The 72,089-nt window shown below is 43.7% G+C and overlaps 1 protein-coding gene across 1 annotated transcript; it reads right to left on the bottom strand.

Annotated features, from left to right (window-relative positions):
* Positions 1 to 25,274: 25,274 nt before the first annotated feature.
* On the bottom strand, positions 25,275 to 56,433 carry Tnfsf11 (TNF superfamily member 11). The gene is made up of 5 exons (XM_028879179.2): positions 56,068 to 56,433; positions 48,630 to 48,797; positions 32,112 to 32,157; positions 31,933 to 32,031; positions 25,275 to 26,816 (listed from the first exon to the last, which is right to left on the bottom strand). Exons 1-5 carry the CDS (start codon positions 56,287 to 56,289, stop codon positions 26,395 to 26,397), a joined length of 957 nt encoding a protein of 318 aa, XP_028735012.1. The 5' UTR covers positions 56,290 to 56,433; the 3' UTR covers positions 25,275 to 26,394.
* Between the last annotated feature and the right edge of the window lie 15,656 nt (positions 56,434 to 72,089).

The following is a 72,089-nucleotide window of genomic DNA, read 5'->3' as shown; positions in this document are numbered from 1 at the left end:
GCTTAATAGTGACTCATGGACTGTAGCTGGAGAGATTTTCTCTCTGGGCCCCACCAAGTCCCACCAGTCCTGGAGCCCACTTATTAAATAAACACACAGACTCTTGCATTATTTAAACTGCTTGGCCATTAGCTCAGGCCTATCATTGTCTAGCTCTCACTCTTATATTCAGCCCATTTCTATTAATCTATACTTTGCCACATGGCTCATGGCTTACTGGTACCTTACATCTTGTTTGTCCTGGCAGCGGCTCCAGGCAGTCTCTCCAGCTCCCTTCCTGTTCCCTCAATTCTCTGTTAGTCCCGCCTATACTTCCTGTCTGGCTACTGGCCAATCAGTGTTTATTTATACAGAGCGATATCCACAGCAATGGAAAGTTAGCATTTTCATTAGAATCTACAAATGAGTATGCACATCAAATACTGGTTATATCTGGTGCCTATTCACAGAGCAATTGTGAATGTTAAAGTCTCTTTATTATTTATTATAACAGGTTATTAATAAAAAAAGAAAAAAAGGAGACCATGAAGTTCAGGGGGTGACATATGAGGACCTCTAGGGGGAGTTTGAAGGATGTAATGATGGATGGATGTCCAAAAAAAGTAACACATTTGTATTTTGTTATATAAATGCATAAAATTGTATAAATGTATGAAAATTTCAAAGAATATATAAAATATTATTTAAAAGAAAATGCCATATTAAGTCCATGTGCTTTGTGTGCTAACTTAAAATATTAAGTAAAATAAGCTGAAATTTTTAAAAAAAATCCCTTTAGGCCACCTAAATGTTCTGTTGTTTGTGAAAACATCGCAAACACAAAACATAAAGATGCCTTTTTCAGAATGTATTTTAAATGTATTTTTAAGATGTATTTATTTTTTATTTTATATAATGTAGATGAAATTCTAAACAGTCTTATTAAATAAGAAACACAGAACCAAATACCGAGTTAAAAGCCCAAGAGATGAAAGCACTAGGGAATAGCCTCTGGTTTACCAGTCACTGCTGCCGTCCTTCCCCTGAGAGAGAGACCTTCTCCTGTGTGACCTGTCTTTTTATTGCCTTTCTGTTCTGCCTTCTCATTGGTTCTAAACCCAGCCACATGATTTCCTTGTCACTGCCTGTCTATACAGACCTTCAGGTCTCTATGGTTCATACTGGAATTAAAGGTTCGGGTCACCACTTGGCTGTGTCCTTGACCACACAGAGACTCTGCCTGCCATGTGATTGGGATTAAGGGCGTGTGCCACCAATGCTGGACTTTTGCTAAATGGCTTGCTTTTAGCTCTGGTCCCCAGGCAACTTTGTTTATTAACATACAAATAAAATCACATTTCAGCACAAATAAAATATCACCATAATATGTATTTATTTTCGTTTTATATGTATTTAATTTTGCCTGTATCATACATGTGTCTGGTGACTGCAGAGCTGGAAGAGAACATTGGATCCCTGAAACTTGAGTTACAAATGGTAACTTGCAAGCCACATGTGGGTGCTGGGAACTGCACCTGGGTCCTCTGGACGAGCAGCCAGTGCTCATAACCACGGAGCCATCTCTCCAGCCCTTAGAGTTACTGTTTTGTCCTGAGAAAACGAGTGGTTCCTCACAGTATGGTGGAGGTTCACTGCTCAAATTTACCTCTTCCCCCACCACTCTCTGCACAGACTATGGATTTCTTTTTCATCCACCCTTTGTGGTGCTGTGGGTATTAAACAATCCCATGCCTACCAGACACTTCGCGCTGCTTTTGGTGTGTAATAAATGGTAATTCTCAAAGAGCATTGGTTACAGAGCGTGTGTACACTGTATTTCCCATGCCTAATTATATGACAAAGCTCCCTCATGTCACTGTCCTGACAGACAAGACCTTTCCCCTCCCTGTAAAATACGTTTTAAAGTTAGCATACGAAGTGATGGACGTGTTATGGCGTTTTCATACACATGTCATCATCCTTCGTTCTTCTTCAACCCCTCCCCCCACTGCCCTTCCCTGTCTTCTCTGCTTCCCTTCTGTGGATCACACACACACATGTTTGCGCGCGCCACACACACACACACACACACACACACACACACACACGAATTCCACTTAGCCTTTTCATGTCACCTGAATTTCATTCCTCTCTCTCTCCTTCCCCCTGAGATCTTTTAAAAAAAAAATCTCTTTATTTCCTCTCATGATCACCTTTCTACTATCATGACCTCTCCAAGTATGAAGACCTGAACTCAGATCCCCAGCATCTAAGCACAGCTGTGCACATCTGTGATGCCAGAGCTGGGAGGCAGGAACAGAAGAATCCCTGTGGCTTGCTGGTCAACTGATGTAACTGAATCAGTCAGTTCTCTCTCAGGGAGAGAGCCTGTCTCAAAAAAAAAAAATAGTAAGGTGATGAGAGATTGATAGAGACATGAGATGTTGACCTTTGGGCCTCCATCCATCTCCACATGTGCACACATGTACCCAGACACACAAGCACACACACACACACATTAAAAAAAGCATTCAGGGGTTGAAAACATGTCTACACAAAAGCCTGTTCATGATATTTATAGTAACTTTAATCATAATCAAAACTAAGGGAAATCAATGTCTGTCAATAGGGTAATAAGCCTACCATGGTATGTCCATGTACTTGTATTATCCTATGATAAAAAGAACCAAGCTATCAAATTATGAGTTGACATATAGCAGCCCTTGTTTGCACGCTACTAAGCAAAAGAAACCCGTGGAAGGTTACATGCTATAGAAGTCAGATTAGAAGACATTTTAACAAATCAAACTATTCGGTGGCAGATCATTATCTAACAGGAGGATCATGAATTTGAGTCAGCCTGAGCCACCTAGTGCCACCCTGTCTCAATCTCTCCCCTGCAAATCATAAGATTAGTGCATCAATATTAGCCCATCAATTGTAGCCACTTTGCTACATGAATGCAAGACGTTAATAACGGTGGAACTGGAGTGGCGGCTGGAGGATTATGGGAACTCTGTACTTTCCACTCAATTTTCCTGTAAACTTACATTACTCTAAAAAAAGCCAAGTCTACTCGTAACTAATTTTTAAAGGACATTCAGTGTAGGTGAATCACCATATGCCACCATGTGCCACACAGGGCGGTGCTGGGGGTCGGGTGAGTGATGTCTGCAGAGGTTAGAGCTGCGTCCTGGAGAGCCATGAGTCAGCAGACTCACCTTAAAAGCCATAGAGAATCCCTTACACAGAGCACCCACACAATCAGAGACGCCTCTTGAAAAGGCGCCCCTGACCTGACTGCAGGTAGAGACGTCATTAGGAGAAAAGATGAGAGGCAGGAAGCCAGGAAGCAGTCGTCAAAAAAAAAAAAAAGAGAGACAAAAGTGGAATCGCAGCAATAAGGACACAGTGACAGGGCTAGTGACAACGATGTGTTCTCATTTGGAAGAGATTTATTTATTGCCTGTTTGATGTAGGAGGACGAGAGGGGATCTGAGCACACTGCATGAAGCTGGCTGGATAACAATATTAAAAAAACTAAATAAGAAACTGCATACAAAGAATGAGAAGCAGGGCTGCCGAAGGTCTCTGGAGAGAAAGCCAACGCAGGCAGCTCCTTCCCAGGACACTAGTCCTCTCTGCCATTGCCTGCCCACTCTGTGGTCCAGGGTTCCTCCGTAGGTGTATGAGGATCTTTGAAAAGGCACAGAAATCAGCTTGTAATTCTTCTTCTCACTTTTCATGAACTTTGGAATATTTTGCTAGTCAACCAAATGTTGACCAATCGCATGGCCCCAAAAGATAAATAAGTGATGGATGGTCACCTATCATTGGATAATAACATTTACTAGTACTGATCTAATTATAAAACAATACATATACGAAGCAAGCAAATAGAAAACATGGGAAAACACAGAAAAACTAAAGACTACCTAGAAACAAATGTTTTGATACTTAGCAGTCTTATTTAGGTTTTTATTGATGTGAAGAGACATTTTGGCCACAACAACTCATAAATTAAAATATTTAATTGAGGGGAATCATGTATAGTTTTAGAGGTTCAATCCATTATCATCATGGCAGGGAGCATGGCAGATGTGGTGTTGGAGGTGAGAGTCCTGTATCTTGACTCAGAGGCAATAGGAAGTCAACTGACTCCCTGGGTGGTATTCTGAGCATAGGAAAGCTCAAAGCCCGCCCTCCAACAATGACATACTTCCTCCAATAAAGCCACACCCACTCCAACAAAGCCACTCCAACAAAGCCACACCTCCTAACAGTGCCACTCCCTATGAGCTTATCGGGGCTAATTACATTCAAACTACCACATTAGCTTTTCATGGTTTTCCTTGGTATATATACTTTCAAAAAAAAAAAAATGAGTGCATGATGTTCATCTTGAATTTTTTTTCTTACCTAAATAATTGCATTATTTGGGGCAGGTTGAACTTCAGAATACATGCCTATTACAGAGACACAAAAGTATAGTGTTCCCAACAAGCTGTGAGCTTTCTTTCTGCTCATACATATGGAGACTAAGGTGGACAGGTATTTCAGGATCCCAAGATGCTTTGCTCCTACTGAGTCTAAAAAAAAACAGGTGGATGAAATGTGCCTTAGCTTCTTTCCTGTTGCTGTGATAAAATACTCTGACAAAAGCAGATGAAGGAAGAGAGACTTTCTTAAGCTCACAGCACAAGGCACAGTCCATCACAGTTGGGAAGCCAAGGTCACAGGTGCTTGAAGGAGCTGGTCACTGTGACGACTGCTGTGGAAAGACAGAGGTGAAGGCATACATGCTAGTGCCCAGCTTGCTTTCTTTACTTTGTAAAGTCTAGAATCCACTCCCTATGGAACGATCCCACCCACAAATGTAAGATGGGCCTTGGTTGTGGGATAGTATTTCAACTGGGCAAAGATGTATTACATTTGTTTATGCTGCAGAATGTTACTTTAACTGTGTAAAGGTGTGTTGTATTTGTTCCTGCTGCCTTTGTTAACAATGCAGAGCTGTGTTACATTTGTTTCTGCTGCATTTGTTTAATTATGAAAAGATGTTGCATTTGTTTCCGCCTTGCCTGCCTAAGGCACCTGACTGGTCTAATAAAGAGCTGAACGGCCAATAACTGGGCGGAGGCAGGGGTGGGGGTGTAGGCGGGGCTGGCAGGTAGAGGGAATAAGTAGGAGGAGAAATCTAGGCTTGAGAAGAATGAGAGAAGAGAAGAAGGGAGAAAGAGAGGGAGATGCCTGGGGCCAGCCAGCCAGGCAGCCACCAGCCAGACACGAGATGGAGTGAAAGTAAGATATACAGAAGGGAAAAAAAAAAGGTAAATTTAAGTTAAAAGAACTAGCCAGAAATGAGCCTAAGCCAGGCTGAATATTCAAAACTAATAATAAGTCTCTGTGGCATGATTTGGGAGTTGCTTGGTGGCCTTCCCTCACTAATTTATGTAATCTGAGTAATCTCCCTCAGGCATGCCCTGAGGTCCTTACCCAGGAGACTCTGGATTCTGTCAAGTTGACAACCCTAACCATCACAGTGGTCACCCCGTTATCCTCAGATTCCACATCTGTGGACTCAAACTACTGCAGATAATATAAAGAGCTTAGTAAAAAAGCAATGTCTATCCTGGGCTGGACATGTGGGACATGTGGTACATGTCATTAGTCTACTCTGGAGGCAGGGGCAGGCAGATCTCTGTGTTGGAGACTAGCCAAAGTTATATAGTGGTCCTGTCTCAAAAAGAAAAAGAAAGAAATATCTACCTGAACACGTGAAGACTTTTCTTGTCATTATTCCCCAACCATACAGTTAAACTGCTATTTAAATTGTATTAGATACAATTTAGATATTACAGTTACCTAAAGATGATCTGAAGTGTGCCCAAGGATGTGCATAGGCAATCTGTCACATCATGTCACTTTATATGCACCTGAACATCTGCAGATGTTGGTATCTGCACAGGGACCGGGGAGCCAGCACCCTCCAGATGCTGAGAGATGACTGCACCAGCGTGTTGCTCAAAATGTCCCCCTAAGGGAGAATAGGGGAACCCATGGCTGATATGTAGAACTGAATGGTATTGTAAAATAAAATATATATAAATGTCCCCCTAAGATTGCTTTAGTCCATGTGTTTAAAGCAGATCCCTCATGCCCCATGCTATTCGCATGAGAGAAGAGGCACTGAGAAAACAGAAAGTAAGCACTCTTCCTCCTCTGTAAAATAAATAAATAGTTAAAAATGTTCCCTAGGAACTGGAAGAAAAACCCTGGCCCTGCCAGCCTGAGAACCTGAGCTCCATCCCCAAAGGCTACATAAAATGCCCGTTGTAATGGTGCATGCTTGTAATCTCAGCACTGGGGAGGTGGATTCAGGAGAATCCCTGGGAAAAGCCCACCGCAAAAGAGTTATTTCTAAGGCACGAGGAAAATAGGTACTGGAAATGATAATCAATCTCTCCCCGTGAGGACACTCATAATTACAAAGAATGTGTTTAACTCTGTTCCCAAGGGAGAGACTGAAGAGCCTTGTAGGTGTGGCTTTCACAGAAACTCCAAGGTTTTTGGAGTTTCTTGTTCTCAAGGCTGGTGAACCAGGGTTCCCAGAGTGTCCAAACCAATGGGCACATTTCCTGCCACCTCCCCAATGCTTAGAGCATGGTAGAGGAATCACAGAGGAGAACTGCCACAGAACCCCATTTGGGACTAGAGTGAATAAGAAACAATCATTACGTTTCTTACGACATTTCTTACGAATGCTGAAATCTTCCTGGGAAAGACTTGAGATCCATCTCAGCCAATTTAGAAAATTCCGTGGGCTGTAGATGGTGATTCTGATCTCTAAGAGAAATTCCTTCGTACACTGACCTCTTGGAGACTCTGCTTGCCATAAACTTCTGTGGCCACAATGACAGTGAGTGTGGGGGCACATGCCCTCCTTGAGGCTGCCCAGCCTTCCTGGGGCCTTCGTTATAGATAGAAAATTATAGCTTTTGCAGGCCAGGTTTGTGGCTTCTTTGATCACACAGTGCTCTCAAAATTCTTAGCAGTTTTTTGGCTTACTTGCTTCTAGTCATTTCCATGAACATGTAAGGACAGCCAAAACCTTGTCTACATAAATCGTCAGCTTCTGGATACTCCTATGTTTACTCATGTCTGCATTTGGATTATTCTCTCTCCAGTAGCAACTTTGAGGCCATGTGAAATAACAGGCTTGCGTGAGACGACAATGTGTTTAATTTTGTATTTGCCATCCGATTGGCTCCATAGATAACGTATTATCTCTTTCTCTTTATGGTGGGGCAACAGCTCTGTGATGCCTGACTTACTGGATTGATAGTTTGTTCAGGTTGAAGTCCCAAACACAAGGGAGGTCCTTACCACAGTGCATTTCCTGCCCTTTCTGCTTGCACGCTGGTAAATTCCTGCCAAAAAGTCATCTTCCCTACCAAAAGCCTCAAGGAACAGCCATCAGAAACCAGCATTTTGATTTTAACTCACGATTTACTCCAGAGTTCCAAGTGTGGTAAGCTGGTAGCCACCTTCAGAGTTATCCCAGAACCAGTTTTTCTCAGTGCGCTGCCATTGCTTGAGAAAGGTGACCAGACCCCAGCCTACAATATCTGTTTCCTTGCTCCTTACATCGTAGTTGTTAAAATAAGAGGACAATCCAATGTCTCTGTTGTTCCTTTGGGATATGAGTGGTACTGGTTCTTGTTTAGACGTAGCTCACTCTAAGATACCATTATCAAAGACTTCAAACTACAGTGTTGTACAAGATTTGTCTTTCCCAAACTAAGGACTTTTGTACCTTAAGTAGACATTGAAATTGAGGATCTCTGTTTATGAGGTTGTCTGGGACCTCAAGTCTCCTTGGTCTCACTTCTACGCTTGCTAAGGTTCCATTCTAAATGAATGAGCTGAATTGATTCACAAATACTGAAAATTTCCAACCCCAAGGCAAGTAGCAGGATGCGGGTGGGCAAAGCAGTTCCTATCTTTAAATGGATGTTAATCTCAGGTTGGTCACATCCTCATTTTGAGGCAGAGGGGAGACTATGTGTCTTCACAGAGTTGTGTGGGACAGCCACCTATTACTAAATGCAAGAGACTACAGGGACGGATGCAAGAGACAGTCAGAGCCTTTCTACACCAATGAGTCATGAGCATTTACTAATACCATCTTATAATTTTGCAAATAGAACCTTTATTTACTGCAGAATATTCTATCACATTCTTCTTTCAATGGAAATCATTTCCTGCTTTGAGCTATAATATAAATGCTTTATTGAACATCGTTAGCTATCTTTTCTAAGACTTATTTTTCTTTTTAATTGTTTATATACATGTGTGTTTGTATTATGGTATGTGCATGTGAGTGCAATTGTCTGAGAAAACCAGAAGAGGTCCTAAGAGGCCATCTTATACCTTATATCTGTAGTTACAGACATCCAGTATGGGTACTAGGAACTTGACTAGGCTAATCTGGAAAGGCTCTTAACCACTGAAGCATCTCATTGACCATTTAGCAGTTTTTATACACACCTCTGGATCACTCATGTAAAAGAAAAAAATACTCTATCTACAAATACTTTAAAATATTTATTTTTAATTAAATGTGTAAATGTGTATGTCTGTGTATGAGTCTGTACACATGAGTGCAGGTGTCTTCCAAGGCCAGAGGCATTAGTTCCCGTGGAGTTTGGGTTACAGGTGGTTGTGAGCCACCCAGTGTGGGTGCTGGGTACTGAACTCAGGTACTCTAGAAGAGCCGCAAGTGCTCTCAATGGCTGAGCTGACTCTCTAGCCCTCTGAACATTTCGAAGACTCCCTAATTGTCTTTTAGAAATATCAACAATTTATAATTCCAATTGCAGTATATAAACATGCTTCCTTCCCAAATAATCTCTAGGATTCTAACATTCTTATACTTTAAAATTTGGGTTTATTTAATATAAACTTGCTTCTAGAGATATCCTTTACTCTATGAAATGAAATCATCAGCCACAAATATTTATTGACCACCAACAATAATACTGTCTCAAAAAGACCAAGGTAAACAGAACGATTTTTAAAGGGCTCTTCTTGTAAGAAAATATTTGAAGGGTAAAGGTTGGGGAGGAGAGTCAGGCTTGAGCTCTTTAGATAAATTTTAAACTGTGTGAGTGTGTAAATCTGCTTTACTAATATAAAACATAAACACTATCTCATGAGAATTTAAAAAAGAACAGAATAATCTAACGAAAATCAGAATTCCCCCAAACTATACTAGAGTAGAAAATCATCACTTAACATTTCACAGTTACCCACCCAGTCTTCTTCCTAAACATGTATATTTACATTTATATATTTTACAAACTTTTTTTCTCCATGCTCATAGCATTCCAAATCCTTCTTTAATTAAAAATAAGATTATATATTTTCCAAAAATATTACAAATTCTTCCCCCCCCCAAAAAAAATCTAAGTTTTTGTAACCACATTACATGGTCATAGTAATATATGTAACATAATAGACGCTAGCTTCTATTGACTGCTTAATAGCAGCAATAGAATTTAGCCATTTGAAACACAATATAAGGTCAATAACAATTTAGCAACAGCCATTGAAGATTTCATTATTGTCCTCACACTGTGCAACAGAGGCCAAGTGTATGATCCTCAAGAAACACTGTATGGAGATATTTTTAGTTGTCAAGCTACAAGGTTGCTCCTGGACTTTGGTATGTAGAAGAACTCAGGAATGTTACTAATCATCTGACATGCCCAGGACAGCCCCTGAAAAAAAAAGTTATCCAGCTACAAGGTCAATACTGCCAAAGGAGAAAGCTATTTACTTACTGTGGGATTAGGTTGTTTGTTTACTCTCTCTGTCTCTGTCTCTGTCTCTGTCTCTCTCTGTCTCTGTCTCTCTCTGTCTCTGTCTCTGTCTCTCTCTCTCTCTGTGTGCATGCATGCATGCGTGCATATGTGTCTCTTCTCCTTTATCTTACAAATTGACTGTTAACTTGTTTACCATTAAAACAAGGAGGGGAATTTCAATGTAATATTCTTACATATCATCACTTTTCACTCTGTGGTTCTTCTATCAGCATGTGAAGAATATGCTCTGCCCACTCTAGGGAAGATGAACTCCATGTGGAGCAGGGCCACCCCAGGGTACACAGTGTCTTTGCAGAGAGAAATAAAGCTGCCCAACCCACAGCCAATCTGCACATGTGTAAGGTATGAACGTTTAATGATTAGTGTTTTAACCCACTGAGTTTCAGAGTAATCTTTATTTAATAATTGCTAGTTCACATATTAGGTGAGAAGACCAACTTGGCTCAGGTCTTGTGGAAGGCAGTTTTTAGCCAGGACCTGGTTGGTCAGCTTGTGTACCTACTCTTATCCTTACAATTAGCTCTGCATTCCGAGCTTGGGTTCATCCACCTGTGGACAGAACACAAACGAGCATCTAAGTGAGGTGATGGACTAGGAGCTGCCTGTTTGTGAGCCGGTGAAGGAGACTGGGGACCTGTTTGTGAGCCGGTGAAGGAGACTGGGGACCTGTTTGTGAGCCAGTGAAGGAGACTGGGGACCTGTTTGTGAGCCGGTGAAGGAGACTCGGGACACGACAAAATGGACTTTCCTCTCCTTCCTTGCCTTGCTCTCTCATTCCTCCCCCATTCTACTCCTCTTCCCTCCCTCCCTCCCTCCCTCCCTCCCTCCTGTTTGAAATATTCTTCAGGCCACTCCTAATGACTGGTCACTGCACTAGGTACACTCACAGGGTGATTTACTGTTCCAACACCAGGAAAGGGACAAACAGAGAAGTAAATAAATAGTAACCATACAACCTGTGAAGCTAAACCTGAAGGGATCAGTATCAGCTCAGGACCCCTAAGACCAAATTCTTAGGAGCACAAGGAGATTTATTTGCCCCAGAGGGACAAAGGACAGGTGTTTGGTTGGAACCACTGTTCACCCCAGCACAAGCTAGGAAATCCGTTTGCCCTACTTCCCCCAACCCTGTCCACACTGAGAAAACTCTGAACAAAGGAATGGTACCAAAAGCCCAGTTCCGCAGTTGTGGCAGCCGATGCTGTGTTTCTGACATGACCAGCCCACCCAAGTGCCTGCCCAGGGGCTTAGCTTCTTAGCCGTACTTAGGCACAGTCACAGTTCCTGATAGCACATCATCACCCCTCGCCTAAGGTCTATAAAATCTCCCTGACTTAGCCTGGGCATGAGACCTCTCTGGCCCCATTCTCTGGGACTGGTGAACCCACCAGGGGGCAACACCCAATGAACCTGCATTTATCTGCTTTTAATCTGGTCTGATCTGGCTTTTTGTGTCATCAGGATTATATCAGCGGGGAATAAGAGACAAAGACAGAAGACAGAGGATAAGGGAGAAGGGGAAGGGAACACAGGAGTAGGAGGGGGAGGGAGGGGCATTTGTCCCGGAGGGGACAGATGAACTGCCTCTGGATAGAGAGGAGGCAGACTGGCCCATAGGCAAATGAGAGTTTATAAAGGTAAAAGGGGACCTTTTTACCATGTTAAGGTGAGGTGTTTAATTTTAATTGGGCATGTTCATTGAGGTAGCCAAAGGTGGCTTTTGATTGCTGGACTTCAATACTTTTATAGCTGGACCTTGGTAGCCAGCCTCTGGAGGAGGAAGTGGCCATAAGAGAGAACAGACCTTGGCGACTGGCTTTAAGGGTGTAATCTAACGGTTTTCAGCAAAGCAGCGGGAACTGGAGAAAAGCAAGGCCTGCCAGAGCCATGTTTGCTGTGCTCCAGCTGGCTGGAGTCTCTTCAAAACCGAAGTGCTGCATGAGCCCAGAGGAGGGACTGCCTTCCTGATGACCTATGGGGTAAAGAAGGGAGGAACTAGGTGAGTGTGCCTCAAGTCACGAGGCAGAGGAAGAGAAAGGCTGCTGGGACCCCCATGTACTTCACAGAGGCATGGAAACGTGTGTGGGGTCTGAAGGCAGCAGGTGGTGCTGTGTGTGACTGGAGAATATGAAAGAGGGCTCTGCCAGGGTGCAGAGACTTCAGGAAAAACCTTGCAGAAAGAGGCCAACCCTAGCCAATGCTCAGCACGCCATCTGTCAGCATGAGGAAATGATGTGAGGCTCTCAGGAAATGGAGTGACGGGACCACAGCCCTGTTTTAGAAAGTTGTCCTGCTGAACACACAGCAGACTGACTGAGCGCCTCAGAGAGGTGGGACTGGGTAGGAAGAGTAGCTAGGGCTTGACCACAACACCTCGCCGACACGAAATTGACCGTTCTTGTGGAAATACATTTCTCCCTCATCTTCGTGGGCAGTCTCAACAGTCATTTGAACTGGTCGCACCGTTGGCCCAAAGCAGTTGTTAAATCATTGAGGAACCTAAAATGATTATTGATCTCATTGTGAGCACTCAAACAAGTTCGGAAAAACAAGCCTTGAATAGGCTCAATCAAACCCAAGAATGCTTAAAAGAGAAGAAAGTTTTCTACCCAGGTCCTCAGAGCACTAACTAGAGCAGAACACTTTCAGAGAATTCTTGATTTTTAGAAAAATGTTCGTGTCTAGAAATTAAGCCCCAAAGCATTCCTGGTGGAGGCAGGTAGCAGAAGGGAGAGTTCAGGAGGCGGTCACACAGCTCTGAGTACTTGGGGGTCTTTTCGACAGAAAAGCCTTCCAATTTGTGTTCTGTCCACAAAAGTGCCATAAAAGTCCTCATCAGTGTGGGGCTCTATACGCTGGGCATATGGCTCCCTCTGCTCTCCTCTGACTTCTGGCTAGAGGTGGGTTGTGGGGATGGCAAAACAACCCCTTCCCTCTGGGAGTACCTCCAGGGCACAGGCAGAGCTGGGTCCATTTGGACTTATTGGTGAGGAACAGCCTTGTAGAGCAGCATCTTTCCAAATCCGGGGAACAGGCGGCCCTTCTGTAACTTCCTGCAGGGACTCAGGTACACTGCAGTGGTGTTCCTTAACAGTTTCCTCCCAGAAAGAAACTTGCCACCCTGCAGCAAAGCTCTTTTAGCAGGAAGGTAAACCATTCAAAACAGCTCCAGGAAGTCCCTGAAACTGAACAGATTCACTAGGCCCGTCCCAGACAGAGTAAGCAATAGAAACTGAGAGTCCCTCTCAGATGGACAGAAGCTATGTTGCAAAGAAGACTCTGAGACTGGAATATAGCTACCTGGAAAAAATCAGAGAGCAGCCGAGCTGCCCGAAAGAGGTTTAGAACAACTGGGGTACCTGGAAAGGACACTCTCCAACCTATTGAGCTGCATGCAGGCTGTGCAGTGTGCTCCAGGTTCCAGCTTTGTGAGCTGTCACCCAAGCTGGGGTGGGCTTTGTGAATACAGTTGTTTTTGAGTCATTTCTGCTCCTATAGGTAACGCTTCACCCATATTCCTGTAAGTAACCCCAATAAAACTCATTGGTTCACCAAATTGACCCTTGATGGTGTCTGTACTTTGGTGTGTCATGAGTTCCCTATCCAGAGTGGATAGATGTGTGTTTTGCATCTCCCCAGGAAACATTTGGTCATGCAACAAGTGGCCACTCCAAATTCAGATGTAATTTATTCCTGTTTACCCTACCTGTCTAGTGGGCAATGGCAGGAATCTGCCTCACGTTACACCCATGACACACAGCCACACAAACCAGGCTCACTTAGCATGCTGTATGTACTTCAGTCCCTGAGGTGACCAGTTTGGACATGAAGACTTTTATTGATAAGGCAACCTAGTTTGAGGAGGGGGAGCCCCAAACCTATGTCCGAATTCCTGGCAATACAATTTAGAAGAGTTTTTGGAAGTAGAACACACCATGTTCTGATGTGTGGGGAAAGGCAGGTAACCAGTGGTCTATGCATATGTGAACAAGCCATGGTTCTTCATAGTATGTACCTTCAAAACCCGGTGATGTGCAGAGATAGGATGTAGAACTGAAGACAGACAACTGTGCAAGTCTTAGTGGAAGGTCAGTGGTTTCGACCAGTTTGAGATAGGCTGCAGCGGTTTCAGAGCTCCTAAAACGCTCCTTAACAGCTGTCACCATGGTTACCTCACATCAGAAGTGTTACAGATAGCAAGGCTAATGGGAGCATGCTGCCAAGTGGCACGGCCCTCAGAACTCACAATAAAAAGCAAATAACTAACAACAAGCTAAACAAGGAGGTTGCTCAAGCTCCCCTGGCTCCACTTACGGCCCCAAGGTGTTGGAAGCTGTGCTTATGGAAGCTACTGATAGGGCTACCAAAGGAGAGAGACCACAGAAGGCTCCTGTACCATGACTTCAGTTTTCCCGTCCGCATATGGCCATCCCATTAGAAGACAGTGGAGCTCTGTGATCTGCCCACTATGGGAAAGGAGAAAGGAAGTGAACATACATGAAGATGGATGTCTGCTACAAGAACTATGAAAGCAGACACAAAGATCTGCTAGGCTGAGCCCTTAAAACATCTCACTATGTCTTGGGTGACAAAATGGGGCAAGAGGGGCTGGTTTCAAAGACCTTTAGCACGGCAGGACCACTTAGTGACCTAGCCTCCCTGGACCTCACAGTGTTCGCCCTCACGGAAGCAATGTGAGAAGTTGCACTGCTGAAGCTCAGAGAAAGCCATCCTGTGGAGATGTTTCTGTGGGCCCCACTTTTGACTGTTAAGTAGGATGGGGGTGGTCCCCAGTGTGAAAGGATCAGGGAGGTGCTGTAGATCTACCGTTGGCTGTCAAACATGCAGCCCCCCTTCTAAGTCCCACCTCTGTGGGACTCCCACCTTTTCTCCCGGCAGCTACTTATGGTTTTGTTGTCTGCTAACTTCCTTCTTGGCAGTTTAAGATCAATTCATCACCCCTTCCCTCCAGAGTACTTTACCTGCTTAACTACCTACATTCTAAGCCTGCCTCGGCTGTTGTCTTCTGGAAGCTCTCTCTGGATTGCTGGGTGAGACACTGGGCCCCTCTTCGGCACTCCCAAAGCCTCAAGGCATATATTTTTAGCACTGACTTGGAGGTGTCTGTCATTACAGATCAAAACCACCCGAGTTGTGCCACCCCAATATACCCAAACACAAGAACAAATGCCCCAGATAAACCTTTTCTGACCCATCCTTGCCACCTGAAACACTACCCTTTAGTGAATCATTCCTTTCATTCAGGATTTTTATTTCTACATAATACATAATGTATGTATATTCTGGAGAAGGAGAAACAAAGCAAGCCAAGAGGAGGAGGAGGAGAAGAAGGCTTTCTATCTTTCCATCAACGTCGTACATGTAAGAAACTACTTAGATTTGTTCAGCAGTTTATTCAATGTTTACCAATTGTTGGGTACCCAGGGCTAGGAAGATCAACAGATGTGGGTGGCCCTCAAATATTGATTTATTTTAGTGAGGAATAATTCATTGGACTGCTATCTGCTTGGTTTCCCTGATTTTCACCATGAGGTTTGAGTCAGCTCCCCCAAGTGGAGACTGCATACAGACGTGCTCAGCAGAGGGAGAGGGAGACGGAATTGGCCCTGAGGCTCTGGTTCTCCACTGCCTAGAGGACACTGTGGATGTTTCTGTCGGAAAGGATAAAGAGATCTATTGTAACTGAGATCCGGAAGAACCTTCTCTCCACCCTCCCTTCTCTCTTCCACTTTAGAAAGGAAAAGCTTGAAAGAAACTCATTCTCAGGAAGGTGAAACCAGAGCTCAACAAAGGGAAAGCTATTTGAAGTGCCAAATCTAGACAGAAATATTTTTTTACTCCGTAGTTTTTAAATTGACAAAATTATATGCATTTGTCCTATACCTCATGAGGCTTTGACATACACATATATTATGGAAAGGTTAAATCTAACTAAGATATAAGTGTGCGATTTTGCATAGTTATCTTTTTGTGGTGAGAACACAGCATCTTACTTAGTTTTTTCCAAGAACACACTTTACTGTCAACTACCATTATTATGCTGCCAATAGATCTGTAACTTGCTCTTCCTATCTGCTTCCTATCTGCTTTCCATCACCATCGTAATCTGAACAAAGATCGAGTCAGAGACCAGCACAGGAACTGACCACACTGTCCCCTCGGGTCTCCCCTAGAAATGCCCAGTGTTGCAGGAGGTGGCGCCACACCCGGGACCAAATGAGCAGGCGTAGAGAAAGGTCTCAGGAGACCTCTGAGCTCTAACCAACCTCACAAACCAGGACCCTGCTCCTTCCCTCTTACATTTATTCCTGATATTTGTACATGTGTTGTTTATATGAACTCTCAAAAACTCAGAAGATAAGTTACTGGGTTATTCGTAGGGCAGGCTACATGGCTGTGATTGTTTCCATTTTATGAATAAAGAAGTGGAGCTGGAGAAAAGTTAAGTTTTTATCCCATATTAGGAAGTGATCTTGATAACTGGGTCTAGAGCCCTGATCTCCCAGCATCCCAGTCACTGTTCTCTCTCCCCATCCCACTTCCCTGCCATGGAGGCACATATAGCCTCCCTGCACCTGCAAAAGCTCTCAGTTTAAAACTTCCCACGTTTCACTCACTCCACACTCTGTAGTCCTAGCAACAGACCGAGGAGAGGATTCCAAGGACCCTTAAGTGCTGTGGATGCTGATGACTGACAGAGGACACACGTGAACTTACCCATCACCCATCACCCTCGAATGGGTTCTTCCTTGCCCTATTATGCACTCAGTGCCTGTGGGAATGTAAGAGAAACACGAAGAACAGACCTCCCTGTACCAAAGCAGCTTGTGTTCTTCATCAAAAGAAAGGTGGGACCCAGGAAACAATCAGAAGGCAGGAGGAAACACATCATCAGTGGCACCTTAGATGAATATGATTAAAACATAAACAGCAGCAGAAGATCACAGAAGGAAAAATCAGTGATAAAGTCAGGGGAGGGGGGGACTAGCAGGGAACTGAAGGACGGGGAAGCCTTCAGGGGAAAGGGAGAGGACATCTAAGGTAGGACCCACATCAGTCCCCTATCTGCAGCAGCAGGCATACAGAGAAAACCCCGTGTTTACATTCTGTTCACACACACACACACACACACACACACACACACACACACACACACACACTGCAGATTCCATTTTAGTTTCTAAGTCTGCAAGGAGGAATTCTGACAGTCACTAGGTAGAACGGTGATGGGAGTTATAAGAGATTATGTATGAGATCAGCCCGAAAGTAATGCTCAGTACACAAAAGAGACTCAACCCTTTCAGCCACCTGATACTCCCAATCTACTTTTTTTAAATTTTGTTTTGGTTTGGGTTTTCCTAGACAGGGTTTCTCTGTGTAGCCTTGGCTGTCCTTGAACTTGCTCTGTAGACCAAGCTGGCCTCGAACTCACTCTGTGAGTTCTACTCTGGCTCCTTAGTGCTGGGATTAAAGGTGTGCATCACCACTGCCCAGCTCAATCCACAGTCTTTAACTGCTGACATAGGTGGGATGAGTCTTTTAGGTACGAGACAATGTCTCTTACTGGATTATTGGTATTTTTGACAACACAGTACCTTGTCAGTGATAAGGAAAGGATTTTCCTTTGAAAGATTGGTGCCAACAGTACTCCTTAACAAAGCCGACATGAAAGAGCTGGAAAGAAGATGGAAATGGAGGGAATGTTCTCTGTGTACACTACGAACTCATTTTTATACCCATAGAGTCAGCCACCCAAGAGGAACTCTGGGAGAATTAGCAACCCTCACAGGTACTGACAGAATGGATCTCTGCTACGAAAAACAGCCTAGCAAAAGAAAAATGGAGGTTGGCTGGCGTATATTTCATAGACATGTGGAAGATATACTGAATACGTAGTTTCCAACAAGGTAGTTTTGAATTTAGCTTACACGGCTTACATAGGAATTATTTTTGAGTGTGTCTGGAAGAGCATTTTTCTAAGGGGATTGAAGGCGCATCCACTCTCAGCTATTTAACAACAAATAGCACATTTCCAGAGGAGGAAGAAGATGGAGAAAAGAGACTTTGGGTCTGTCAGCAGCTTGAGGGAAGACAAGTGAGCAGTAGACAAAGGCTAAAGCTAGTGAGTGAAGATGCTTCCCTTGGCTTCTCCTGGCCAGTGTGGGTCTAAAGTCACATTTGCTGATCAGCCTTTGTTCTCCATGGAATAAGGCTGGGACAGCTTTTGTCTTTTTAAGCACATCTATGGCCTGCTTGTAGCAAATCAGGGCAGTGAGTGTACATCTGCTTCTCCTTAACCGCTCTCCCCCCAGCAATCCTTCATGTTAGAGGGAGACACGTGCCAGTCCTTTGCAGTATTTTCCTGTGACACAAAGCAGCTGTTAATCTCTCGGGGCGGCTCCCAATGAACACAAGTTTGAGCCAAATCTGAGCTGTTCATGTCAGCCAAACTGAGGCTTAAAGAATACTACCACCACCAGCTCCCATCTCTGCCCTTTCATACATACCACTCTCCTCTCCAAAATATTAAATGGCTACTTCAAAATATGAGTTTAAAATAAAATAAGCCAGTCAAGCGCCAGAAAACTCGGGATCTGTATTCAGTGGAGCCAGGACACTGAATGAGTCAATCTTATAGGGACTCCAATGACCACAAAACTCTCCAAGTCCCCTATAAAAACAAGACATGTCACAAGATGGCTCATTGTTATAATTTAAAAGATATGAATAAGCTGAGTGTGGTGGCATGAGCCTTTAATCCCAGCACGCGGGAGGCAGAGGCAGGTGGGTCTCTAGAAGTGTGAGGCCAACCTGGTCTACATAGAGAGTTCTAGGCCAGCCAGACTACACAGTGAGACCCTGTCTAAAATAATAATAATAACAACAATAAGAACAATAGCTCTAAACATTCACAAGACACAGTGAATTCCCAGGATTTCATTGCAAACCCTAACAAGGCAGGCTTTCTAAATGCATTGCATTGCCCCCTCCCTGTAACGCTTCATTTTTAGATAGATGTCAGCTACAGTGGAATGCACATCTGGACAACTGATGAGGAATTATTTTCGAGTGTGTCTGGAAGAGCATTTTCTAAGGGGATTGAAGGCGTATCCACTCTCAGTATGGGAGTGGGGGAACCATCCAATCAGTCGTGAGCTGGACAGAACAAAGGAGAATTGATCGCTCTATTTTGCAGCTGGGGTATATTCTATCTCCCCTGCCCTCTGACATCAGAACTCTGGACCTTCTGGTCCACCCCGCCCCGTCCTTCCCCCCCCTCCAATCCTGAGATCCCAGGATTTGAACTGGGTGGTGCCACCAGCATCCCAGGGTCCCCAGGTTTAAAATACTGATATGCAGCTTCTCAACCTTACATACTGACATAAAGGGATTTCCTTAAACAATCCCTACTTACATCTACCTGCCAGTTGATCAGCATGCCTGCTTCTTTAGAGAATCCTAACGAGCACACTTCCTTTCATCAGATTTTGCTGATAGAACATCTGAATTCTTACAGTGTTGACGGACTGTAAGCTTCACTCTGTGCCAAGACCAGCAGATGTTCTGCAGATACGGCAGTCTTGTGGTTAGACAACGGAGCAGATATAGGGCATATACAGGAACTTAGATATAAGGAAACAATTTCTATTTAAAAGAAAGCCTTTCCCCATAAGCTCTATTATGTCATCCAAAAAAAATACAATTTAACTTTGAGCTTCTGGTAACAATCCATTACAAAGACACATACCTGATTAAGCAGCCGGGCCATGGGGATACCATCTTTATTTGAGTGGTTACATGTGAAGGAAACATTTCAATTAATTTATCTCTGTCTCTGTCTTGCTTACTCCCTTGTTGATGGCAGAAAACAAGTTGTTGAGCAATCTTTGAAAAATTAACTCTGAGCTCCTTAAACAGACGTGTGAGGCATTTGGGACCGTGTTCTCCTTCATTGACGGCATCCCGCTTCCAAGTCTCTTCACTCGAACCGGGGAAGATGGAGGGAGTGATGGAGACCGAGCATGACTCCCACAGGCATCTTTAGCCCTTAATCCTGAATGTAATCCCAGTCCAAGGCTGAGCCTGGTGCCAGATGCCACAGTTGGGAGAAGTCTCTTTTTCCTATGTTAAAAGCGGGCTTCTTCAGACTCCAGCTCTCCAGGGCTCTACCCAAGCCCCTGGGGTATTCCATTTCAAAAACACACAGGCCCACGGCTCAGAACCTAGATTGTTCCAAAAGCTGCAGTCTCTTTCTTCTATTGAAAAGATCTGTTTTAATGCTCTCTATTATTGACTTCAATAGCACTGTAACATCTATAGGGAAATTTTGAAAAGAAAAAAAAAATATCCATACCCCAATAGTAACATGCTGGTGTTTATGTACATCCCCTGGGATTTGTCTCTACGTTTTTAGAAATTTGCAGATTTAGGTAAGTGTATCCCTCTGTATTTTGCTTGTTATTTTCGTAATTGTAGTCTTGCCATGCCATGCCCCTTCCTGGAAACGAAGGCCCTAAAAGGGAAGAGAGCAGAGTGACCGGCAACAGAGTATCAGATGCATGCGAGGCTTAGAGAGTCCAGGAGGTGGAATGGTGACACCCCCCCAGAGGACACTTCTGTGTCCCAAATCCTGGAAATGCCGGCTTCCTTAGATAAAGGGCCATTGCAGAAAAATATGTGACAATGAGGTCATCCTGAGACCCTAAATCTAATAATGTCTTGTACCTTTATAAGAAAGAAAAGAGGAGGCTGGTAAGATGTCTCACCAGGTGGAGGCTACTTGCTGTGAAAAAAGAAAAAACCTCCCGGAAGTTATCCTATGACCTTCATACTCCAGCTGTGATATGAACATCCCCACACACAGAATTAAACAAAGAGGGTGAAAGGAAGAGGAGAAACAGAAGAAGAAAAGGTATGGGCAAGTGTGAGGACGGGCCAGAGCAGAAACTGGAACTAAGAAGATATAAAGAACTCCTTGAACCCCTGGGAACCAGAGAGGTGAAGGCTTTGCCCTGAGTCTCCGGAAGGCTGTGGCCCTTGCCAGCTCCTACTCCAGAAGTAAAGAGCCTGTATTTCTGCAGTTCTGAGTTTGTGGTAATTTGTTATGGCCACCATTCCAAGCTAATTCAGAGGTCAACAGCTTCTCATAGTTTCTAGGACAGGATTTCATGGAAGCTTTGGGAATCTACCCCACAAAGGAGGTTGTTTATACATCTAAACAGGGCTCACAGGCACCTCGAGTTCTTTCCACATGGTGTCCTCTGGCATCTGGGCAGCCACTCGAGTCTGGATGATTTCTGGCATTGCCAAGTATCATCATCAAGCCTGTCTTCACATGGAAACTCACCCCCAAGTTACTGTCCTACCTCATCCCCATGGTTGGATGCTCCTAATGACTCCTGTAACTACCGACCTGGGCATCAAGTCAGGACTTGCCTTTGGGGTAAACCATGACTGTGTTTGTAAGCTAGAGAGAGAATGGGCGTCCTAGACTGGCTTCTGTAGTTGTCCTTTGCTGGGGATGGGGATCTCTCTTACCCTGTATTATACAGACTGTCTCTTTGAGCCATGGCAGTTTACACAAACTCATTGAAGTTCCTACTCTGTTTCATGACTTAATTCCTCATTTAGGCTTCATCAATAAAATGTGTTTGTTATTTGTGTTTCCTCTAGTGTGGTCTGGGAACTTTTCTCTTTTTCACCACCTATTTGGATTGAGATATTTTTATCCTAAATTCACTTTCTTACAGGCAGTACTGGAGTTGATTAAGAAACAGTTTTAGTAGCAGCGTAAGCACAGGAATTAAGAAGGAGAGAGATGCTAAGGAGAGGGATGCCACACAGTGTGTTGGTTACTTTCTTTACTGCTGAGCAAAGTATCTGACTGAAGCATCCTCAGGAAGGAAGGGTTTGGGCTCCCAGCATTAGTACAGTCCATCATGATAGGAGAATCACAGGGAAAGAGCAGGAGGAAGCTGGCCATCTTGTCCAGTCAGGAAGCAAAGAGGGTGAATGTTTGTGCTTGGCTCCCTTTGTAATCATTTGGGGACCCCAGCCCCTGGAATGGTACTATCCACATTCAAGGCTAGCATTCTTACTTCAGCCAAGCTAGTCTAGATCCTCTCTCACAGGCATGATCAGAGATTCGTTTCCATGGTAATCCCATCAAGTTGGGAAGTGATACTGTCATTGATCAAGTGCATTTGGGCTTCTCAAAGCAGCTACCTCTTCTAAGCTATTTTATAGGTGGCAGGGTGTCCCCAGTGTGGCATGATGGTGAATCTTATGAGGCAAATCCACTGGGCTACTAGAGCATGTCAGACAGACAACAAAACACTGTTTCTGGGTGTGTCTGTGAGGGAGTCCCTGGAGTCGATTAGCTGAGTCTTGACTGTCTTCCCCAGCGTGGGTGGACACCATCTGATGCTCTGAAGGTCTGGGTAAAGCCAGAAGATGCTGAGGAGCCATCTGCTTGATCTCTCTGCTTGATCTGGGACATCCGTCTTCTGTCCCCAGACACCAGTCCTCCTGGCTCAGGCCGTGTCTAACTGAAACAACGTGGCTGGAGTGCTGGTTAAGATGCCATAGTACGGAGCCCCTAAAGTAAACTGTCAACAACAACAACAACAAAAAAAAAAAAGAGGGCAAGTGACTAAGATATATATAGAATTTCAAGTTACCAAAATAAAAGCGGGGCTGGAGCGGTAGCTCAGCAGTTAAGTCATAAGCAGTTAAGACCTTGCAGAGGGTCTGAATTTGGTTCCTGCACCCATGTCAAGCTGCTCATAGTGGCCCATAACTCTAGTTCCAGGGGACCTGATGGCCTCTTTTGACCCATGCAGAAATGTGACACACATTCTCTCTCTCTCTCTCTCTCTCTCTCTCTCTCTCTCTCTCTCTCTCTCTCTCTCTCTCTCACACACACACACACACACACACACACACACACACACACCTTTAAAGTTAAAAAAGACAAGAGAGAATTGTCATAAGCATATTATTAATCGAAAGGGTACTTCTTTTATAGCTGAAATATAACATGTGTACACATTTTTATTATAAGAAGTGACAGGAGGCTAAATCATAATAATGTGAGTCAATAGCTCATTAGCATTTATAACTGCAGTTACTGAGAACATGTTTCAATTTCATAGCAAAGAAGCAGAAGAATCAATTAACAAAGACAAACTGAAGGGGATATACATGTGGTGTGCCCACCGTGACCCTGAGGCCATAGGTAAGATCACAAAGTGAGTTGAAGTTCTGTGTCCCCAAAGCCTAGAGTATAGTGGTATTGCTATGTCAATCCAATCCAGTAAGAACACTCAGAAAGGATGGGCCAGAGTTCCCAACTTCCCGCCAAAGTCATCGAGGTTATCTCCCCTGGGAACTCTTCAAGGCAGCCTAATAGAAATGAATGAGATGGGGCTGGAGAGATGGCTTGGCAGTTAAGAACACTGACTGCTCTTCCAGAGGACCCGAGTTCAAGTCTCACCACCATCATGGTAGCTCACAATAGTCTGTAACTCCAATTCCAGGGCATCTCTTCTGGCCTCTGAAGGCCCCAGGCACACGCATGGTACACAGACAATGATACAGACAAAACACCAATGCACGTAAAATTTAAAAAAAATTTTAATTGTAAATGAATGAGATAAAAGAGCAAGAGAACCTGGGTAAAGCGAGCACACTAAGAATCACTTCATGTCGTGTTTTAGAAAGAGGCTTGGATGCATGGGCCTGGTGTGGTTGTAAAAATTGATTCAGGAAGACAGATAACTTGAGACTTGGCATGCTCTCCTTCCCCAGATTTGGCAGGTACACAGGACTGAAATGCAGCAGGTAGAGTGAGCCAGCAGCTCAGATCTACTCCATCCGATATACACAGGTTTCCTGACACTGTATGGTCACACCTCCCATTTACTCAGTTGTAGCAGGATGGGGACACCCTCTTGTCTCTTCTCAAATGGACACAACAGCCTCCTTATTCCCCAAGGACCACCAGTGTGCTGGTTAGCTTATGTCAACTCAACACAAACCTAGACATACCTGGGAAGAGGGAACCGCAACTGAGAAATTACCTCCATCAGACTGTCCTCTGGGTAAGTCTGGTGGAGAGCGGCAGGTGGAGGTGGGGTGGGGGGATTAAAGCACAGAGAGAGGAAATAGAGGAAAAGATGCATGAGAAGGCAAGGCAGAAGGAAAAGGGCAATCGTGTTAAAGGGTGGCAGCATCAGGAAGAGTTAGAACCACAGGCCTAAGGTGTTCTCATATATTTATCACAACAGTTCGAAAGTAGCTAACATGCTACCCCCAAGTAAAAATTAATAGTGGACATTCTGTGTCCATATTGGAGGCTTTTGCTCCACTTTCTATCCAATATTTCATTTTAGACTTTCTGTGACTCTCAATATTTGGATCAAGCAGGACATGCTTCTTCCCACATCCCTACATAAGCTGATAACTCCACTAGAATAGAAGCCCAGGGCTGGGAGACCCGCCATAGCAACTACGGTCAATGCCTGGTACTGTCCTTAGCATATCATCGGTGCTAAAAAAAAAAAAAAATAGGAAATGAACAAGTAGAAACTGCTGGACCAGTCTATAAGCTGGCTAGTTAATGAGACTGTGATGAGATTCTGTGTCTGTGGAGCTGCAGGAACGCGACTGCTCATTGAAATTCTTCCTTAAGACAAGCAGCAGCCCTCAGGATACACAACACCCAAGTCATGCTTTGCACGATTCAAACTCAGATTTACTGACAGACATAAAATAGTAGGTGTATTTTGGCCAACCCCATCGAGTCCCACCATTATAGCTCTGCTGTTGAAAATTTAGGATTTCTTCTCGGTAACATCTGATATTCCTTCTCCCATTCTATGCTGTCTCAATCATCAAAAAACATTTATCTGCAAATGACAAGTGCCTCAAATAATGACTTCCTGTGCCTTCCCAAGTTGGCTGTTTTCTTTTCTCTGTCCTTCAGGAGTAACCAGTGTGGTTTAGACAGCTCATCCACATAGATTTCCATGAGGAAATGTGTCCAGGCCAAAGTGAGTCCCCCTTTACTCTGGTAGGGGAGAGCATGCCCTGATGTTCCCCCAAGGCAAAGCACCACATTTCGCTCATGATACAGGCAGAGCAAACTTCTCTTTTTAAAGCGAGGAGCCTGTTTTTTCTCTGCCTACATCCTTGAATATAAATCCCTTGAAAATTATTTTTCAAATTCCAAGGTTCATTAATTTAATTGAATCTGTTCCTAGGTTTTAATTAAATCTGCGTTTCTCCCAGTAACCTTTGGAGAAAGATAGGAGCTGTATTATCATATTGGAAAGAACAGGGTCACAGAGCAAGACACACATGAAAGTGAAGAAAAGAAATGAGTAGGCAGGTTTCATATAAATTTATTTTTGTACCAAAAAATTAACATTCAGAAACAATGCTTTTATTGTACAGTATAATAAAATAACTTTCACTAAATTAAAAAGTGAATTGTTTCTTGCTCATAAACCACAATACTTTTTCTATTTAAAAAAAAAAAGAAACAAAATTTACAATTTGTAGCTCTTGTAGAAAAAGACACCTGTTCAATAATTACATAAATACTCCCGACAGTTTTCAGTAGCCTGTTATGTATCCTGTTTGGCTATGTCAGCTCCTAAAGTCAATTAGCTTCGAAATTTGAAAGGCACCTGGTGACCAACATGCTGCTTATTATTCAAGGTATCCATTTTAATTTCTTTTGTTTGCATAGGCTTGACAAGTCTGAAAACTCTATTAAATTAAAAAGAATGAAGAAATAAACTACGGTGTGGTCGCCAGAAACAGTATCCTTCCCCTTAGCCACAAGTTCCCTCAGGGGAATTACAAAGTGCACCAGTTAAATACATCTGTACATTTAAAACATTAAATATGTCAACAGTGAGACATTTTTAAATATTTTTGAATCAAATACTATAGCACAAATATAATTTACAATATTTTGCACAGAAAACATTACACCTGAAATATAACTTTAGATATTATATAAAAATACACACAGTTTCTCTCCTCATTAGAAAAAAAAAGTACTTATTTGCAGGTTCCAGCATGATGTAGCAATTCAAAAGAACTTAACCCTTAACCCTTCAAACTATCATCTGTCTGCAATGAAATGGCACCCTCTTAATTTTGAGGTTCTTAATGGCACATGGCCAGGAGTTAGACCCAGAGACTATGACCCCTTCCATTTTTCATAAGCATCCCCATACTTCTTCCAGTCTGATTGAATTCTAGGATTTCATTACAAAATTTTACAACCATTGTGTAATCGCCAGGAGTCTAACCTCTCCTATTGATTTTACACATGCATGACCTACACCGGGGGTCAAGAGAGAAGACCGTAAATTTTGTACAATGTGGGCCATGCCTCTTAGTAGTCTTACACACCTATGTACATCTTCCATTTTTTAATGGAAATGCTTCCAAACATCTAGGATATGCATGCTAATGCTCCACAAAACGAGTTTCAGTCTATGTCTTGAACTTTGAAAGCCCCGAAGTAGGTCGCATCTTGATCTGGATCCAGCAGGGAGGGGTTAGACACCTGAACACTGATTTCTTCACCAGCTCGGAGCTTAAAAAACCCTCCGACATTTATGGAATAAAAGTGGAATTCAGAATTCCCTGACCAGTATTTGGTGCTTCCTCCTTTCATCAGGTTATGAGAACTTGGGATTTTGATGCTGGTTTTAACAACGTACACCATCAGCTGAAGATACTCTGTTGCTAGATCTCCCGATGTCTCATGGTGCCGAAAGCAAATGTTGGCATACAGGTAATAGAAGCCATCTTGGTTAACCCTTAGTTTTCCGTTGCTTAAAGTCATGTTGGAGATTTTGGCCCAGCCTCGATCATGGTACCAAGAGGACAAAGTGACTTTATGGGAACCTACAGAGGACAGAGGAACAGATTTAGAATCCACTTCTCATATGAGAAAACTCTTCATTATTTCCATGTGCTGGTGGGTGGTATTATATGCCAACATCATAGTCCTTATTCCATCATAATAACTTACCTTGACGCGCAGTTTCTGTATGGGGATGGGTGCATTCAACGGGACTTGGTGCTTTCTATCCTGACCACCGGGGGCACAAAAGCAAAAGTCCTCCATTCCTGCCCTCAAGGAGGCTATTGAATATAAGCGATAATGCAACTGGTCCAGAAAAGAAACAAAGAGTGGAGGAGGAAGTGCATACAATTGTGATGCGGATTCGAGAGAGAGGGAACAAGTTATTTCCACACAGAGGGATCAAACCTGACTCCATGAAGGGGCTACCCTGCCAGAAACATAGAAGGGAAAAGATTAAGAGCAGTTCACGCCAGGTTGAAGAGGAGACTTAGCCAGAGTCAGTTCAGACAAGAAAGAAATCAGCTTGTACAGGAAGAGCACTTCATCTGTCACATAGCTTACCCTCTGTTCATGGACAGGGGTATGTAGAAGGATGTGAGAGTCTGGGTCACAGAAGCTGGGGGAAGGTCAATTCTATCTGAATCACCAGCTATCACCCCCACCTTAGCCAGAGTCACATAGTTGAGTGTCTATCCCCAGGGAAGCTCAAGAAATCAATGAATGAATGAATAAATAAATCCTAGCTCCTCGACGTCATGCAATCACTCACATCTAATATTGTAATATCACTCCCCAGTTCCAAGTTCTCCTATAACCCCCTCTGGTCCATAAAATGAGGTGACAAGAGACCTCTATGCTTTCATTTCTGGAGAAGTCCAAGTTTTAAAGAACACTGTAAATCTATCATTTGCCCAACGTTTTTCATAGTCCAGGTCTTTGATGTATATTACAGGCTCTTTAAAAATTGGGGATACCTCTATAATAAATCAAATTGCTCAATACGTGTACTTATGTGGATACTGATTGTTCTACTGGAAAAAGTGATAACTCAGAGGGTTGGAGTTTACAGAAGCATGGAAAGGTCCAAGAAAACATCTTTCCTCCAAGGATTTTGTAATGAGTTATACCAAACTAACAGTGCTGTCTCTCTGGAGTCAGGAAGACAAGGCACAGCTGGTCTCAGACTACGGGATCAGGGAACAACTTGTTTCTGCAGCATAAAAAAAACCTGTTAGGTGCCATGCTGCCTACAACTGGCTAGTACTGAGATGGTAAATGACGGGAATTAGTCAGAGAGACCCAGAAAAGACAAGTATTGCAAGTTCTTGCTCACGTGTGGAAGCTAGAACACACACACACACACACACACACACACACACACATCAACCATGCAAATAGAAGGGGTGCTATTTGGGATTGAGTGTGATGGCAAGTGAATAATGTAAAAAATATATGATATACTTTAATAAAAATGTCCTTATGATTTCAACATTATGGTATACAAAAATATACATAAATAACTTTTTAAGAATAAAAGAAATAAGCACAGGGACTAACACTGAAGCCACCACCCCAGGAACTAGATTCTATGTCATGAAAGTTGACAACTCTCTGGTTTGGTGGATCCAAGGAGATCTTTGTATAAATAATAACAATAACAATAATATCACCTACACTATCTACCTTCCCATAGTAGCCTGAGTCCTAGAGAGACTTGAACACCTGTATCCTTCTCCAGAGAGTCAGAGGATGAACCAGAAAAAGGTCTGTGGTATCTTGGATATGATCTGAGGACCTCCAAATCAAGCTACTACAGATATCCAACAGGAGATGGGAAAAGTGGGGTGGGATGAGGCAGTCGTCACTCTGCAGTGGGACAACCCATCACTAAATGATCAAGAAAACAAAGTTCCAGTTTCCAAAGAGGACAAGAGGGTCCTCATACTTTACAGCAGGGCTGCTACAGCCAGTCACCAGCCTCTAGGCACTGGATAGTAATCATCCTTTCCTCCCACTTGTCTCAGCTCTGCCTGGAGTCAAGTGTCCTAAATGCAAATGCCACCCTCGAGTCCCAAGTGAATCAACATGAGACTATAAAAGCCTGCTCACTACATCATCATAAACGCTGACATGATAACTCCTCCAGGACCATAGATAGCCACCTAATCCAGGGGCAGAGCTTATGAAATTCAAAATATTCCCAACTCAAGTTACTCCATATTGCCCAGCTTCTTACCCAATTCCTGTACTACATTTCATTCACTTGTCATGTACGTCTCTCTTAACAGAGACAAGTTAAATTACTAAAGTGAAGTCTCTTCTTCCTATGGAACAGGCAAACTCATGTTGGAGTGAGATACGGCCAGGGATGGCAAGAAAGGAATACAAAACAGCAGTGAGAACAGATAGGAACCCTGTTGAGTACCATTCCTATAGGTCAGTGCGTCACGTGGGAGAAGCATCCTCCATATTCTAATGTATTCTCTGCTTTTCTCCATTCCTGTCCTCAAGTACTGATTCTTCCTGGTGATCTGACAGGAAGAGACCTAACATGGTGCTTCCTGTGGACATTCACTCTGCCTAAAATGAAGAATGACTTGCTCTGTCCATAATGAAGATGTTTACCAAGTAGTGGGCCCTTGGGATGCTTACCACTGATGGTGGGGGAAATAAGAAGTGAACATGTAAAATACGATCTTCCCATTGCTGCCTGCTGTGAAGAGGAGGGTTTGATATCAGTGGCGAGGGACTGCCCAGGCAGAAGCTGTAGAGATCCGTGATGTCAGCTTGGTGAGACAGAAGAGCCAGAAAAGCAGGGAGGCTCAAGTCAGAAATGGGTTGAGGAGAAAAAAACGCTATTGAAGCTCAGCGGGGTGTTCGTGAAGCCCACAGGAGAAAGACTAGAAAGACAGACAGTGTGAATAAAGGACTCACCAAGAGATGACGGTGGGGGAAAGATGAGGAAATGGCAGGGTGGAGGCAGGCCTGCCCTGGCAGTCAGGGTTTCTATTGCTAATGAGGCATGCTGCGGACCTCTTACCCCAGCCTGGCTACCCCTCCAACTCTCTGCTGGGCTCCCAGCTGCTAGATCTTGGACAGGGACCTCAGCAAACAGTTTTGCTTACATGGCTTCCTAAGGAAAATCCCATCTTCTGACCCCCCCCCAAGGACTTCCTAACACATTTTACTCAAGAAACTTTGAAACCGCAGAACAGTTCACATACGACAGATTCCGTATAAATAAATACATAACGGCGCTCCAAAATAAAAACAGCAAGTGGAAGCCAACTTCCTCTGAATCATTCAATACTGGCCAGCATTTCGAGAACAATGGGTTAGAGGGGCTGTTGGCCCAACCAGAGTCACTAACTCTATTATCTTAAACAGAGTCACAGAGTGGCCCATTTCCCTGCGTCCTAAGCCAAATAGCTGTCGGCACATGAGCAGGAGTTTTGCCTGGATTTTTGGCACTGGTTAGATTCTAGGTGCCTGCAGAGGAAGCTTTATAACTAAAACATGCTTGCTGTTGCCAAGCCGACTCTGGCACACGGTCTCAGGCAATATTTATCCTATGCCATTTAAAGTGAACTGAAAAGATAAATGTAGGGTACATTCACAGCACATGCAGCCCATGCATTGGTATTAATTTGATTGCCTTTGTGAACATGCAAACTAGTTTTCCCACTCAGAAAATTAGCATGGCTCCATCACCAGGCACAAACAGACAGAGGACTACGCCCATCTGAACAGGGACCTTAGAGAACCTCCCAACAGCTCAAGAGCTGGCTTCTCGCCTTTCATATCTTCAGTCAGAAAACAATTCTCTCTATGGCCTCTGCTAGGATAATGCCTCAAAATTATTTATTAAAAAGATGAACTTTTATTATTGAAACGACTCCAAAAAGAGTTTAAACTCAAAAAAGAAAAAAAAAAATCTTGCCTTAGGTCATTTGTAGAACAAAATGAAATTTACATAATGACTTAATCAAGCTCAGATAACAATTGTGAATTACATCTGCCGAGTGTAATATGCCCCCTTCTACCAAAAATATCGTGTGTACAGCTTCCCCACGGGGTGGACATTACTTCTGTGATTATTGTAGCTGAGGCACAGATCCCACCACTGCATATAAGGTCACAGGCCCAAGCAGACATTAGAGCCTTTGTCATTGGATACCAAACTGATCCACTTCTAGCAAAACTATCTATGACCCTTGCATTACTTCCTCCTGACAAAGCCAACCCCCCACAGGTCCCTTGCAGCCTGCCTCTGGGATAATGTATAGCGGGGACTGAGAATTAAGTAGAGTGGAAAGTCAGCTTCTAATCCTGTTACCACTGTGACCTGAAGCAAGTGACAAACTATGGGAAGCCCCATCTCACGGCCAGTACAATCCAAAGGATAATTGCGACCTTGTAGGAGGATGAGAGATCCTGAATGCACAGCGAACTACCTAAGCAGAGGAGATATTCAGTATGTAGGACACAGTAGTGTTAACAATTCAATTCTCACTCTACTGTAATGTCCTCTGGAATCCTTGTAATCTTTGCCTAGCCCGTGGTGAGTAGCTGGTGGAACTATGTGATAACTACCTACCTAGTGCATTGAGGTAGCTTCAGGCACAGAGCTCTGGATCCTCATTTTCAAAAGTAATCAGGTCTCTGGCCCATGAAACCAAATCTTTACCAGGGAGTAGGAGGATGAGCATGAGGAGAAGGCACAGAATATCTTAGCTGCTTGAGGATTCCTATTGTCTGCTAACCTCCACACAGTCCTCCCGGAAGGAAACCTCTCTGGCTTCCTGAATGAAGGCAGCCACCAAGGAGGTCAGTAATGGGCATGCGTTTGGTACCAAACTAATCTACTTCATGAGTTAAAACAGATGGCCACTGTGAACAATTATATGTGTGTTCCCAACTGGCACAGGTACCTAAAATAACCCCCCCTTCCATGATCTGAAAATGAATACAGGGATGATGTGACGATGACATGATTGACAAGTAGGAGTCAACTGAAGGGTTGACCTCCTTCTTTTGGTTTAGAAGTCAAGACTCAGACGTTTTAGTAACAGGCTAAGAATAGGCTTGAGTATCCACGGGCTGACGAACGAAAAACTGAAATATGTTTTTAGGCAGAGTGTAAATATAACTTACCTGATGGGATGTTGGCGGCATTAACAGTGAGATGAGCAAAAGGCTGAGTCTCAGACTTGCCCCGCTGGACCAGATCAGACCATGAACCTTCCATCGTGGCTGGGGATGAGAGGACCAGGTGAGTTTAAAGACTACAGACTTGTACGGGGCTCCAAACACTCACACGAACTCATATTTACCTGGAACTCCCGTGAAGCGCTGTGGCCCGACAATATGTTGTAATTCCTGAAATAAAAGAGAATTTTATTCATAAACCCATTCTTCTGGTAAAGCGGTAAAAATATGTAGGACTACCAGATGTAAAATCAGCCAGGATGCTTTATAATGAGGCAAAGCTTTGAGGTAGGCAGCAGAGTCCCTGCAACTCATATTCCTAGATTCTGAACACCTGAAATACTTAAAAAGTCAGCTTTCGTGCGCGCGCGCGCGCGCACACACACACACACACGCATGCACGCACGCATGCACGCACGCATGCACAAACACAACACCACACAAACCTTTGGGGCAATAAAAGAAAGCAAGAGACAAATTAACTTATAAAACATAATAATTGAGCATAATTAAAAATCTGTAGCAGGTATACAGATGGGAAGGAAGTAAGCCATAAAAGTCCCAAATACACAAAATGTATGACTCTTTGGCCTTCAGTGGGCCTCTTTTTATGGAGCTCAGTAGTGAATTCCTATTATAATGCAGAGGCTCCACCCACAAGAAGGAGAATGATGCCTAGATCCCAGTGGTTATTTTTTTTTAAGTCACAGTGTGTTTAAAGTACTATGTGAAGGCCTAAGAGCTTTTAGAATGCCAATAATTAACTTAAAATACTGTTGCAAATAAGCCTAGATGCATAGGCCAGGGGAAAAAAATGATCACAAGTAGATAGGTGTTGGAAATTGCATATTTAACCTGGGCCCCCAGAATGAAGTCTCTATCAAGTGACTACATGCTCTCCCGACTCAGACATCAGCTAACGTGAAGTGTCCCATAAGTTAGAGCAGGTCAAAGCTCTAGTTCTCGCCTTGGTTCCAATCTCAGTGCTTAAAGAGCAGCCAGGCTGGGAAAGGTTGGATGAGATAATGCAGGTGAGCACCCAGCTGAGTGCCCAGCTCAGCTTTATATATAAAGTCAGATACCTGGAGGCTATCAACACAGGACAGTGTCCCGTCTCCTTACTAGGATAAGCAATCCTGCTGGTCACCCACCACTCCACGATGTTTACAGAACAGACCACGTCATGAGAGCTTTCCCTATCCAGACAGGAAGTCTTTCAGCCATACACTCGGACCATTAAATGAGTAGATGAAATAACCCAAGTTCAATTCTTGTCAGTGAGAAGCTACCTGGAGATAACATGGATTCTTCTTTAGTCTTCTCTCCGCCCTCAGTACCCCAAAAGGAGACAAGAATCTGTGCTGTTTTCCATAACTCTTGGAGAACCCACAGAAATCACATCAGATCAGCCTCTGCCCTGGCCTACACCTGGGTCCCTGTACAGCCTGAAACCCACTGTAGGGAATCTGAAGCAGGTGGTGGCCCCTTGCATTGGACAATGCAGTGGCTCTCGGTCGTCTTTCCTTCCCTCTCCACTTCTGACCTCCAGTCTCACAGGATCGTCTCAGGATTGCCAATGGTCCAATTTTTGGAATCTCCTGGTTTGGTTCACTTGACATTCATACTGCAGATTATGTGTGTATAGATACACATACATATATATATGATTATGTATATATGGAATTATATGCATATTTAAATATATATAAATGCATAAGAATATATGTAGTTATTAAAATACTATGTATATTTTATGGAATTATATATATAATCATATATTGTATATTTTAATAACTAATATATTCTTATGCATTTATATATACACGCATGGTACATCATTATACATTGTATGTAACTTTATACATTTATATACAGTGTCTCTATATCCACTGTGTACATTTACACATATATATCACATATACATACTGCATCTTTACCTGATTAGAATAGACATCTTGGAAACAGAGTTACATTCTGAGGCTTAAAGCCACACCCTCGTTTTCCCCTAGCTCTGACCTGCTCCACTGTCAGGAGAGCAGACGCATGGCACATCCCTCAGATCTCTTCCCTGATTTTCTACACTCAGCCTCATTGTGGGGGAAAATCAAGAAAAATGTCATTATGACTGCAGGGACTCTAAAATCTGAGTGGTGTGAGCCGACCTCCAGGAGGACCGGCAGGTACCAACTGCAAGATCGTGCAGTGAGTCCGAGACACAGGAGGCCCGTGCTGGAGTCTCGCATTTGAATTTCTAACAGACGAGCAGCTGCTATAGCCCCGGATGAGACGGACAAATCCCCTCTGCAAGGACTTCTACATGGGCAAATGAGGAATTATCTCAGAGCTTGAGACCCGGCCAAAGCAGCAGACTGAAGCCCCTGATTACATGGGCAGGGACGTTTTCTCTCCCTCTCCACTGGGAATGCACTTCCCCTGCCCGCTTAATCAGTGGCTTCTGGGTCAGAGCTGCCACAGACCCATTTAGTTACAAGAAAATTCAATAAATAGCACCTCTCCGAAGCACTTTCAATGCCTGCTGTCAGGGGAAAAAAGGGCCCGTGTCACAGGATGAATTAGACCTCTCATTAAAGACCCAGGAGGTAAGGCTTTTGTGTTATTTCACTAGAGTATCCAAGAATTGCAATTCCTCTCAGAAATTCAGTAAGGAAGTTTCAATCCCCAAAGTGGATCATATGATGAATCTGTGACCTCAGGTCACACACACAAAACACTGTAACATGTATGTCTCCGCCCCAAACTTTTGAGCCCGAAAGTAACTGCTATTTATGGGCAGTCATTAACATACCATTCTACTAAGGTCTAGAATTTTCAGTTGTCTTTGGACTTTGAGACTGCAAAAAGATAAATAAACAAACAAACAAATGCATTCTTAGCTGAAGGATACAAATAGCACAGTGCCTGCCATGCAACCGTGAAATCTGAGTTAGAACCCCCAGAACTAGTGTGTGTGTGTGTGTGTGTGTGTGTGTGTGTGTGTGTGTGTGTGTGTGACAAGAGAACTAGACACTGGTGCACCGTCGTAATCCCAGCACTCAGTAGGCAATACCAGCACTCACCAACAGGTCCTCGAAACTCTCTGGCCAGCCAACCTCACCTAACCATCATTCTCCAGGACAATGAGGGACCCTGTACTAATAAACCAAGGTGGGTGGTTCTGAAGAACAAAACCCCCAGATGGCCTCTGACTTCTACACACATGTACACACATACCCACACACAAGTGCATATGTGAGTGTGCGTGCATGCATGCGTGCAAGCATGTGTGCTCACACAAATTTCTTGTAGGTAGAACTTGATGTATCCCATTGGGGGATGCAGCTGCAGTTTGGAGGAAACTTTGGGATTGCCCTGGCCCTGTTCACAGCCACTGGTCTCATATCAACTTGATATTTTTCAAAAGATACTCCCCGGTGGATTCTGATATCCAGCAGGCATTGAGAAATGTAATGTGTGACTGTCCCCGTGAATTGTGGTTTGGAAATGTCCACATTCACTCAAAGGTATAATCTCACAAGTTACGTTTCTATCGCACATAATAAAACATAAATAACTTCTTACATTTTCAGCCAACCAAGTTTCCCCTTGCATTATCATTTTGAATTATATGACAATCATATAATAAACATCCTAGAGCGGAAGCCTCAACAGTTTCTAGAGTGTGGGGCTGAGCAAAGCCCGCCCATGACTAGGAGCCACTACTAAGTTATCTTCAAGAAAACCTAATTTTCTACCTGACTCCCTTACTTAGAAGATCAGCAACTTGCCTTCCCAGAATATAGCGACCTGAGACACACACATAAATACACACACTCAGACACACTCACAGACACACACATACACCACACACACTCACACACACATACACACACCACACACACATACACGACCCTTGGTTCCTATAAATGACCCAGGACAACAAGAATCTTTACCTATGAAAGTTAATAAGAAATTTCATGACTGAATGAACTTATTTACGGTCAAACTGTAACAAGTTGTCTTTTCAAAAAAAGTATCCATTTTTAGATAAGCATACTTTGGGCCTAAATTATAATAACTTCCTTTAACAGAACAAGAAAAGGGAACAAAACAGAAAAGAGAGAAAACTGAGTCAGCCAAAGAAATTGCAGCCAAGTGACAAATAAAAGAAACCTTCTGACACAGTGCCACCTAGTGGACACTGCCCCAAATTGACGCCCCCTGGAAGCCACAGGCAGGCTTGAAGGCTTTCAAACTGGAAATGACGAAGTTTCACATTGAGTGCTATCTTTCGAAATAGATTGCATTAATTTTTCATCTTTTTGTCAGAGTACATCTGCAGAGACAGGAAAACAACCGATTTGATTTTTTTCTCTTAATCTCAACTGAGTTTAAGTCATAGGAAACAATGTTTAGATTTCACAATCTGTCCCTCCGAGGAACAAAGCATACAAAAGATCAATTGATTGTGTAACTGTGGTCTCCACTCTGGCCTCCATTCAACTTCTCTTAACTGAGACGTCCAAGAAGCGCAGGTCCCAGGAGTGTGATGGGGGACCATCCAGTCGACTAGGACCCAGCTCCCTTCAGACCCCCTGCGTGGCCTCTTAAATGATTTAGGAATTTTTTTTTTCCAACCTCAAAGAAAAGCTGCTCATTTTGAGAAGTCAGGGGAGGCCACACTGTGGAAGAATAAATACAAACTCTGAGTTGTATTTTAAAGTGCTTAACTGGATATTGGATTTTTGCTCCACATAATTTACCCAACTTCTAAGCCTACCTTTGCAAACTGTGCTGAATAACTGTTAGAAACAAGACCCTGGGTATATGCGATTAAGTTGGTCTTAAGTCTGTCTGACTTCAATTTTGTTTTATCCTTCTAAATTACACACACACACACACACACACACACACACACACACACACACACGTATTCTAACTGAGGGCATTCCCAGCTGAATAGGTTCCACGTAAAGGTCAAGTTGCTAGAGTCTGGGTCTATCAGCCTGAAATCCCACCCATGCTGTGATATGAATCATGTGATCCATGGGGTACCTGTCAATCAAATCACAGAAGAAGCAATTTGTACAGCCAGATGCTCCAGACACTCTTGGCACCAGTCAGTAGCAAGGGCCTCAGGTGGCTGCCTCCCTCGGCAACACCGCAGCAGCTGCAGGGACATCTGGCTGGTTGAACAAGGATTTAACACTCCGCTTGCCAGATATAATACAGGGTTCATGCACTTGTTAACATATGTAATGCACTCATTTTAACATCTTAATGATACCCTTCATGTAATTCTTCTCCGACCTAGTTACAGGAAGAGTGCATTCATCAGCCAGTTAGTACATGAATGCCACACTCAGGTTGTTTCTGAAAATGAATAGCCCGTTTCCCATTCCTGCAGGGAATACCTGAGGACCTAGATGTGGTAAATCCCTCAGAAATCCCATCTCCTCCTCAGCAGCCCGGTACTACTGCCTTTAAGCTACCATCCTCCTTCTTGGAAAGGCACCAATTGCTTCTTCCTACCTCCTCGCCCTGTCTTTGGGCCTCAGACTGATGCCTGGCTGCTAGAATGAGCATCTTAAGTACAAGGGGAGCTTGTCTCTCCTCTTCCTGAAATCGCTTGGTGACTTCAGGAACAAGTACAGACCTACATTTGATGAGGCTCGACATGCCTCGTCCTCTGTGATATTGCAAGATTTAAATAGTTAGGTCTGGGTTCAAAGTTCCCTGGCACACTTCCCAAATTCCTGGGATTTCTTTAATGACAAAAATGATGGAGGCATCTTCTGTTATTCATAAACCTTTCTCAACCGGGGCCTATTTATACCAACGAGATAACTCAGAGGATGGGAGCCGGTTGCCAAAGCAACCAAGTAGATGATTAGGAGATTGGGGTTTTGTAAGGCATCCAGTTGTCCTTCCACATCTTAAGACGTAGAAACTGCTTAAGGCGAGGGGAACTAGACCACTTGCTATCAGAAGTCTTTCAGGTGTAGAGAAAACAGTAACTAGGCACTGAGATGCCCATCTGGCTTCGCAGCCCTTCCTCTGCTGCGTCTGTGTACCACCTCCTCCCGCAAGGATGCTGGCAGTGCTGGGAACTGGGCCATGTGGAGCTTCTTCTGACGGTGCTATGTGCTAGAACCTGGCATCCCATTCATGGGCACCTTTGACACCTGCTGCTCCTTAGCCAGAATGCCCCAGTGATTCCTGCAGAAGCTCATCTTTAGCCACAAAGCTATTACCTCCAGGCAGTCTTCCCAGGCACAGAGAGAGTAACTATCACTGGGCTGTACCACCCTACTGAGGCAGGACTTAGATTCCTTATTTCAGCTTCCCCATCCCCATTCCACCCCACCCCACCTCCGCCTGCCCTAAAGTTCATACCCAGAGAGAGATATTATTAGATGTCCTGATGACAACCCAGGATCCTTAGGAGGAGTCAGTGGTGACAGCTCAAAGACACCCCCAAAGCCGAGAACTTTAGAGCAGACTTCTGTCGGAGCAGATACACAATGGGAGATGCCTCTCTCCCCAGCATCCTTGGGCAGAGCCCCTCCCCACCCCCCTCAAAAGCACTGGGAAAGCATTCAGAATGGAGGCAACTCCTCACCATCCCCATGGAGGATGGAAGTCCAAAAGGGGTCCAGCAGGAAGAGGGGAGGGCAAAGTAGAATGGTGTCTAACCCCACTGACCCCAAGGGTCGGAACTCCCCCTGCTCACTGAGCAATTGTCATGAAAGTCTTTGAAAGTTCCCCGGTGAAGCCCTTGGCCATGATGGCCACTTGGGTACCATTTCTTCCAGGAGTGGAAGAAACACATCTGCAACTGCTGATGTCCTCTCCACATCAAGAGGCCGAGGAGCTCCATGCCCTTGTTTTCATAAAGCAGAGTGATGCTTTCCCTGGAAGGGCAATGGGTATTCTGGGAATAGAAAATTAGTTTTTATTGTTTAACCTTCATGGTTTAAAAGAAGAAGCTTCGACTGCAGTTAAAGGTCCCCTTGGGCTTTGATGAAGAAGCCTTATGACAGCGGCATTAGTCTTTATGAAAAGCCCAACTTTAAAGTGTCTTCTACTATGCTACTCATTAAAACAAAAATGTTTTATGTATGCAGGGGCTCAGCAGAGGAGCGCAGTGTGACCGCTCTGCCCAATGCAACAAGAATGCTAGCCTTACACGGCACTAAGCCCCACCTCCTCAGAAAAAGATGGCTTTCACAGTCTCTCAGAAGTGTTCCTGGTGCCCTAGGAATAAGAGTCACCAGGCAGCCAAGGTGTCAAGACAGCCACTGTAGACAGTGAGGATGGGAAGCAAAGGGTGCCAGCCACCAGAGGAGTGCCCTTAAGGGGCTCATGACCAGAGAGAGGAAACTGTCCTCTGGAGCAAAACACACTTGAGAACTGCAACTCTAACAAATCTTACAGGTTTGCAACATGACTCACTTCTGACAAGGATGACTAGTCACATGTACTGACTAGTTTTAGGGCAGCTTGGCATGGGCTCAAGTCATTTGAAAGATGGGAGCCCCAATGGAGAAAATGTCTTCATAAGACCATGCAGGCAAGCCTGCAAGGCATTATCTTAATTAGTGATTGATGGGGGATCCAGCCTGGGTGCATGTAGCTAGTGTTCAGATAAAAGCTTCATGTGTCCTCAAGAGGGCCTCCTAATTCCACAAGCAGGTGGCCAAGCACTAGTGGGAGCCTCTTTTGGGAAATGCCTGCCCTGCAATTTGAGGGACAATTAGAAAAAACAACTAGACAAAAATGGCCCTGAAATGTCCAAAGAGCACACACAAGAGCCTAATTCATTCATCCTTCAAGTAGAGACCTGCTCGAACATTTTGTGAGGAGGCAGAATTCACATCATGAAGGGCGGGGAAGAGCTGGGGGTAAAAGCTTAAGACCATTCTCAGGCTTCTGGCTCTGTGTGGTGGAGGTGACAGAGCTGCCACTCACCTGGGAGAGCAGACCCGAGGAGTAGCCTCGATGAGGACAAGGAGCGGTCCGTGTTCTGGAAGACTTTGACCCTTAGCATTTCAAGTCAGTCATTTTTACCCCAGCTGCTGCTGTGATCGCCACATGGTAGTCTCAAAAGGCCAAGATCAAGAACTGGATCAGCATCTTAGTGATCAGGAGGTTCCCTAGAATGGACCTCCCCCCCCCCCCAACCCTGAAGTTCAGGATAAACAGTCACTGGATGTCAGATCATCTCTGATAAAGACAACTCTCTCCAGCTCCTAACCCCACCTTTTCTAGACATCAGTCTTCGTTCTCTTTCGCATATTCAGTTCATTAAAAAGAAGCGTAAAAAAAATGGCTGTTCTGTCCACCAATGGCTCCTAGCACTCGAGATGGTTTGGAGGCGTCACGGGCTCCACTCTTGTGCCCTCCAAGTCAGAACCTCAGGCCAAGGATCTGAGAACTCTTAAAAAAGCAAACAAGCAAGGGCCCCAAGTTCACTGAAGATGGAGCTAGATTGGAAAACACTGCCCTGGGACTTTTCCTCCCCTCCGAGCCACAGGCTGCCACTCTCCCTGTGTACACAAGGCAACTCAGCCCTTAGAACACAAGGCTCCACTAAGTGTCTGGAGTCGGCCCATCATGGATGCCCTCTCTCAGGGAGATCCTTCTAACATTGTCTCTTTCAAGATGCCCATTCAAAACAGCTTTTTCTTCCAGCCTGGGGTATTCACAGCACAGATAAAAGCAGCTCACCTCTGACATCACTTGCTGGCTAGTCTGCAATACTCCTGGCTCTGGCCTACTTCACTTGGGCTCTCCTGAGATTAAGGATGCTGCCAACAGTCATTTTGTTGAGCAAATGGCAGTAGATGGTGTTGTGGTTTGAATGACCATGTCCTCCACAGGCATGTTCATCTGAACACTTGATGGCACGGTTTGTGGAGGTTTAGAAGGTACAGCTTTGCTAGAGGAAGTATGTCACTGGAGATGGACTTTAAGCTTTCAAAGCCTGCTGCCATTTCCAATGTTCTCTCTCTCTCTCTCTCTCTCTCTCTCTCTCTCTCTCTCTCTCTCTCTCTCTCTCTCTCTCTGTGTGTGTGTGTGTGTGTGTGTCTGTCTGTCTGTCTGTCTGTCTGTCTCTGTCTCTCTCTGTGTTGTGCTTATTATTCACAATTAGAGCTCTCAGCATCCAATCCCAGCTACCATACCTTTTGTGTGCCGCTACGCTTCCCTGCCATGAGGGGCTCTTCTCTCTCCAGAACCATAAGCCCAAACAGACCCTTCCTTCTGTAAGTTACTTGCCTTGGTCATGATTTTATCACAGCAACAGAAAAGTCACTAATACAGATGGCTTTGGCTCTGTAGGAAATCTCTGTGGATTGTACTTCAGATTTCCCATAAAGATAGCTTTTATACACACTAAATATGATTGAGGTTGATTGCAATTCCCAAAACTATTATGGCAAGGGGAGATGGAATCCTGCTGGAAAACCACTATATGACTAACATCTCGACTTGGGAACACCAGTGACCCAAACTCAAGTTTCCTTCTGTGTTTATGAGAAACTCTCTTAGGATACATATTCTTGAACACAAAGGCAAAAGGACAGTAAATGGGAATTGAATTCCCCCCTTGGTCTTTCTTTTGAAATTAGAAAGCCTATAAGAAATAATGTCTACATAACAACTCCAAAGTCTCCAGGACTTTGTTATTTAAACAGACATAACCTGTTTAAATTTTCATTGATTTCTAATTTACTTCAGTTGAAATCTGGGGAAAGGCTTTTTTTTTTTTTTCTGGCTCTAACTGTCCTGGAATTCAGATAGATCAGGCTGTTCTCAAACTCACAGAGATCCACCTGCCTCAGCCTCCTAGGTGCTGGGATTAAAAACATGTACACAATCCTGGCTAGGATTTATCTAACAATCAACATTGGGATTCTATGCTCCACCAGGAAAAAAGAAAGCAATCACTCTACATGATGAATATTCTGGTTTTGAGTAAACATTTCTGAATCCATAACATCTAGCCAAAAATGGCAAGTGACAATCAACATTATGGATGTATATGTCTAGATGGACCTGTGACACTTCTTTAAATGGGTGAATGCTGTTAAATCTGCTTTTCAATCTCTCTCCCATGCTCTCTCTTGATCTCTCTAGTTACCTAAATGTAAACTTTAGAAAATAAAATCCTGACCACCAAAATTTTTCAGACTTGTGTTAACTCTTGCTCCATATATATGAGTATCTATGTGGGTATATATGGGAGAGTATATGCATGTTGTGTATACTGAGTTCACTTTCCTACTTATCCAGAGCTCATGTATGCCAGAGACTGCCCAAGGCACCTCTCTCTCCTCCTTGTTGGTTCTAGACAGTCTCCTCCTCAAGCATTACATGGCAATGGAAGCCCAGCTGGAAGCGAGATGTCTAGCCAGCAGGATGTATTAGTCCAGAGGTATCACTCCCACATAGGGCCATCACTGTCTATAACCCTTTCCCTATCTAAAAATGACAGTCCAAGAGGCCACCCTGGACACAAAGAAGATACAGACATGTTGAAGAAAGAGAATTCAGCCCTGGGTGGCTCATCTTAGGAGTATTATAGAGAAGAAACATACCCAGGCATTTCCCTTGATAAGATTCTTCCAATTGAGAAGATGTCAAGTAACAATGACTATTTCATTACAGAACAAAGCATCAAAAGTGTTGGGTTCACTAGTCTTACAATAAGGGTACAGTGAGCATGTACATTATAAATTATAAAAGGAATGATGCTAAACATATACTGACTATCTCAGGATAACAATGGTGCTCTAATGATGACTTTCTTACCCTACTTCTCCAGTAAGGCATTAGAGCTGGGGTTCTCAACCTTCCTAATGCTGTGACCCTTTAATACAATTCCTCATGTTGTGGCGACCCCCAACCATAAAATTATTTTGTTGCTGCTTCATAACTGTAAGTTTACTACTGTTATGAATTATAATGTGCATATCTGATATGCAGGATATTTGATATGTGACACTCCCCCTGAGGGGGTCATGGCCCCTGCATTAGGGGCTCAGATGTCTTTAAAGAAGACAACTTGATTGTCACTGACATCATTGGGTTGGTTGGTGTTTGTTTGTTTGTTTGTTTCTAGATTTATTTGATATGTGTGAATGTTTTGCCTGCGTGAATGTATGTGCCACATGTGTACAGTACCCACAAAGGTCAGAAGAGGACCTGAGGTGTTACAGATGGTTGGGAACCAAAATATGAGTGCTGGCAACTGAACCCAGGTCCTCTGCAAGAGCAGCAAGTGCTCTTAACCACAGAGCCATCGCCCCAGTTCTTTCGTTGGATTTTCATTATTTGGTAATGGAATCGAGAGTTTTACACAATTGCACTTATATAAGAATCCAGGGTCAAGTTTCCAGTACACATTCTGGGTCTCCATCTACAGAGAGACCAGGCTGTGGAGAAGCAAACATATCCACCAGACATGGGACAGAAGTGAGAAGTCTAGCTAGAGACACCACCTCACAAAATGTACCCGATTGTTCTGGCACTGAGGCATATTGTCCACATGGCCATTCCTGACCACCAAGCACATATCTGCCAGATGAGAAAGAACCACCCTTATAACATTCCTGAATGGCTTTAGAAATTGGTTGATGATACCCCATTTTATTCAAGAATCTTAGCTTACAGAGTTCAATAAGTGGCCCATCATTCATTGGTTCTTTTTTTTTTTTCTTCAGATAACCCCAAAATAAGTTAGGTGTGATATATTCAAGAGCTAATTAGAGTCCTTGGCCTATGGAAACTTACAGCTTTGTTCCATATTCTATAGACTTTTATTATTATTATTCAGCTTTAGGAGGGCTCTTTCTGTTTGTTTGTTGTTTGCTCCTTTGTTTGAGCTAATGTTGGAGACTGCTCATGGTATATTCATAAAAATCTTTTCCCTGTTGGTTCTAGGCAGCTCTTTCCTCAAGCTTTATGGGCAAATGGCAGCTCACCTGGAGGCTAGTTGAGGTTCCCATGCAGGAGATCTTATGCTAGGGGACACTGAGGCACGGAGCTACCTCAGCCCCAGACATTATCAGGTAAATTACAAGTGTGAGTGTGTTTGTGTGACACACAAGTACTACATGACTCTCTCTCTCTCTCTCTCTCTCTCTCTTCTCTCTCTCTCTCTCTCTGTCATTCCACTTTTTTGTTTAAGATAGGTCTCTCACTGGCCTGGTATCTGCCACAGATGCCAGGCTGACTCTCCAGCGAGTCCCTGAGATCTGCTTGTCTCTTCTTCCACGGTATAGGAAACAGAAAAACCTATTCCTGGATTTCTCTTTTATTTTGTGTGGACAGGGTTTTGCCTGCATCTGTATGTACAGCACATGTATGCCCGGTGGTAAAGGAGGCCAGAAGTTGTCACATCACCTGAAACTAGAATTGCAGACAGCAGCGAATTGAACCTGGGTCCTCTGGAAGAGTAGCAAGTATTAAGCCGGGCGATGGTGGCGCACGCCTTTAATCCCAGCACTCGGGAGGCAGAGCCAGGTGGATCTGTGAGTTCGAGGCAGCCTGATACCAATGAGTCCAGAAAGGCAAAGCTACACAGAGAAACCTGTCTCGAAAAAAAAAAAAAAAAAAAAAAAAAAAAGAGTAGCAAGTATTTTTAAACACTGAGCCGTCTCTCCAGCCCCTCCTGGCTTTTTAAAATGTGAACTGAGTTCTTCCAAACACTTTACCAACACAGCCATCTCTCAAGCCCTACCAAGGGAAAAATTGTAATGCTCTCCAATAAGACATAAAAAATACATAAATATTAAATAAAAGCAGTCTTGTCTATCATATACATTAAAAATATTTATAATTCGGGTCTAGAGGGATGGCTCAGTGGAGAACTGTTTGATGAACAAGCATGAAGGCCTGGGTTATGAGGCCTAGAACCCACATGAAAGCCAGGCGTGGCAAGGCCCATCTACAACCCCAGGGCTTGGGAGAAGGGCCAGGCAGAGCCTGGGGGCTCACTGACCAGCCAGTCCCACCAAATGAGGCTCCACATTATGTGAGACACTGTCTCAAAAAAACAAGGTGGAGCTCAATAGAGGAAGATACCTGACGTCAACCTCTATAGCCTCTTTACACACAGGCAGGGGTGAGTGTGCTTACACACACACACACACACACACACACACACACACACGCACGCACGCACGCACGCACGCACGCACGCACGCACACGCACACACATGCGCACAGGCACACACACATATACACAATTCATAATCTAAAGTCTAGCTTTTAAAAGCCAATATGAAAAACAAGTACAGGGCCTAGAGAGATGGCTCAGTGGTTAAGAACACTGACTGCCCTCCCAGAGGATCTGAGCGCAATTCCCAGCACCCACGTGGCTGCTCATAACTTCAGTTCCAGGGGATCTGGCTCCTTCCTCTGGTCTCTGAGAGTACCAGGCACATATGTGGTACACAGATACATGTACATGAAGGCAAAAGACCCATATAGATTAAATAAATAAATAAGCAAAGGAAGGAAGGAAGGAAGGAAGGAAGGAAGGAAGAAAGAAAGGAAGGAAGGAAGGAAGGAAGGAAGGAAGAAGGAAGGAAAGAAGGAAGGAAGGAAGGAAGAAGGAAGAAGAGAAGGAAGGAAGGAAGGAAGGAAGAAAGAAAGAAAGGCAACCATATGCCCTCTTGATTCTTCATACCCCCTTCAAGGCACAGAGTTCCTCATTGTGACAGACAGCAAGGTGGCATCTATTGATTTCTTCCTTTGGTATCATTCATCTAAATACTTTGACAGACAAATTTTGGACAATTGTTTTTCTATAAAATAGGTCCCAGTATAAAATCAACAAGCTGGCACACTGAAGGCAGGTAGAGTCACAGCCCTGTGGGCTCACAATATTAACTCGATGCACGTCTAGCCATGGAATCCAGACAGAAGGTTTAGGGTGAGTGCCCTGACTGCCACGCACAGCAATGCTGGGTAAGCCCTGAACTCACCACTTTGCCCAAGCCTGGCTGGCTAGGCAGAGCCCAGCAAGGCTGCCAAAATTGAAAACAGGCATCCTTTTACAAGTCAGACACCACATTTGTACTAGTTTTTTTTTTTTTTTATTGTCATAGACTGTTATGATAGACTTTATAAATTGCGGTTGGTAGAGTTGGACCAGTAGAAGGCTTTCAGAGTTCTGTGCTAAAGGGGAGAGAAAGCCAAGAAAACCCTAGCCACAAACAAAAAAGGAGGGAAAAACAAGATTACTTGTCTGGCCACAATGAGCTGGGTAAACACCACTTTCTGCATGCCTCTAATGTGATACTGCACTCATGTCTGGTGTGTGCTCCCACTGCAGGAGCTGATCTCTCAATACTGGTCGCAGCTACACATGAACTGTCTTATGGGTTCACTCAATATCTGTTAGAACTCAAGTTAAGATGGAAATCTGCTTCCAGAATGCCTACTCCACCCGTCCTATTTTTATCAACACCAAGACAAATTAGAAATCTGACTACTCTGGCAAATATCATGGGCGTCACATTAACCAATGATTTCCATCAAAGGATAATACATTTGGTAGACCATTCATTTGACTGGGATAAAAGAGTAAATTATTGGGTCTAAGGGGAAAAAAAGGTATGGCGAAAGGCCTAGGTCCACAGTTACACCATATGGATGCTGGTTAACTGTAATGATAAGGTTTGGGTAACATTCATCTCCTGCCTAAAGATCAGGCCTAGGAAATCTTCCCCCTCTCGCACACATTGGGTGTTACAATAATGTGTATATTATACCAATGTACTCTGGCTTATTGCGATAGTTCACTGAGCTTTTAAAAGGCTTTTATAAATTGCCCATGTTTTCTAAAATGCAAACTCCTATAGCATAACAAGTAAAGCACAAAATTAATGATAAATAAAGCCCCACTCCTCTTGAGAACCCATAATTATCTGTTAATAGAAAAGACTAGGCTCTCTCTCCCTCCTTCCCCTCCTCTCTTCCTCTCAGAGGGAGTATCTCACTATGTAGTTCATGCTAACCTCAAACTCACAATCCCCCAGCCTCAGTTTGGGATTACAGACATGAGCCACCATATCCAGTAACCTTTAATACAAGCAGCTGATTCTTCCCGTCTGGTCTCCGTCCTAGTTTACCACATTCTGAACTTGAACCCAGAGCCTCAGCCACACTAAGCATGCATCATCCTACCATGAAGCTCCATCCCCCCGACCAAGAAAGGCTATCACTTTTTAACAATGGTGAAATTCTTTAATCCCTAATCCAAACTGTGCTCACTTAAAGTAATTTCGATAGTATATTAAATTATATAGACATATATTCACAAAGACAGATCATAGCTGCTGTAAGCAACACGCCTTCTCATGCGTGCTCCAGGGACATCATCTATTTCACTGACTCTGTGACACTCAGCGTTGGTGGATCGTCTCTGAAATTAAGGTGCAAGTAGAATCGGTGATGGACACCTTGGTCAGCATATTGTCTTAGTGGTGTGACTCAGTGATGGAAGCCGAAAATCAGCAGTCCCTTAAATGGCATAAAATGCAGCAAGCCTCCCTTGAAAGTGTTATATTTACCTTAATTAGTTTTACAACTTACTCTTTCTGCCTGTACTTGTAGCTGACAGATTTTTAGATCTCTGCTCTCCCTCTGGTGAACTAAGCTAGAACTGTACTAGTTAATTAGTAAAGCTTAACAAATCCGAGGTCCAACAGCTCTGAGCGTGCCCGGGTTACTCTGAGATAATGAGACAACGTGAGAAGTAGTGAACTGGAAGCCGGGAGGGCTAGTGGATGGGGGTTCACATGCAGACACACAGCATGTAGCACTGGACTTCTACCCAGTTTTCCGTGGAGTCGGTAAGTACAGTAATTCGGAGGCAGCAGAATTCCCGGGTGGCTTTCCTCAGGAATCTGCCAGGCAGATGTGTTTCTCAGCTAAGGCTGACAGCCTGGTGTCACCCGGCTTCTCCAGTCTCATCTCTCTTTTACCCAGCTCTCACAGCAAATGAGACAGGAGACACGTGATTTCACCTATCACCATGCCTGCTCAGCACACCTGCCTCTCACCACGCCTGACAGCAGTTAGGCCAGTTACACGGCTCCTCACGGGAGCCCAGGCCACAGGTATGCAACAGGGAATCCTTCAGAAGCAGCTGGGGAATGAGCCACCAGAAGGTCTGAAAACCTAGAATGTGGTTTTTTAGATCAAAGATTCAAACTAACAAAGTGATCGTCTGCAAACTGTAGTCACTCGGATTCTCTTTGTAGAAACACATTCAAATCCCTCCTCTTAAAAAGAAAGGAAAAAGCCAGGGTGTGGTAGTGGCATACCCCAGAGGCCAGAGGCAGGCAGATCGCTGTGAGTTCAAGGCCAGCCTGGTCTAAGGAGTGAGTTCCAGGACAGTCAGGGCTGCACAGTGAAACCCTGTCTTGAAAAACCAAGAGCAAAAAGCAAAAAAAGAAAGGAAAGAAACTGACCACCACCAACTTCAAAAGAATTCTCTTTAAGACAGCCTCATCAGCTGCTTCACAATTTATTAAAACAAAAGAACAGAGTCAATGTTTCTCAAGTCTTACTCGTCAGCTACCACAGTGTCCGAGAGAACCCTTGACTTAACCACTTCAGGGTGAACTTACCTTCTGCACGGCCCCGTGAAAGGCCTGTTTCATCCTCCTGCATGAGTCAGGTAGTGCGTCTGTGTCCTCACTCTCCAGAGTCGAGTCCTGGAAGCCTGGGTTCTCACGGAGTCTCAGAATTCTATAAATGCAGCGAGTGCTGTCTTCTGATATTCTGTTCGGATCCATCTGAGAGGGGGGAAGGATATTAAAGTGATTATAGTTAATGAAACGTGACTCAATAGTAAAAGGGTGATGCTTAGCGTTTTATATCCCTTAGTGGTAGATAGTTAATAACATTACCCTCCAGTTGACGAAAACATCTCTTTGTTGTTGTTGTTGTTTTGTGTAAGTATATATGTGTGGGTGTGAGCACCTGTACCTGCACGTGTGGAAGCCAGGGGTTGATGTTGGATATCTTTGTCTAGGACACTCCACTTTAGTTTTTTGGGATGGAGTCTTTCGTTGAACCTAGAGCTCGCCCATTGGCTAGACTGGCTAGCCAGCAAGACCTCAGGACTCTCCTGTCTCTGTTTCCCATCACCGCAATTTGGGTGGCAAGTAATTTATTGACCGATCCATCTCCCTTGCCCCGAACACACTGACTTCTAGTTCATTCTGATGAGTAGCTGACAATCATCCACACTACACAATGCCGTCGAGTCTTAACAGAGATGTGTATGTGTGGTTCACGGGGGGATGAATTTCACGGACAGAGGAGGTATGAAGGCTAGCGTGTGTGATGCAAGCAGGCAAGGAAAGACTCACCAAGCTAGACTGGTGGTTCACAATTACAATCCCAGGGCTTGAGAAGGTGAAGCAGAAGGATCAGTGTGAGTCTGAGGACAGCCTGGGCTACATAGTGATTTCCAGGCCAGCCTGGGCTACAGTGTAAGGCCCTGTCTCATAAGCAAGAAAGATAAGGCACATACAGGACGTTAGACTAAACCACCTGGAGATGAAGCCAGTTGGAGATCTGAAGCACGACCCCTACATAAATAAGGCAAAACAAAGCCAGGAGTGGGACTTCTCCTTCAGATGAGTATCTATTCAACCAGTACTTTTCAACCTGGATCCTACAGTCATGTAAGGGTGGTGTCTCTCTTCACATCAGGGTGGAGAGGGCACTTGTGCATGCCATATGGGCAAGTGCTAGGAAATGCTAAAATATAAGGATTGTCTCGCCCAACACATCCCCGTGGAGTTTCTAACTGAACACCACATTGAAAAAAAGGTGTCCAGCCGAGCATCTCTCCGTGTGCTGTTCAAGAAGCCTGTCTGCTACTTCCCAAGCTCCCATAAGGCTTTGCAGTGGCTTCAACCATCACAGAAAATGGAGTTTGATATTGTTGTGGTTGTTCTTTTCCTTTGTCTTTTGTTGTTTGTTTTTTGTTTTTTCCAGTTCTGTTTTGTTTTGTTTTGTTTTTTGAGACAGGATCTCTGTGTAGCCCTGGCTGTCCTGGAACTTGCTTTGTAGACCAGGCTGGCCTTGAAATAAGAGATCCGCCTGCCTCTGCCTCCCGAGTGCTGTGATCAAAGCTATGTGCCACCAGCTGAGTTTGATTGTTTTAACAACAGTTTAACTTGCCCTCTTTCTTCCAAAAGTCAAAGTCCTTCATGAACATCTACTTATCAGTAGTTAAAAAAATAGTCTGAACTAAACGCAAAGGGAAAACACATGTTTATAACAACCAAAGTGCAGCCAGAAATAACACCTTCTCCCTTCAATTTAATTAGATTAAAGTAATCAGAAAGATGTATACCCTTACTAACCAAACCTCAGGAACAAACTAAAAGGTATCCTCTCCATACCTGAAACTCCTAGAAACAGTCTTTTACCAAACACACGCACATGGATGCATGCTTTATTATTCTAGTCATGCAGATATAAACATGATCTGGGGCTGGAGAGATGGCTCAGCAGCTAAGAGTACTTGTTGCTCTTCCAGAGGACCAGAGTTGGGTTCCCTGCACCAAAGTTTGGCAGCTCACAGCTGCCTGTGACTCCAACTCTGAGAAATCTGACCCCCTGTTCTGTTCTCTGAAAGTACCAGCACGTATGTGGCATACTTACATAGACACATACACACACATAAGTAAAAATAAACATTAAAGTTCTAAAATATATAAGGATAATCTGTAAACATGGGTGAGGTCCTACCATGAAACAAAATTATTTGCAATGCATATTTATTCCATTTATTTTCTTTGGAATAATTAGTACAAATCAGGGAATGTGAGTGTTCACTGAAGGGAAGCTGCCAACCTTTTTTTATTATTATTTTAATTTTACACAAGAGCCTCATTGGATAGCCCTGGCAGGCCTGGAACTCCCTGTGGCAACCAGACTTGCCTGGAACTCACTGAAGCCGGTTTGCCTCTGCTTCCCTAGTCCTGAGATTAAAGGCATGTACCACTATACCCAGTTCAATCGTACTTTTGAAAAAGGGTCATTTAAGTCAATAAGTATCCTACCAAACCAGACATGTGTGGGAACTTGATATGAAGGACCACTGAATTCAGACCTCAGGGAAGCAGGATTCTGCAATGGCTTCCTACCAGACAAGAGCTGAACTGAAGGGACCATGTGGCATTAGGAAATGCCTGGATACCCTAAGCAAAGCTCATTAAGCTTGTGTCCTACAAAGCAACCAACCAAAGGCCTTCCTACAGAAGCTGCGGGCCCCAGCACTGTCAACGCTCAGGCCGCGGTTAATCACCAGCATGGACTCCAAGGTCAATTTCTCCACATTAAACTCCAACTAGTGATGCTTTAAAGTGTCGAAGTTCATACAGCTCTTCCGCTATTGAAATGCCCCCTGGCCAAGATTCAGTAATTAGCACAATATTGCACCAGTTAATAACAGTTCATAGCTTGGAACAAATAAAAAAAGTGGCATGCAAAGACTGTCCTTTCTTCAAAAAAGAAAAGAAAAGAAAAAGAAAAAATGCCAGTGGCCAGACCTCACTTGGACCCCTCAGCCGATTTTATCACATGCCTAAGTTAAATTCAATTGCTGACTCTTTCTTCAAATACTTCACAAATGCCCTTGACAACCACGACTCACATCCCCAAACCTTATCAATTACTGTGACAAAAAAAAAAAAGAAAAGAAAAATCAGGATTACATGGCAAAGTTAACTTTGAATTGTCCACTTATTTGCTTCCTTAAGGATGACAAGTTAGAAATCCGCTTTATAACTGTAACCAGACGTGCTTTCTCCTTCAGGTGCCCAGGCGAAAGGAAGGGACAAAGCTGGAGAGGAACAGGACCAAACGCACAGGTGAGTGAGGGTCAAGGAGAGCAGGTCCGGAGTAAAATTGTTGGGGGGAACTGCAAGAGTCCTCAGAGTGACCAAATATATGCAGCTCCCACCCAGCAGCGTATTTCGGGGTGCACAGCAGTCTGGATAGAGGATTTGCATGGGTGAAATACCATTGTAGCTACTGGATATTTGCATAACAGTAAATTAGAAATGGAAAGATGTGCAGGGTGGCCGATGATTTGAAAGGCCCTTTCAGTCAATTGAGTATGTCAGGTACCAAGTTAGATGCTGAGGGGTGGGATTCTGAACAAACAAGCACCCCTGTCTTCATGAGTTCAGCAACCTGAGTCACAGTGACTACACAGTGACCTACATGTGTGCCTGCAAACACTAGCATGTACCTGATTTTAAATGGATGGTTAGAGCTGGGAAAGCAAGCATATACTTGGAAAGCAAGCATATATCCCCAGTACCACACACACACACACACACACACACACACACACACACACATATATACACAGGGCACTTTGAAAATGCACCTATCAGATGATCAGATGTGCTGTGGTGAGGAAATGAACTTTTTTTTTCTTGGTGAACTTCCTTGAAACCGATCATCCTTTCATAGGGTTAAAAGAGGCAGGATGCTTGACATTTGGGCTGCTTCCTTATCGGTTTTTCAGACAAGCTGCCTGCCCACCTCACATCAGATGTGCAGTCGTGACTGCTGTCCTGGGTGGGGAAGGCTGCCATGTGGACAGGGAAAGTGAGAGCGGAGTGTAAAAACAAAAGCAGCTCCATCCACACATATACCACACACATCACACACACACACACACACACACACACACACACCACATATGCACACCACACACACGCCTAAAACACACACCACATACACACACACTACTCACACAGTACACACACCACACATATACACACACAACTTTACAAGTAGCATTTTAGAAAGGCTTTTTCTCTTTGCAAACCAAAGTATGTGGTAAAGATACAGCACAAGCCACATGCCCTTTTCCCTTTGGCAGGCCTGGTGGGAGAAAGGCGGCCTAGCCTGGATCTAGGTCTTTTCAAAATGTAGGCAGAGGCACGGGCAATCAGAAAGACACAGGGTGCTCTTTCACTGCTAACCATTTACACATGAGTAGATTTGATTTGTGTTTGTTTTTAATTTTGTTTTGTTTTGAGTCTAGGCTGGCCCTGAACTTCCAATCCTCCTGCTGCTGAGAATTTATATTGTTTCTGATCGCTGTCTTTAAACTATAATAAATCTGGCTTGTTTTATCTTAAATTGTAAAGGTGTTCTCTGATACCAGGTGATTTCATTTTCACCCAAATGCATTCAAAAATTCCAAATATTTCATCCAGAACTTACAAACGTAATACAACTTAAAAAATAAAACTATCCATTATTTGACATCAATACCTAAAAGTATAAAAGGCTTTCAAAATATATAAAAGTGAAAAGAATTGCAGATTGAACCCTTGTGTACCCAAAGCCCACCTTCAACAATTATTCACAAATGGCTAGAAACCATGCCTCACATTTAAGCTGTGAGCGCCCCACACCTGCACAGATTTCTATCAGTTATTCCATCAATTATTCTATCAACTAATTTGAAACATTTCCAGACATCACAGCATTTCACGTCATGTGTAAGAGTTTCTGAACGTATCTCTTAAGTGATTAGGATTTCCTTGAGTATCAAGTGTGGATTCCACACTCAGTGAGATGAAATCAGAATACTCAAATAAAAATGGTTTTCCACTCTAGTGATGGGGAAACCTTTTTAAGATGTAGTTATAGACCTGGACTCAGAATAGTGACTAAAATATTTTAAGTAAGTCTTAGAGACACTTTGTAGCGACTGGGGACTAGAGGTATGGGGCACTTAGTGGAGGTTTGCCTAATGCACAGGAAGCTCTGTGCCTTTAATCCCTGGCACCACACCACATGAACGGGGCATAGTGGGTGACCACCTGCAACCCTAGCTCTTGGGAGGTGTAATGTCCTTGGCTACACGACAAGGTTGAGGTCAGCCTGGGCTACATGAGATCCTAGGTAGGGAGAGAGGGAGGGAGGGAGGGAGAGGGAGGGAGAGAGAGAGGGAGGGAGGGAGGAGGGAAGAAAGAAGGGAAGAAAGTAGGGAAGAAAGTAGGGAGGGAGGGAAAGGGGAGAAAAAGAGATGGAAGAAAAAAACAGGGGAAAAATTGTACCCAGAAATCTGATGCTCTTAAATTATCCAAAGGAAAATCATCTGGCTTAGCTTGCTATCTCACATGTTTACTTCTGGAAAAGGTTGTTTTATTATTATTCTTGTGCCATCAACACTATTGTGTGATGGAAGGTGACCATACCATTAGGGTAACAGACATCTTAGGCCACCCCACTGCCATAGAATTCCTTCCTCCACAGCCATGCCAAATCCCAGGGTTCCTAGCAAACTAAGGGTTCCTAGAACATGTTCACTCCACACTTCTTTCTGGGAAAAAAATGACACTGGGAACTACTGCATCTTCAGGCCTAAAGCCGCTTTGCAAATAATTATAATAGCCATTATAATATGCTTATTGGAAACATGCTCTATCCCTATGCACCACACACATAGGGTCATAGGAACTGCATATACAGTGATCCTAAGTCCATCCCATAGCATTTAATAGTGCCACACACTATTCAGGCTCTTCATACACATGCATTAAAATGCAGATGGCGGGGGGGGGGCACGCCTTTAATCCAGCACTCGGAGCAGAGCCAGCGGATCTCTTGATTCGAGCAGCTGGCTACAATGATTAGAAAGCACAAAGCAACAGAGAAACCTGTCTCGAAAAAAAAAAAAAAAAAAAAAAAAAAAAAAAAAAAGATGTAGAAAACAACAGATAAGTCACTTTTCATTGATCCTTGTACCCCAATGAAGGGGGAGGAAATGTTTGTTTACTCACTATCATAAGGATTTGTGTGATTCATATCATAATCAAACCACCCAAACCTTGTCTGAGGAAGAAAATCTCAACAGGTAACAAGTGTGATTATTAACACGGGTTTGCAGAAGTACTGGTTTATGGTCTTTCTATTTTTGCATTAGTGGGTAACCACAGCAGTGGTATAAACTGCAAACCAGTAGATCTGAATACTTAACAATCCTATGATCCAAAGGGCAGTTCAAAACTTTGGCACATGTCAAAAACCCATGCAGTCCAAACAACGGCACATTTTAATGCATCCAGTTTGGATTAGTAATCACCTTTGATTCTGGAAACAAACGAAGTCCAAACCCTACTTTCTTTTCCCATAAAAATATGCACAGTCAGCCCCCCACTTCCTCTGAGAAAGAGTTCATAGCAGCAGACAAGAGTATTTGAATGAATCCAACCAACTGCACTGCAATTTCCAAGAAAACACAAGAGCACAAACCACCAGAAAGCATAATATTACAAATTTACCCCTTCCTCTCTTCCATCTCCCCGCGGTTCTGAGTCTTTAGCGTGGAGCTTCTTCCTCTCTTCAAAGACTGGTTACTGGCTAGAATGTAGTCAGGCTGTACTAACACACATACACACACACACACACACACACACACACACACACACACACCTTCCTTCCTCCGCGCACCTCACAGGCAGGCACAGTGGGGCTGTCCCTTCACGCCTCAGAGCCTGAGCTCCAGAGAAGCCCAGAGCCCCAGCCCTGGGACCCAGAATATTTGGTAGCTCTGTCACTCTGAGAATCTGGAGACATGAGTGTCACCCCCAGGTGCTCCAACGACTACTGACATCCTCTCACTGTGGTCCCAGAAAAGCCAGGCAACCACAGGTTAGTTAGCGACATTGGAAAAGCTCTCACTTTTCCCCTAAATGGGTTAAAGTTGGTTCTTAACTGCGAGTGGGAAACGCAAGGTGGGGAGAAAGTGTGAGATCACTTGCACAAGAGGGGAGCGGCCAATGCTGCTTCTGGGGGGAAATTCAAACCCAACCTCTACCAGAACCAGAGTAGTTCAACTTCTGCGCACCGCACTGCGGGGAGAAGGCGCGGGTGAACCTGGCTGGAGGACCCCAAGTTCCCTTCCTTGGAGGGTCGCTTTCCCTTCCAGAGTAGGCAAGATCCCAGGAGTCCAGCCCGAGGGCCAGACTCAGTTTCCCCCGGCAGAGAACCGGGCGGGGGAAGGCAGCCACTCACCTGCGCTCGGAAGTAGAGGAACAGAGCGACACTGCAGACCACCTGGCCCAGCCCCAGCCCCAGGAGGGCCAGGAACATGAAGCGGGAGGCCGCGGGGGGCGGCGGCGCGGCGGGCGCTGCAGGCGCGGGGTGCAGCGGACCCTCGTGCGGGGCGCCGGGGCCGCCGCCCATCTCCTCCGAGCCGCGCAGGTACTTGCTGTAGTCTCGGCTGGCCCGGCGCATGGCGCGGCGCCCCTGGCTCGGGCGCCCTGCTTCGCGATCGCTCTGTCCCCTCCTTGGTCTCCTGTCCCGCTAAGCACCGGTTCACCGAGGTCCTGACAGTGACTCTCCCGAGCGCGGGAGAGAGGGCAGGGTACCAAAGTCAGCCCAAACTCTTATAAACCTCGTGGAGAGGACTGGCCTCGGGAGCCAATCAGCCCCGGGGAGGCTGCCTCTGCCACTCCCACTTCAGCCCTCCTTCCTTTCCTTCGCCGCCCTCCCCCTCTTCCTCACTCTCACCACCCGGCCTCCTCCCTCCCCAGCAGGGCCCTCTGAGATGGAGGCCGTGGGTGGGTCTGGTGGTTCCTGGCTCCCTCAGCTTGCCCATCCTCAGTCAGCATCACTGGGCCTCAGTTTCCTCTGTGAGATTTAGAGAGTTAGCTTCAGTGGACTCCGAAGCCCTTTCCTGTCCACCACTCTCAAAATTTCAGATGAGAACATCCTGGGGATCCTGAGGTTTGGCCTCTGCTGTGCTTCCAAATATAGCCTCCCAGGATATTGGGAAGACTTGGGGAAATTCTAGAGCTCCCTCCGAAGTCCCTCCCTCTCTCTTAAAAGCGACTTTACAGGAGGCAGATTTTGAATGATGCTGCTGCATTGAGTCTGTGGGCTCCTATAAGGGAGGGAAGTGGGAAAAGGGAGGGGTGGGGAGAGCAGAGGAGAGGGGAAGAACTAGACCCAAACCAAAACGGAAGGGTAAAGCGTCACAAAGTTGCAAGCAGGCTTCCCAGGAAAGAGCTGTTCACAGCGAAGGGCAAAGTTAAGCTTCAGTGCTTAAGAAACCCTAAGGTGGAGGGCCGCTGAGAGGGCTCAGTAGGGGAAGGAGCTTGCAGCAAATCTCGATGACCTCAATTTGACCCCTAGGATCCCCATTGTGAAAGGAGAGACCCACCTACTTCTGAAAGATGTCCTCTCACCAACACACACACACACACACACACACACACACACACACACACACGAATAAATGTGTTGTTGTGTTACTGTTTTTATTTCTTTGCGATAAGTTCTCTCTATGTAGATTTGGCTGGCCTGAAGCTTGCTATATGGACCAAACCAACCTCAAACTCATAGAGCTTGTCCTGCCTCCACCTCTGCCTCTGCCTCTGCCTCTGCCTTCCAAGTGCTGGGATTAAAGGCATGCACCACGTACACAGCTAGAATAAATGTGTGTTTTTACGAATCTTTTTTTCAATGTCTTGATTCAGAATTACGCTCCTTGGGAAGAAGTATTAGCTTGCTTACAAATTCTGATACAAGTTCAAAGAGTCTGATACATGTTCAAAGGTGAGGCGCTGCTCCTTGTAGTAGCTCTAAAACTTGGGGTGTGTCCATCTTCTTAAGTAGCATTTTGTTGTGCATTTCTCTCTGCCTAGTTCTCTGGTGGACACTTCCACAGGGATCATGTGTCACTGGTGACCTGTCTCTGAGTTAGTGATGCTTTCCCACTCAGCTACAATAATATCTGTTGTTCCTCTTACTCTTTTAATGAATCTCTTATCCAGGGACAATTGTGAACACAAGGAGGCATCGGTTATTTGGAAAGTATTGACTCACTGGGCTCCACAGAGCTTCCAGTGTTGACACTCTACATACCAATACCACTACACAATACCAATACCACTACCACACACCAATACACTACACAATACCAATACACTACACTAAACAATACCAATACACTACACAATACCAATACCACTACACAATACCAATACACTACACAATACCAATACCACTACACAATACCAATACACTACACAATACCAATACACTACACAATACCAATACACTACACAATACCAATACACTACACAATACCAATACACTAACAATACAATACACTACACAATACAATACACTACACAATACAATACACTACACAATACCAATACACTACACAATACCAATACACTACACAATACCAATACACCACACAATACCAATACACTACACAATACCAATACACTACACAATACCAATGCCACTACACAATACCAATACACTACACAATACCAATACCACTACCACAATACCAATACCACGACCACAATACCAATATACTACACAATACCAATACCAATACCACAATACCAATGCCACTACACAATACCAATACACTATATAATACCAAAAGCCTAAACCGTTTACATCACTTTTTTTATTTAATCACGAAAATCTTTAGTGGTTGGAAAAGTAGATCATTGTGGCAGAAGTTTCTCAAAGCTCTATCTTTTGTTCTCTTGAGATCTTGAGCTGTATCATTAGCAACAAATGCTGACAATTGTTCTCAAATTGATAAGCACATCTTGTTCATTTTCTAGAACAGCCAAGTTTACCTATATTGTGATCAGCTTGCAACCCAGACATCAGCGCTTCAGCAAGACAGCCGCCTCCTTCTATAGGAGAAGGTCCAATGCATACTTCCCATTTTGCCCACAGGATATAATTTTTAAAACTCTGTATCCAAGTGTCAGGCTATAACAACCACAGTTTTTACTGGCCTACCAAGGACATTCTTTTGATGTTAGACTTACTCATTTTATTTTGTGTGTATGGATCTTCACCTGCAAGTATGTATGTGCACCGTGTGCATGCCCGGTGCCCTCTAGGTCAGAAATGGGCATCAGATCCCCTGGAAATGGAGTTGCCAATGCTTGTGAACTACCATGTGAGACCTGGGAACTGAACCCAGGTCCTCTGCAAGAGCAACAAGTGTCCATAACTAGTAAACCATCCCTGCAGCCTCTGTCAAGGACGTTCTTAAGTGGAAATGGCTTTTGTTTTTCTTTACAGGTTTCATGCGGGCTTTCCTAGCTTTGCAGTAAGGCTGGATCATTTTGTCCATCAGTGTTAATGTCTACAGAGGAAAAACTGAACAAATACACAAATAAATAAAAACCATGGTCACAGCATAACCGTAAAGATAGATGTGATCCCATCAAAGTGTGAAGACTACCCTTAGAGAAACCTTGCTCTCTTAGATGAAAACTTCTTTTGGGAAAGCCATGCACAGTACAGCTAGTTTTAGTAAATATGATAAATGCTTAACCAAAAGAAGTTTTTGAAGGTAGCAAAACTTAAGGATTATAAACAAGAGAGAAAGACCTGTCATCCAGGAAAAGGAAATGAGTCATGAGCAAGTGGGGAGGTTAGAATTGAGAAACACTAAGCCATGGGCCACTGTTGGGAATCCCTCCCTAGCCCACCTCCACATTCTTTAGCAATTAGGGTTGTCAGTCACTCCCCTTAGGCCTCGGTGACTGCCTCTCCTAGTTAACTGGGACAGGGACCCGGATTTCCTAAGCATTTTCTACCCTGCTTTCAAGTCAACATGACAGAGTTCATCATCAGACCACAACAAACATAGAGGCTGATTTTTCATAAACCTGCTGCAGTCTGAGACAGCCAGGTTCCGTCTTCTGTATACAGTACTCCCTATTCAGTTTTCAACTAAAGAAAAGTTTCTGTGACCAAGGTCAGTAAGTATCAAAAGTGTGTACTATTTTCAGCAACACCAAACGTGGCAAGTTTAAAGTAAGGAGACACTTGGTTTTAAATACGAGAACCGGATTGGAATCTAAATCTATGACGCAAGGGCTGATTTGAGGTTGGATTTGAGAGATGACAAACCGTAGCAGTGCTAGAAGGCTGCACAGGCACCTGTCTGAGGTATAGCTCTCAGTGTGGAGATGCAGTCCGTCGTGGCAGGCAAGACATAGTGGAATGCGAGGCAGCTGGGTGCATTGTCTCCATAGTCAAGATGCAGTGAGAGAGATGAATGCTGATGCTCATCTGGATTTCTGAAAAGGCTCCTGTGGTCTAAGAAAAAGCATTCAAAGGCAGCGTTAAACACACTGATTGAATATATCTTGTCCAGTTCTCTCTCTTCCTAGCTATCCAACAACGGTATTTCACTTTTTGAACACTTCATTGTTAAGATAGGCATGGAGCTAGGATTATCAGCACCATAGAACTATGGAAAGACCTAACTTAGTTGATCTAGACAGCGTGTACTATGCTGATTATTGTTATTTGGTGACAGACATCACTTGATGTGTGCAAAAGAAGAGCAGTGGGTGACAGGTGAGAGGCTGGCAGGCTTCTGGCCCTGGTGGTCAGGTGAGGCCATAAATCAAAGAAAAGATGACAGAAAGGCTTAGTGATGCTATTGAGTTCAGCCATAGAAAGATCACACTTATCATTTCAAATATTCTCTTATCCATATTCTACATATAGAATTTGTAGATTTCTCCACATTTACTAGCTTTTGATCTATCTTTTCATCGCACTGTTTGGATATATTTGATATGTATGCATTATCTTTGCAGTAAAAATAAACATTTTGAGAGGGGGTGGAGTATTTGCTATTATAAGGCAATGATTGAAATGATCATGGAGGCTAAGAGGGTCTTTTCATCTAGCTCCATAGACCTCCTGACTACTGCCAACAGAGAAACGTGTGCCCTCCTTCAGGAAGGATACTTTTCTCAGAGCCACTCCAGACCCCCAGACTTCCAAATGACACCTCCCTCTGGCAGCAAAAAGTAGCCAGACAGAAAATGATGGTCCCTATCCTTTACCTGTAAAAGGTCAGGAGTAAAGGAAATCCCCTACCTCGAAACCAGAGCCACAAGCCCAAGGCTTCAAGAAACCAACCTGCCACCAATGGAATTTCAGAAAGCAGCCACCCACTTCACACACCCTGGAGCCAGAGATGCAAGCACACACCATCTGAGTCATCTCGCACTCTTCAGTTTATCAAAAAAACGAAGGAGGGGGAGGAGGAAGAGGAGGAGAAGTCAGGCCCTTTTCCCTCCTTACTCTCCATGCAAATAATAATAATAATAATAATAATAATAATAATAATAATAATTTTCAGACCTGGCATATTCTCCTGTACCTTTGGATACTGAGCCACAGGGTTTCGGGGTGCCAACCTCTCAGACCAATATAGTCTGCTTTTGCCATTTTGAGGTGGAATCTATCCTTTCATTTTCCTTCATTGACTTATTGTTTACAGCAGCCCTCATAACCAATGGTATAGTTCTAAGGTCTAAGAAGCAGAGAGACTTGAGACATTCCAACCTAAAAATCTAGAAACTAGTGTTACCAAAGACAGGAGAAGGTTGTTTTCCTAACAACCATGACCAAGCAAGGAGAACTGGTTCTTCCTCCACCCTATGGTCTATTTGGGCTCCCAATAGATTGGGTGGTCTATTTGTAAAGGGTGATCCACTTCATAAAATCTCCTGATTCATGTGTTCCTTCCTTCCAGAAACACACTCATAGATCTGTAGATCTGTGCAGTCATATGTCTTAGTGTCCTGAAGCTCCACCACACTGACACGTAAAATTAACCAGCATCCACTCTGTTTGGAAAAGAGTAAGTATTTTATAGTCTAAAGTTGGTGGTATTGAAAGAAATGTGTGGTGATATATTGTATCCCCCGATATATTGTGTATCCTAATAAACTTATCTGGGGTCAGAGGACAGAGCAGCCACTAGACAGACATAGAGGCCAGAAAATGGTGGCACACACGCCTTTAATCCTAGCATTCCAGAGGCGAAGATCCATCTGGATCTCTGTGAGTTCAAAGCCATACTGGAAACAGATAGGTGTGGTAACAAGAGCCTTTAATCCCAGGAAGTGATGGCTGGAAGCAGAAAGGTATTTAAGGCGTGAGGATGAGGACTAGGCCTGGTTAAGCTTTTAGGCTTTTGAGCAGCAGTTCAGCTGAGATCCATTTGGATGAGGACTCAGAGGGCTCTAGTCTGAGAAACAGGATCAGCTGAGGAACTGGCGAGTTCCTGAGGAACTGAGGTTGGCTGTGGCTTTTTCTGTTTCTCTGATCTTTCAGCGTTCACCCCAATACCTGGCTCCAGGTTTGTTTTTATTAATAAGAACTTTTAAGATTCATGCTACAGAAATGATTACCCTCGATGTTCTCCTGTGGGATAGTTTAAACAAAATATCCCTGAACTGGTTAGTCACTGGTCTTCCTTTTCTATACTTCCATCTACTCAATTGCTACCCAAGCTGGCTCTTTCCTTCAAAGATGAAGCATTTTGGCTGCATTGCAAGGGTCTTCCTGCTAATTGCATCTGATTAGAAAGCCTTTCTTCCTTCCTGCTTTATTTCCCCCTAAATACATTGAAGAGGGAAACTGGAATTTTTTTATCCGCTCTTCACTGCAATACCAATATTAAACTTCTTTTCCAAACTCTAAACGTGAGAGTCATTAATCGTGAACATTCCTGTGAGATGTGTCTCTCCAGAGAAGGCTTTTGTTGGTGCTTTCAAAGATGATGTTACATCTTCATAGTTGACAAGGTCAGTAAGAAACTGTAGTCAGAGCATCTAATTTTCAGGTTACTCCCATCATTATTAGAAAGAATGAAACTTAGACTTCTGTTGACAATTAAGGTCCTGCTGGATGGCTCCAGATGACAGACTGTATGGTCTGTTTGCTACTCTACAAATAATAATCACACTATGAAACTTATTCCATAATGCCCTATGTATCCATTCATCTGTTTATTTGTTTGTTCATGATGAAATAGTAAATTCTGACTGAAAAAGAGAAAGTAAAGAAAATGGTGATCCCCTCAACTCTAGTAAATGGATTAAGATTTATTAAAACATGACCCTTTTCTGTATGAAATTGTGTCTAAAAAGGATAATTATACTAATTCACTAATATTGCTCTTTCCTTTATCTTTCACTTGTTCGGCTCTTCTCTCCCCAGCAGATGCATCCTCTCTCCCTCTCTCCTCTTCTCTGTAGCAAGGATGCTGATCCCCATTGCCTGTACTACCCGACTCTGCTCCACGAGGGCTGGCCAACATCACCCAGTGGAGGCAGTGGTCCAGGAGGCAAAGGGAGAAGGAAAATAATGTCTTGAGTCTCTCTCATCCTAATTCCCAGGCTCACTGAGATTCAAGTCATGGCTGACTCGCTCACATCCAGCCTTTCTCCTCCTACACAGCTCTGGTTCTTTCTAGACTCTGGCAACATCTTTGTCTCTCTGTAACCCTTTGGGCCAAGGAGCATGTATTCATCTCTTATTTCAGATATAACAAATTTAGTGACTTAAAAATAATGGAGAAGTGTATTGAAAAATAATGAAGAAATGGATTACCTTGCAGCTCTGGGGGTCAAAAGTCTAAAATGTCCCTGCAGGGGTTTTGAGGGTTGTTTGTTTTGTTTTGCTGGAGTCTTTGGAGGAGAGCACTTTCTCTTGTTTTTCTCCAGCTTCCAGCCTCATTCTACATTCTCAGAACACAGGTCCCTTCTTCATCTTCAAACCTCATCAGTCCAATATCTGACCTCTGTTGCTGTCCTTACATATTCTCTCTGACTCTCCTTCACCAGTCTCCCTAAGAAGCCCTTTCCTAACACTGCATCCACTCAGACAATAGGGTTTGTACCCTGATCTCAAGACCCTTAGCTTTAGTATATATAATTATATGTATAATATATATATATATATAATTCCACTTTGCCCTATAGAGTCTTCACTAGCTAATTTAGGATTTAGGGTATGGCCATTTCATGGAAAGCATTAATCTGTCTCCTGCGTATAAGAAAGATTCATTTTTGCTTGTTTCTGGGTTCATTATTATTTCTTATTAATTTGCTTATCCCTTACCAAAGCTCTTTAAAGTCTTCAGTTATATCTCTCAGGTTTACCATGCTTTTCTTGATAGGACTTGGTGTGATATGTAGTTGGCTTTCTGTATCCCTGAGTTTCACACCATTACCTTCAACCAATCATGAATGGAAAGTGTTCAAGAAAAAAAATCTAGAAAGTTCCAAAAAGAAAAACTTGAAATTTTCACATTAAGTACTATGATGAACATATGCAAAGTTATGTTAAGTGCTGTATGAGCATTGTAATATAAGTGATGCTATAAGTAATCTAGAGGTGACTTAAAGACCATAAGAAGGTATACAGAGAGTGTATATTCTATTATTCCATCTTCTGTAAGGGCCCTGAGCATATCCAGATAATAAGTAATGACAGCACTTGCTAAATTAGAAACAAAGTACATCTGATTTATGATCTTGGGTATTGTAATACACAGACACACATAAATATATACCTTTCATGCTAATAATAATTTTAAAGTACTATACTAGGATAAATAATAAGTACCTTACCCTTGAGGCTGGGTAAGCCCAAGCAAATTTTATCCTGTACTTTACTTTATCCTTCACATCTTGGGCATTTTGTTTCTTCTCTGAGCATTTCTGCCCCTTCTAGTCTCAGGTCCAGGCTGCTTTTGCTCACTGAAATCTCTGTCTATCTATCTATCATCTATCTATCTATCTATCTATCTATCTATCTATCTATCTATCTATCTATCATGTACATAGTGTCTGTTTGCATGTATGCCTGCACACCAGAAGAGGGCATCAGATCTCATTAGAGATGGTTGTGAGCCACCATGTGGTTGCTGAGAAATGAACCTCCGGAAGAGCAGTGGATGCTCTTAACTTCTGAGCCATCTCTCCAGCCCCAAATCCCTCATTTATATCTAGCCTTCCACATAGTCTACCCAGCATTCCCATTGTCCTTTACAAACAACTTGTTCTCATCACACTTTCTTCAATCAACAGCTAAATTAATATGATATGACAAGGTAATGTTGATTTATGTCAATGGGAAATCAAACAATGTTTTAGGTTGACGGTCCATAGAGAAATGTGCTTGTAATAGCAAGTTATCAGACACAGGATGCACTAGTTCCTTTGCTCACACTGTGGCAGAATAGCTATCAAGCACAGCCATGCTCAGTGATGGAAATCTCCATAATGATGTCACCGCTAGGTCTGCAACAAGCAACCTTGAATGATAGCTTTTAAGTTACTACTAAGTCCATTTTATGTTGACATAAAAATATTATCTTAAGTATTGGACCTTGGAAACAAACTTTTGAGGAATATTGAAATCAGGAAGATTATTGCTGTTTCTGAAAATAGTCAGATGATGTTGACGTATCTTGTATTTATTCCCTAGTCGTTTCTGAATCTGTGCAGTCCAGTTTTGCTCATGAAAAACTAGCTTGTTGATGTTTCCTCGGTCCTATTCTCTGGAACTCCTATGGTGAGTCATAGCAAGCCCGTCCCTTCTTATTGTTATACATTCCTTTGTTATTGTTCATGAGTATATCCTTCATTTGATCTTCTATAATGGATCTTGGTTTAAATTCCCAGCTATTGCCTTTTGTTACTCGAGTTATCTGCTGGTTTTGAAAATGCAGACCTGAGTTTCCCTCACACCTTTCTCTCCAGTCTTTTGTGATGCTTTCCTATATCTCAAGAATTTTCCTAATTATTGTAGATTGTCCTCTCCTGTAGCTATCACTCTGTTTGTTTTCTTGGGTTTTTCTTTGAGGGTCCTTCATACTTTTAAAGAACATTTGGGGGGGGGAGTCTTGCTTTGATTCCTAGTATCAGGAGCTTTAATCCACGGTCCCTTGGTTCCAACATTGAGGTAGGCTGAACAACATGGGGGCAAGAACATGTGGACGCTACTCACCTCACATGAGCCAGGAAGCAAACAAAGACCAAGGGGTCTAGAGATAAAATGTGCCCTTCAAAAGCACCACTCAGGTGACCCATCTCCTCCCGTTAGACACAACCCCCTAAGTTTCAACCAAACAGTGCTCTCAAATAATAATCTATTCATCAATTAAGTCAGAACTTTCATGATCCAGTTGATTCTCCAAAGCCCTATCCACTGACAGCCGAGGCTTTCACACAGGACCTTTGGGAGGGCATGTCAGATCCAACCAGACATTCTGCCTCTGACTCAGATGACAGTTGATCTTAACTGTCAACTTTGACTGGGCTGAAATAAGCTGCTGGGCACACCTAGAAGGGATTTTCATGATCAGGTTATTTGAAGAGGAAGGTCCATCCAAAATGTGGGTGGGCAGTCCAGACCCAAGGAGGTCTGAGGGGAAGGCCCACATTGCCCTCATACCTTCACTTTTCACTGTAGGGTTGGTTTATCATGCTGCCACTTCATTTCTTCACTGATAGCATAAGCCGGTTTCTTCAGGCTTCAAGTAAACTGAAGGCCAGTGGCTCCCCAGGCTGCACTCAGACTTCTGAGGCATCCAGCTGTGTGGACCCAAAAGCTACAGGATTCTCAGCTTCTCCAGTGTAAATACAGCCATTGTCGGATTACCCAAAGTATACCATATACATATATTAAATGATAAATCCCCATTTAATATATACTCATGCTATCCATTCTGCTTCTCTAGAGAACCCCAATACATCTCTCTAGGTTCATGTTTATCCTGCAATGCAAATCTTATTTAGTCCCTATCTAAGAATCCCCAAAGAGTCAATAGTTCTAGCATTTCTCAAAATTCCAAGTTCAAAGTCTCTGAGACTCAGGCAAGACTCTTAGCTATGAGCCTCTATAAAAGCAAAAATGAAAGTTATACTTCTAGCACACAGTAGTGAGACATGGCTCACCTTCCCATTCTGGGAGGGAGGATGAGGACACAGAAAAAAGGCATGGAACACAGCAAGACCAAACCACAGAAGGACGAACATAAACTCCTGCTGGACATGCCTGGCATCTAGGGCACATCTTGATGTGATATAAGCTTCAAAGGACTGGAACAGCTCTGAATCCACCACCTTCTTGACTTCAGCCCACATGGCCTCTCTCCTGAGTCTTGGTGTACTTATCACCTGTGGCTTTATTTGGCTCATTTTCTGTTTCTACCATCTCTGACTCCCACATCTACATTGCATCTTTGTCTTTACTCTTAGAGCTTTATGCATGGCCCTCCTTGATCTTCTTACAAGGAATTAGGCCCTGCTACATATAGTCTAATACCCCAAACTTTCCTTTGAGTTCTTTAAGTTTCTATGACTCTGTAACTTCTTACCTTCCACATGCTTGCTCAACTAGCACGACGACAATGATGATGATGGTGATGATGATGATGGTGATGATGATGATGGTGATGATGATAATGCAAAGATCTGCTGCCATCTGATGCAACCACAGGGCCCTGGTTCTACAGCTGTAGTCAGTGAGTCAAGTGAAACAAAGCCCTGAAAATAACTTGTTAGTTGGACCTATAGAACACAGGTCTCTCCCAGTCCCCCAACCCCCATTGGACTCTCTCCTCAAGGGAGAAAAACTCTCAAATGAGTTTACACTTTTACACTCTGGATAGGTAGGGTCTTGGGAATTCCTGAGATTTCTTTTCTATTGCCCCATTGAATTGTATTCATTTCTTTTTAATTGAGTCATCTCCTTAATAATTACACTGCCCTTGTCTACAACTTTCACATGTTTCTTTTCCTATCAATCTTCACAGTGGTTTCAAATGTTTGCTCTCTACTTTTTGTTCCCAGTTTTCACTGTAAGCATGACTAAAAGAAGCCAGCAAAGCCCAGTGCTCCATCTTGGGCTGCCTTGGAATTTTCAAGTAGCTAATCCATCCTCTTGAAACTTATTCTACCACAGAGTCTCAGTGAACAGACACAATATAGAGAAGATATTTGTCAGAAAACACCATGAATATCCATGAATCCAATACACAATAACAGCTTCATTCCCATCTGAAACATCATGATCACAATCTCCAAAATTTTCCAAACTCTCTCAAACGCTAGTACTGAAGACTTGCACCACATGGTCCAGTTCAGTCACGACTGTGACTCCACTTCTCAGAACCAACTTTCTGAGAAAAACAACTTAAAAGGAATGTTTATGATGATTCATGCTTTCAGAACCATGGTGATAGGAGCGTGTAGTGAGGGAGGCTGTTCACCTCATGGCAACTGGGAGCAGCTAAAGGATACTATGATTTTTCTACCAGTGTGAATGCTCATTGCACTGATTATGTCAGGTGACTGGAAGCGTCTTGGGCAATGGTGGGCAGTTATGAACAAGGTAAAGAAGGTGCTTCCTCAACAAGGAAGTAACTTAAGGTAAGCCAATGAGGTTCTGTCAGTGCTGGAAAATTCCAGTAGATTCCTCATATCTCTCAAGATATATGGGGCCAACTCTCAGTAAAACATGGATTGCTTCCCTTTTCAGACTTCATGCAGTCTATTTTTTACCTTATGTGTGTGTTTTTATGTAGGCACACACATGCCATAGTGCATGGGTGCAACTCAGAGGACAGCTTTGCAGGAATCACTTCCACCACATGAGTTCTGGACATCCATCATGTTGTCAGGCTTGGTGGCAAGTGCCTTTACCTTCTGAGACAGCCATCTTCCCAGTCCTACATAGTCCATTCATAGATAGGCCTCCTCATGGTTGTAGACTGTTTTGTCTAGGAGATAGTCTGGCTCTTCTACTTCTACACTGTCTCATCAGATGCTGAAGCTGTAGGTAAGCTTCTCATCACCACATATTTTCTGTGTTACTTAAGACACAAGTGAGACGATGTGAAAGAAATGACCTGTGCTGACACTTTCCCAGAACCCTGGTTCCCCTTTCTCTTCCTCTAAATCCTCTTGCCCTTTCCTCTCTGGTGCGAAAATAATTTCTTTGTTGCTCTGCTTCTATCAGCTTTCCCCACACTGAACCCATCTTCCAGGTCCATCTATGTGTAACTGGCTGTGTTACTATCTTAATATTTGAAGCCCGGCTCCTTGCTCCTTCATCTTTAGTACCATTAGTGTGTCTTTTGTCTCATCTTCTATCACTGCCTACCTCGCATTTAAAATTCTAGCTTGAGAAGATAAAGAATAATGTATAATGTCTTCATACTCCATGCTATTTTTGTCAAACCTCTATGTCTTTGTTCTTCTGACCTTTGCTTATTCAACAAGCATTTACTGAGCACAAACTACAAGTTCTAGTTCTGTTAACCTAAGGCCAATTCAATAGAAAACTTCAAAAGTGAGAAACATAGAAGAAATATTATTGGAAAATAGAACCAGAAGAGGGTGAAATAAAAAACAGAACATGAGGAATGTATGGAACACAAGAAAATGGTCTAATGTATGTATAATTGGGGCTCCAGAAGGATTGGGGCTGGATAAGAATCATCTGAACTCACTGTGAGAAATTTTCAAACCAGTTGAAGACTTCGACTCATAGATTCAAAGGTCAGAAAATTTCAAGCAGATACCACAGTTATATATATCACAATTTAGTTGCCAAAATACAAAAAAGAAGACCTTAAAACCACTGGGTGACCATCTGGTTTTTTCTTTTCTTTATTGCTAGAAATGTCAAGCAGTTCTCTCTCCTATTTTCTTTGCTTACATTTAAATGACAAGGCCACTTTAGTACTGAGAACACATACAATTCAATACTTAATAGAAGAAATCACATTTAATAATAATAATAATAATAATAATAACTAGAGCTTTGTATAGTGGCACATCCCCATAATCCGAGGACTCAGAAAGCTAAGGTAAAACGATGAGTTCAAGGCTGACCTACACTATGTAATATATGTCCCTGTCTCAAAAATAAAAAAGCAAATAAAATATATAGAGAGACTTCATTTAAATTTTTTTAATAAATTTATGTGTTTTTCCTTCCTTGTCTAGAGCTATCGGTCTGGAAATGTTATGTGATGAGGAGGAGTGATAAGAGGAAGTGACGGAGGGAGGAGTTAAGTGAGGGGAGATGGAGACTAGGAGGGGGTCTTGTTTGACTGCTAACGTGAAGGTCTGAGTGGATGCTGTCTGGGTTTGGTAAAAAACGTGCAGTGCTAACACTTTCACGGGGTATGTTCATGACTCCTTGATGGCTTCCCTCTAGAATCTTCTGACTGAAGATGCTTTCCCCAGCTGAGTGCTCCAAGGGCTCCCTACCCGCCAGTTTCTGCAGTTCACGGCACACCCTGTTCTCTTTCTTCTAGCCAGCCTGCCTCATGAGGCGCCTTCTTGGACCAGGTCCTTTTGACGTTTGTCCTCAGACTGTCTCCTCTCTGGTCACCCACATCTTGTCCCTGGAATAGATTTGGTCCTGTTGTCAGTGAAAACAAACTGTGTTTTCACAGTGTGCCACTTTGTCTCAGCTCTGCCACCGGATAGACAGCCACGGCCACGGCTTCCAACTTTTAGACTTCCTAGAAAAGGCACCAACTTCCAGCCCCTTTCTCATCACAGCAAATCTCACACTCCACAACTGCTTCTCTGAAAACACCTCTGAAGCTGTTTCCCAACTGTGTCAGGCTTGCTTTGCTCACCTGGAGCCCTTTTTGGCTCTCTCTCTCTCTCTCTCTCTCTCTCTCTCTCTCTCTCTCTCTCTCTCTCTCTCTCTCTCTCCCTCTCTCCTACTTTAACATACTGCCACACACAGAAGCAAATAAGCACTTACCATGTAGTATAATTAGTAAAATGTCTTGGGAGCACATAAGAGAAGTTTTTAACCTTGACCATAAAAGACTTGTTGGAGGAAGCCATATTTAAACAAGACTTGTGGGATGAGTAATGGTTATTTAAGCAAAGTGGGAAAATAGAGGGGCCAAGAAACAAAACAGGATGTATTCAAGGAATTGAAAGTTTAGGGTTGCTGTAGCAGAGTGTGAGGATGGAGTGAGGAAAACCCAGGACACTGGGGAAACAAGCCTTGGGCTCTTCAGATAAAAAGTTGAATTTTCTTCCGAGGCAACGTGGAGTCATCAAATGCTCCCTCTTTGTGTTTCATTGTGTGGCTCAGAAGGCGTTCAGGCTGCAGTGTGGAGGACAGGCTTGGGGAGGAAGATCATAGGTGATGGATGGAGCAGAAGTCAGTTGTATGGCCACTGCCGAATCCAGGCAAGGACCAGAGAGGAGGGCAGAAGTATGAGGAGCCTCAGAGCCATTTAGACAAAGAATTCATTGGGTTTGGTGGCAGGAAGATGAGGAAGACAAAAGAATCAAGATGTCACCCAAGTCACTGCCTTCACCAAAATAAGCACCCAGGAGGGGGGGGGTGCTGATCAGATCCCCACCTGCTGGTGGAGGAGCCTGGACACCTTTCCTGCTTCTGTTGATGGGGTGACTCCTGTTCAGCCTTCAGATCCCAGCCCAGCTGACAATTCCTTCCCGCTCTCCCCACACACCTGGACTGAACTAAACGACTCCCTGCTTTTGTCTTGCCCTCAGTTTCCCCATCCCTTTCTTCCTCACAGTGACTCTGGTCCTTTATGTGCAGTCTTCCCAGGAGCCAAGAGCTTGAAGACACAGCCCCTGGGTTTTCTATCATGTGTGTCCCCCACCATCGAGTAGCCAAATTCCCGACACACACGGCAGACCGGGGCTTGTTGGATGGAGTGAGTCCTCCTAGATTTGAAAACATGGGAGCCGCGAGACAGATAGGAATGTCTAAGGAGGAACTTGTGAGCAAGCATGCCTCAGAAGCAACAGGTGTGGCGACTGTCATCATGTCATCACGCCAGCAACATACACAGATCACTGCCCCATGGCAGACAAGACTCTGCCGGCCTGGGAAAGTCAGGGAACTGAGTGATTCAGATGGGACTGTGAATATCAAAGACAGAGCATATCAAATGTCTCATTGATGTTGTCTGGTTCTAGACCTTCAGTTCTTTCCAGCGTTACAACTCTCAACCATCAAACAAGAAGCAGCTTTTAGGAAAGGGAGGGACTGGTTTAACCATGGCTATAGCCATGCCCTGTGATAGAGTGACAGTGTTAGAAGTCAGCCCTAAAACAAAGTGGTTAAAACAGGGATTCTGCGGCCTCACATCCTGTGATTAAACACAAGCTGTGCCGCTTAAGGGAGGGGTGACCTCTATTCCTGGGTCTGGG

The sequence above is a fragment of the Peromyscus leucopus genome, chromosome 9 (assembly GCF_004664715.2).
Source record: "Peromyscus leucopus breed LL Stock chromosome 9, UCI_PerLeu_2.1, whole genome shotgun sequence".
Classification (NCBI taxonomy): Eukaryota; Metazoa; Chordata; class Mammalia; order Rodentia; family Cricetidae; genus Peromyscus; species Peromyscus leucopus.
Note: the sequence above shows the minus strand (reverse complement) of the source record. Positions and strands in the feature narration are given on the sequence as shown.

Coding starts and splice junctions, on each gene's coding strand:
- Tnfsf11 (XM_028879179.2), bottom strand. CDS start 56,289: ATGCGCCGGGCCAGCCGAGACTACAGCAAGTACCTGCGCGGCTCGGAG. Junction 48,798..56,067: donor TCCTCTACTTCCGAGCGCAG/GTGAGTGGCTGC, acceptor CCCCCCTCTCAG/ATGGATCCGAACAGAATATC. Junction 26,817..31,932: donor TGCCGCCAACATCCCATCAG/GTAAGTTATATT, acceptor TGTCCTCTGTAG/GTTCCCATAAAGTCACTTTG.